Source organism: Epinephelus moara, chromosome 10, assembly GCF_006386435.1.
Source record: "Epinephelus moara isolate mb chromosome 10, YSFRI_EMoa_1.0, whole genome shotgun sequence".
Classification (NCBI taxonomy): domain Eukaryota; kingdom Metazoa; phylum Chordata; class Actinopteri; order Perciformes; family Serranidae; genus Epinephelus; species Epinephelus moara.
In genome coordinates, this window is record NC_065515.1 from 39,871,096 (window position 1) to 39,942,579 (window position 71,484).

The following is a 71,484-nucleotide window of genomic DNA, read 5'->3' on the forward strand; positions in this document are numbered from 1 at the left end:
AAGCAAGGCCCTTGCTATATATATATATATAAAAGCATAATTATAAGGCTACGAAAACCAAACGAATTTTATTTTATAGCGATTATACACTTATATAAACATATTAATGGGTAGAATATTCAGATTCAGATTCAGATTGACAATAAACCATGCCAAATATTACACACTGGCCCTTTCAGACAAAGACAGATAAAAGGAATCATCACTACACAAATAGATGCATCCTTGAGTTAATAATAATAATGTACTGTAGTTCAAAATCTGTTAACACTGACCCTATGTACAGTAGCTTCTATAAGCTTAATAATTCTGTTTCTACATGTGACTGTTTGTAGGACTCAGACACATTTGTCTTGTAACAAAAAGAAGTTCTCTCACCACAGAACCTGTCCTCTCACTCCGTTGGCATTCCAAATGATTTGACACACAAAAAAAATCTGAAAGCAGCATATTGTAGATTCTATCACTGCAGTACACCTAAAATAAGATGGTGGATGAGAAATTTGATTATTGTCCTCCTGCATGTACATGGGGATTTAGATATGACCAAGTGACAGACTCTGGAAGCGAGACAATCCCCAGAGACCCTCATGTTAAACATGTTAGCTTGGTACAAAAAAAAGTTTTGGTCTCTTAAGCTGATTTCAACATTCATGACAACTGTACAGGGGAGTAAATTTTACATAACTCACCTATTTCCATTTTATTAAGGCTCAAAGTTACGCTGCCTGTCGATACTGTCCTCTGCTTTTTAGTCAGATCCAACCCTCACTCCTCCACATCGCCAGCCTTTCTCCCAAATGTGGTCACTTCTGTCTTCAAAAAAGCCAAGAAAGCGAGGGCCAAATTGCTGAAGTTAATGCTTCAAAACGGGAGTCCACAAACCAATAGGTGATATCACTGTAGCTATATCCATTATTTTTACAGGTATGGCTGTAAGTTGCTTTAACATTTTCCTTCTGTGGAACTATGAAAAATATACCTAAGCTTGGTCAGTGGCCCATTGGAGTCAGATACTGACACACAGAGGCACTCTTACGCGGTGGTACAAGACAACTCGTGAAGCAGCGTTTGTTGATGTTTATTTGTTTTTTTTAACCTACGTTCATGTTTTTTTTTACTGATGTTTATTTTGAATAAGTCTGTGCACGTAACTAGCAGAAACTGTACATTTCCTGTTAAAACAACAGATTATTTTAAAAAGAGATTATGCATAACACAAGCATAAATTGACACCCCATCCTTAAGCATCCAAAACTGCAGGAGGGTACCTAGCATATCATGTTTTGACATGATGGGCCACTGAACCAAGCGTTTTGACGAGTTGGAAGTAAGAATGTGTTTGCTGGCCACTGGATGCTATTTGGGGCTCAGTGTCTTGCTGAAGGACATTATACAGTGAAGGAGCAATGCATCGAACCACCAACCCAATAATGACCTGCTGTTGTGGAAACATCAGATGTAAAGAACTTGACTAAATTCAACAAGTAAGGGATAATTCCTGATGAGGTGTCCGTTATCACATTTTAACAGCCAATGTGGAGGCGTGAAATGTCCAATGCTCCAGCCTCCACAAAGGCCATTAAAAGGTGATAATGGACACTTCAAAGGACATTATCCTGCTTACACCATGGTCACTTACCAAAGAAATAAAAAGTAAGACTATTCATTCCTATTTTTAAGGCTTTTGCAGTCAAAATCTATAGTTTTTCTCAAGCCATAACTCAGTTTCCTTGGTAACGCCTGAGGGTTTACCTTATACCTAGAACAATCATTCATCAGGACCGTAATAGACTTGCCGCTTCATCGAACGTACGCGTACACAATGCGCCGCTGCTGCAGCGCTGCCAAAACGCACAATACTGGCGGTCTCCACTTGGGGCAGACAACAGAAATATAACCGGAAATAGAAATAGAAATATAACAGAAATCAGGTAGTGCATGCTGGGTGTTGTAAACAAACATGGATGCCCTTGATATGCTTGATGAGGAAGAAGAACTATGTCACTATGTAACGGCGTGGTAACATCATAGAGATGAGGGTAGTTCCGCACCAGGTCTGTCAGCCCCTCTTCAAAAGTTTCTGCCATTGCCACAGCGATTCTGTCTGGTCTGATCTCGCGGTCACCGTGATCATTCGCACGAGCGCCTCTAGCGGTCATGTCAATATTGCATCTAAGGGTCTTATGCAGTGGAAACATTATTCACTACTCCAGTAAACAGGACGAACCTTAGATACAACCTGTCAATGGAAGATATTCTAGTCCGCCCAGCTCTTACAACCCTTGGGCTGAGCTATTAGCCAGAAAGCTAACGTTATGCTAGCAAGATTTAAAGTCCATAACATTACATACAGTTGACAAACAGCAAATATAATTTGACAGTATGTTTCACAACAGCACTAGCTAGCTATCCAGCCATGTCACTGTCCCCAAATCAGTGTCAAGATTTTCACAAACAAATACACCATGTGTAATGTTGCTATCAGCCGTAGTCTGAAGTAGCAAGTTGAATGGCGAGTGGCATGTTGGATTTGTCTAAGAGGGGCGGTGACAGTACCTGCAGGATGTGTTACAGTCTCTCTCCTGTGGACTACTCTCAGTGTTGTAAATTATTTGTAAACAGATTACAGATACAGATACTGTTATGTAGCCAGTGCATTAATTTAGAACAGTGAACAGACTGAACTACTTAGTAGGTGTCCATTATCAGTTTTTAATGGACATCCTGCAGCCAATCAGAATCAAGTATTCACCCAGGCCATGGTATAAATTTAAATTAATTCACATTTAGATTTTTGACAGTTCCACTATTGCTTGATTCAGCAGCTGTGGTGAGTAACAGAGGAAAAGTTTGGGCCATGACATCATAAAACTGTGTTTGTGTATTGAGCAAGGCCGACTTTTCTTTTTCCTGTCTGCATCATGCTCTGGAAAACTACTGTGAATGACTTAAGCACAGACACTTTACTGTCATGAAATAGTCAGTGACAACTGTTTTATTGTGTCAAATATATTTTCTCTAGCAACCCATACAGTATGTGAGCATGTAAGCAGGTACCAAGAGAGTAAAATTAGAGCTTCACATTTGGTCACTTGCTGTTACGAATGCCTGTAATTATAGTCACAATATAAAACCTGAGGCTAAACAGAAACATCAGATCTGATTTTTATAGGAATAACATTGTCACTCTTTAAAAAAAAACATGGTCAGTAATTATGTCATGGCTTATAATAATCTATGGTGTGTCAGCAGTGACTATTTTTAAGCCTCCAGCATGTGGCCTATTAGTGAGGTGTGTGTGTGTGTGTGTGTGTGTGTGTGTGTGTGTGTGTGTGTGTGTGTGTGTGTGTTTATATTTGACTAAGGCGAGTGGTGGTTGAGAGGTAGGTCAGGGGTGTGTGAGCAAATGACAGGATGTGCGGTCACGCTGGTTCACAAAATCTGCTTAGTAATGTTGGTAAAGATAGAGCTGACCTCTCCGTCGCCGTCAATGCCCCCCCTGTTAACCACCGCCTGTCACCCACACATACACACATACACGTGAACACCTGAATGGAAGCCAGTGTATTACAGGGTGGAGACGTGCACTGTTATACTAACACAGAGAGAGAGAGAGAGAGAGAGAGAGAGAGAGAGAGAGAGAGAGAGAGAGAGAGAGAAGTGCAGGATGAGAAGACAGAATAAGTTCTTTTATATCTGGTGGCCGTTTGGGTTTATGACAGGGAAACAAACACCACAATCTTTGAATGACACACACACACACACACACACACACACACACACACACACACACACACACACACACACACACAGGTTTTAAATTGGAATACATAAAGGTGCCAGTATTCTGAACCAGCAGCTCTGTGATTGTGGCTTTAATTTCATATACCATATCCTGTATGAGTGCTGTACATCCCATGTGAAATCTATTTCTGTATAAAAATACATGTTCCTCCACAGCTGGAACTTTAATGTGGAACTTTATGTGTTGTTCAGTGTACACAAATATGACCTAGCCTGATATTCAGACTAAACTGCCATGTAGTTACACCCAGCATTCAGCCTAATATCCAACAAGTCCTCCAGCCCATTCAACCACATACTGAAGGTCGTATTTTCCTTCCATAGACTGCATAAAATAATGGAGATACTGTGATGTCAACCATTGGTTTATGGACACCCATTCCGAAGCCTCAAGTTCAGCATTTTGACCATCGCCATCTTGCTGTTTAGAGCTAGAGACTACCATTATTTGGACGAAAGGCTGGCGCTGCGGAGGAACAAAGGTTGGATCTGACAGAGAAGCAGAGGGCACTATCCGCAGACACCCTGGTACTTACTTTGTTTTTGCTGTAAAGTTAGACATTTTTACATGGGGGCATGTGGGGACTGACTTGCTTCTGGAGCCAGCCTACGTCCCTCCCATTCCCACCTTCCCAATACTATTCCACAGAGGAGTGTCCTAAATCAGCACCCCTACTGGTGAACAACAGAATGGCTTGTGAATGACCATAAAAGGTTGATTTTACACAGGACACAAACACTGGTCTCCTGGATGAAGTCCTGTTGGTCTGAACCACCACCACCCCTCCCTTCCTCCCTCCCACTCTAAGCCATTAATGTATAGAGAAAAATGGATATAGTATTGGAGGTGGGGCCCCGTTCATTACCATGAATTCAGTGGTGCATGTGCAGCATGCAAGCGCATTAGAGACTTCCAGCAGCTGAACCGGCTACTTCCAATTTAGTGCTCCGTTAACTTAAATGAGGGGGAAAAAAATTACTTAATTGTGCTGCTCCTCTAGACTTTCCAAATGTTAGCGAACCAAATGGATCAAATCCGGATAGTGAATAGTCATTTTTCATTTTTCAGGGGTTGTGACACTTAAAAAAAAATAATATCCACTGATAAACAGATTCCTACTTCAGCATGTAAGTCTACGGGGAAAAGTCTTTCTGGGCTACAAGGCATCATGTGACAGTGTAATTGCACTTATAGGCCACTGGGGGGCTGTTCTAAGTGGACTTTGTCGCTATTTATAGTGCCATACGTGACTTGCTCCTTTGTCCCCGTAATAATTACTATGGCCACTAGAGGCTGCCACCTAACAACAACAAAAACAAACAAGCAAAAAAAAAAAGAATTATATTTTTTGCTTGAAAATAATGTACCCTGAAGAAATATCCATCCATCCATTTTCTAACCGCCTCTCCTCTTGAGGGTCGCGGGGGGGCTGGAGCCTATCCCAGCTGGCATTGGGTGAGAGGCAGGGTACACCCTGGACAGCCCTATTGCAGGGCTGACATGTAGAGACAGACAACCATTCACACTCACATTCCCACCTACGGACAATTTAGAGTCACCCAATCAGCATGTCTTTGGACTGTGGGAGGAAGCTGGAGTACCTGGAGAAAACATGCAAACTCTGCACAGAAGGGCTCCCACACCTGGGATCGAACCAGGAACCCCCTTGCTGTGAGGCGACACCACACCACCGTGCCAGCCTCGAAAAATATGTTAATGTTAACTTGTGGAGCTACAACAGTGTGTCACCATTTTTTGGCCATTTTTTAAGATGCTATTGCTGTTATATTCCACCTATAAAACTTTGATAAGTCAATTTTGTCTGAGGGAAACAGCTGACTATGAGCACAGTACTGGCTTTGAATCACTGAATAAATCAGAGATGTGAGTCCAGAGCTCTGGAACAGGCCTAAAGAGTAAATAGAATGAGAAAGACTGAATAGAAGCCCTTAATGTTTTCTAGAAGGAGTTGCAGATAGAGTTTCCTCAATGTTTAAGTGTTGTTTTTGCTTCTTTTGGCATTCTGAATCCATTCTAACAAAGACATGCATAGAAATGTGTACCTGAGTTCACTTTGAGGTTGCGGTGCGCAATAATTAGATGGGCCAGTACTGCATACCTGTGAGTACTGAGCCATTTTTAACAAACACAGATGCTGCTGCTGTCCATGTTGTTTCTCCACTTACTGTTCAGAGCTCCACTGACTGGCTGCCCCTTAAACTACAGCTTCTGCAGGGAGTATGACAGTGAAAGCATGTGAAACTATGGTTTCTTAGTGGTGTCGTACTAACTGAGGAATGTCATACCGCCCTCAGTGGCTGTCACCTTCAAAGTCAAGAGAAATGTCACTGAATGCATGGAAGCAGTGACTTCTCTCCTGACTTAACCTTTGAAGTTGACAAGCACTGAATGCATCAGTAAACTGTTTCTGCATTCTGTGGGAGTCTGTTGCACAGTTTGGAGCAAAGTCCTGAAGCTTCAGCACAAACTCGACTCAGCTGGATTCATTGTTATAAAACCTTTCAGCCAAAACTCTGCCCGAAAAACTATATTTTAATGTCAAAACCTGACAATTTGGCATTTGTTAAGTTCTCCCTTACATAATTTTACACTTTCTACGCAGCCAAAACCCTTTACTAGTTGGAAAATCACAGTTTGCTGGCATCAGTCTGGACAAAATTATCTTTAAAATCAGTGCATTACAGTCATTTCTATATTTAAGGGAACACGTGTTTGTGTGTGTGACAAGGCATGCTGCTTAGCCCAACCCTCAGCCTGATTGTTCATGGTTTGAGACTTTAAGTAAAATTCCACTGTTGTTGTGATATGGAGTTTAATCACACAGCTAAAACTGTACTTTACTGGAATCAAATTGTAATATTTCCAAGAGCTTCGAGCTTCAAAAAGAAAGCAAAAAAATCTGTCTGTTAAACTTGTCCCTGAATACTGAAATTTTCACTCTCTTTCTATAGGCTTATAGAAAGAATACAGAAATAAAAGAGTGAGATCTCATGCTGAGAAAGTCTGAGCTCACTTAAAATTCAGAACAAGAATATCCAGCGGATTAAAGGAAAAGAAAGAAAGAAAGAAAGAAAGAAAGAAAGAAAGTAAGTAACTACAGGGAAGTAAGATTGGATTTGGAAAGTGCTTGAGTTAAATGGGAAGGTGACAGCAATTCCATTTCAGAGAGTTTCGCCTCGAGTAGCCTACCTCCAAGAGGAGACGAAGGAAGGAAAGGAAATAAGGAGAGGAGAGTTGAGGAGAAGAGAAGAGAAGAGAGGAGAGGAAAGGAGAGGAGAGGAGGCAAGAAAAAGAGAGGAGAGGAAACAAGGAGAGGGGCAGAGGTAAGGAGTTATTAGAGGAGGGGAAGAGCAGAGGTTGAAATGAGCAAATGGAATTCTAAATATAGAAAAGTCACACAAACAGGAGAGGATGGAAATGTACTAGAAATGAAACACATGTAACACTGGGTGGAAGAAGTGACCGTGTCATGTCAACTGCAAATGTGTTCGTCAGGTGACTCCTCCTCCTCCCTCTCTGCGTCCTTCCCTCCTCCCTAACTTCACCTTCCCTCTCCTTCCTTCTCTTCCCTCGCCGACCTTTTCTTGAGGTGAGCCTTCTAAGGCTCCATTGATGGATTAAAAATAAATGAGAGGGTAAACATAGCATGAGAAACAGGCTGCTGCTCAATGAGCTCCACGGCGGTCTGTGTGTTAACAGAGAAACATCAGCTCACTTTGTCTCCACATTTATCAAATCCTCACTCCTCAGCTTTCTCCTTCTTTTCCATTTGTCTTTCTCAATCTCTCTGCCCTCCACACTCTGAGGCCGTGTTCACACTAATGTGGATAAATGTCGAAACGCCTTGTGTCATTTTGTAAAAGTCCAGTGTTCAGACTGCAACAAAAAAGCAACAGAGACAAAACTAAATGCCTGTAGGCACACTGGAGGCTTTAATGTTTCTAACACACAAGGAAACTAATTTGTTGGAAGGGTGAAAAATGGAGAGTTGACATTGTTGTTCTTTGGTTCCCATCAGCATTTACTGCATAGCAGTGAAATGTTGGACTGAAATCATTGTTTTTAAATGGAATTACCCATTCTGAGGTGAAGCACTTCTGCATGGGGTTCAACTTCGATAAAAAACAATCACACATATTTGTGCCTCAACGTTACTGACCCTGGCAGTATTAAGAAAGCTCGACACCGCACCACTACCCAGCCTTATGGCTCATTTGTCCCCTTGGCTACTCAATGCTGGCCTTACACCAAGCAATGTTTCGAGATTTCACTGTCACAGACAACTTACCAGTGTCGGAATAAAATCATGAGAGTGTTAGGTCAGTTAGCGTACTCCCCTGATGTCAGTCATTTCAATAAAAATCATGTTTGATCGTATTGTAGGTTTTTACTCTTGACTCTTGAAAAAAAGTGAGGCTCAATAACGTGAACAATGTCAACAACCAATAGCTGCACTCTCTGCAGCACCAAACAGAAAGCAGCAACCGGGTCTCAAAGTCTTGGCTCTCTTGGCTTATCCAATGATCAGCATTTATTTTAGTGCGAATAACTTTAAAAAAGGTTTGCCTTTCATTCCCACAGTCTCCACCCACTAAAATAGAGCAGCTAACCAACAGAGGCTGGTAGTGAAATGAGGGGACACAATCCAAAATATAAAGTTTATACACAAATACAGTTTATGTTTATAGATTATATTGATGCTGAATTGACAAGAATATTGTTGATTTATGACACCTTTTGTCTTGTGTTTCTAGAGTGATGTGTTTTTGCAGACACATAATGAATCGTCGATATGTCATATTTCTTTCATAGAGTTTGGCCTTATATTTTTCACCAGGAGCATGATGGGAAATAATCCTTAAAGGAATCTAGTTGTAGTCTTGCAAATAGACCCCTTTGGGGCTGACGTCACAATAACGTCATTTTCAGAGACGGCTGGTATAAATGGGCTAGCAGGGCTAAGCCCTGCCTATCCTTTACAATAAAGACAAGAAAATTATTAAATTACAGAAAATATTAAAATATTAGTTATTCAACCTTAGAACTGATTGTTTTTGGTGTAACCATAGGGTGGAACCTATAGCAACAACAGCACTGAAATAGTCACAAAAACGTAGGAGTATGGGCTGATTTTTTACAGCCCATACTCCTAGAATCAGCTTCCAATCATTGTTGTCACATCGTGAGTGACAGGTGTCGTGACCAGCCCCCTTGATTTACTGTCAAGTTTTGGCCAATGACAGTGCGTGGAAGTACAGTGAGGGCCTAGCCTCGCGTCACCAGGGCCTGCCCGCTGTTACTGTAGTGGGAGAGTGAGCGTTGAGTCTTGCCAATTGCGTTAGCGTCATGCTGAACGAGGTGGATTATTTTAAATGACTTGGTGACTAACCTGTTTGCATCCCAGAAAGGCCGTTGATGTGAGCTTCTCTTCAAATAAGGTAGGCCCAAGTAGGGCTGGGCGGTATTCGCGGTGACGGTAACGTACCGCAGTAAACACGAGCCGCGGTACTACTTTTGTGGTTACCTTCATACCGCAGTACTCCGGCTACGGCGGCAGAACGGGACCCGGCGGCCTGCCAGCCTCACGCACCTCCCTCGCTCCGTGATGGAGGTGGCCTGGCCGACCGCATCAAACCCAGGCCCGCGGGNTTGATGTGAGCTTCTCTTCAAATAAGGTAGGCCCAGGTAGGGCTGGGCGGTATTCGCGGTGACGGTAACGTACCGCAGTAAACATGAGCCGCGGTACTGCTTTTGTGCTTACCTTCATACCGCAGTACTCCGGCTACGGCGGCAGAACGGGACCCGGCCGGCCTGTCTCACGCACCTCCCTCGCTCCGTGATGGAGGTGGCCTGGCCGACCGCATCAAACCCAGGCCCGCGGGAGAAGGGGGCCCGGGAGCCGCCGGCCCTCCCTCTTCCCTCTAACGTTTACATACTATATATTGTTTTCTACACAATAATAGATCTCGGTGTGATGTTACTGTTACTGCAGCTGAACTATTGATCAGTATAGGCCATAGGCCTAATGCGTTAGCCCTTCCACCCAGTTTCAAAACGACCCGCTACTGCTTAGTGATGTCATTTTGAGTATCCCAGCTTGGATTTGAAGACTCCAAATTTATATCAGAAAGTCTGCCTTACAAACTGGGAGTGTGAAGTTAAAAATGTGTGGGTGTTTACTAAGCATTGAGCATCTAACCAAGATTCACTCTGAAGTTGCATCAAAGGAAGTGATTCATGGTTTTTAGATCTCCATGTATACTAGGAACTGAGAGTAAGGATGTCATGCCTCTGCCAAATTGATTTGACCTTTTTTTTTTTCATATCTGTTTTTCGTGTTTCCGCCAAAATAAAGTCCAATGCTAAATCACTGTAGTTGTCTTTTAAGTCTGCTCCAAGACCACGATTCACGTCTACAGATCCAGGATGAGCTACCTGATATATTTTGTTCCCTTGATGCGCCAAGGAGGCTCAGTAGTTCTCCCTAGAAAATGTCAATGAAGCAGCCCCCGCAGTACGTTTTGCCGAGAAGTATGTCAGTTGGTAGGCATATGTAACATCCCAAGATGTACAAAAAAGCCTCTGGAGCCATGCCCCAAACCCAACAGGAAGTCAGCCATTTTGAATTTAATGTTTCAATTACATGCATTTTTTTTTTTTGCCATTTCCAGGGGAAGTACTTTAACAAACTCCTCCTACAGACTTGATCCGATTGACTTCAAATTTTGTCTGTACCATCTTAAGACCTTTGACATCAAAAGTTGCTAAAAGCTTGAGTTTTCATCAAACTGTGTGACCGTGGCGTGGTGTCAAATTTCCATATTTCGCCACCAAACAGGACATGGTTTGTAACTCTAACATAAATGGTCTAATCTGTCCCAAACTTAACATTTTTTATGGGGCTCCAGGCCCGAGGCCATCTACATGCACAATAGGTGTCATGGTGATTGTACCACCTTCTGGTAACAGGCAGTACATTTTGTCAGACACTTATTTTTTGATTTACATGACATTTACATGGTGGGGTCTACAATTGTAGCACAGCAACATGACGTATGATTATTGTCCTCTCCAGCGCCACATAGTGGGAACAGGAAGTAGTAAAAATTGTGAAATAGGTCATTTCAGCACCCACACTGCATGGAGAATAGGCCATCTCACTCCTGCACGCAATGTCTGACTTTCACAGACATGAACTTCCACGTCAGTCAGCGTCCTTCCAGCACCCCCACATTGCGTAAAGGTGCGAGGGCCTGTTCATCGCTGTTTGCAGCTTTAATTTTGTTTGTAACTGTTGTATAATCGTATTTTACACTTGAGTAGATATTTTACCGTGACTATTGGCACAACAGTGTGCCAGGAGGTGCTTGCACACACTCTAGTGTAATGTTTAAGTTTAAGGTTTTGTTTTTGTTTAAAGTAATGCGCAGCAAAGTGGTTGTAATGGATTAATGTCTGCTTGTGACACTAGCAGCACAAATGCAAACTAGATCAAACAAACTAACCTGCTCGTTATATAGATATAAATGGCTCATTCTGTAGGATTTAGCGTCATCTATTGGCAGAACTGTAAAATATTCATTACTATGTTTTTATTATTGTATAATGACCTGGAAATAAGAAACAGTGTTGTTTCGTAACTTAAGGATTAGTTTACATGTGCGATGTGAGGTTGGTTGTGTGTGGTTTCCTTTGTATACTGAAATTGCTACATTGTGCTACAGTTCCTAATTGCAGCACTCAATCATATCAACCTTGAAGGCAGAAATCTGATAAGCAATGTATGACCATATCCACCACCTGGCTCTACATTTCAGCCAAATGTAGTATTTCTACTTCCAAAGAGTGGTTTAACTGCAGTATTAATGCTGGCGTCTACTTGAAAATGATATGGTGTGTAAATGTCTCCACCATTCAAATAACCCACAGGTTTAGACAAGATTCTGTCCACTTTTAGGCATTGCGGCAGATTGACAAGCCCACCTCATATTTGAACATTGCAATATGTGTGCGATTTAATACAGGCTGGTTCATGCAGTGCTTAATAAAACTCTTAAAACATACATTGTAAAGTTTTGATTGATTTTATTTTATTTTTTCCAATTAACCTAATCTTATATTATAATCTGTAGGAGAAACTGGGGCACCCGGGAAAACCTCACATGGGAAGAACATGAAGTCCTCACAGAAAAGTCTGGTGTGAACCAGATCCTCCCAGAGACATCAGTGCTCACCACTGAAAATAAAAATAAACGACTCACTCACAAATCGAAAAGCCAGAATGCTAAAACTCAAATTTGTTATGTCAGAGGGTGTAAAGTCTGGAGCTGGACCTAGATAATAATTGGGAAAGATGTCCCAGTAACATTGAGAGCACCCAGGGAAACAGATACATTTTCTGTTTCAAATCAGATCGAGCTCAATTGGATTTTAAAAAAAATGACAACTTTATGTGGGTCAAAAAAAATCAGGCTCCATTCATTGTCTACAGAGCAGCTCCAGACTTTACATCCTATGACATCACAAATTTGAGACTTTCTTCTCTGGTTTCTGGTTTTTAGAGAGAGTAGCTCATGTTCACAAATACTGATTAGATTTTCCAACGCCATGGAAATAACATCAGAATTCTTAATTTAGGTGGTGTTCCTCTTTAAAGCCAACTGCGCTGCAGTGGGTTGTGTTCTATGTGCTGTTTTAGGGCCCTGGCTTGAGCATTGCCATATTTAGGCAATGATACCTCCGTCTCCAAAGGGAAACAACATCGTCCTGCAGGTTCCTTCTTAGTGGAAATGGGGGGTAGACGGATTAGCTGTCGATCAACCTCAATGTTGTCTTTGTCACGTAGCTGCAGTGGGTTGCGTTCAGCTTGCTTTTTGAGGGCCCTAGCTCGTGCATAGCCATATTTGGGTAATGATTCCTCTGTACCTGTGGTCCCCACAGCCCCAGCGGGGAGTCGGAGTCGCCTTGCACGCATCTGTCCCCTTGAAGTCAAAGCCTGGGAATTTCTGGGAGGTGGTGGAATTGGTTTCAGCTCTCTTGCCTTAGGCCCCGTTTAGACGACAACGATTTCAACTGAAAACGGTAAACTTTAGTTGCGTTTTGGCCGATCGTTTACACGACAGCAGCGTTTTGGGTGCCTGAGAACGCAACGATTTGAAAACGGGTTCCAGAGTGCAACGTTTTGGAAACGGCAGCGTCTCCATTGTCATGTAAACGTGCAATATGCAGTTCCTCTGAAAACGGAGACTTTTCGCACATGCGCATTACGGTTCCAGTCACTAGGCATGCCGACCGTCACAACAACAATGCTGAGCTCTGTTTGCGCTGTTCACCCTGTTGATTTGAAGTGAAGTGTAGATCTGAAGACAACAGCAGATGAAGTGCTCATGTGGGTTGCAGTATCATGGTATCCAGGAAGGTGCTCTTTGGTCAGGAAGTGTAGTACATCTTGAAAAAAACAAAATCCAAGGCAACTCTTCTCTGGTGCAAAAGTTAAAAGGCCTTTATTAAATGGCTAGTTCATGATGAACATTAAAATCACCAACATGTTTCGGCCATGCTCACTGGCCTTCATCTGGGCATAAAGCTGCAGGGTTCACAGGTGGCCTAAAATGAATGAAATGATTTTAGGCCACCTGTGAACCCTGCAGCTTTATGCAGCTTTATGAGGTTTTCTTGTCCTCACTGACATATTTCATTTTGAATCTTGGATCCAGGGTTGTGGCAAGGTCGAGCAGCCCCTGTGTGTTTGGATCACTGTATTTTTCCTGAAGGTACCCCAGGATTCTTGACTTGATTGATCGTATGAGACCCGAGTCATCTTCCTGCACTGCCACAACTTACGTTTCAAAGAGGTGGAGAACCGGCTTCACTGAGGAGATGCTCACATATTGTTCTCCTGAGAGGGCATCAGTGAACTCTGTCAGTGGGCCGAGTGTATTGTTGACTGCCTCGAGGACCTCTACGTCCTGCCATGTGGGAACCAGGTGTCTCACCTTCCGATCAGAGGAGAGAACATGTGAAATAGCAGGTAGCTGTTCAAGTACCCGCTGGATCATAGCTTGTCTCGACCCCCATATTGTTGGACACTCAGTTTTCAGCTTGTGTTCAGGTAGCTTGAGCTCCTTTTGGGCCTGAGCAAGCTCCCTCTTCCGTCTCCAACTGTAACTGAAGCAGCCCACACCCTTTTTGCATAGCCCTACAGCGCGGTCGATTCTTGGATCTTTCATTGCGTTCTCTAGAGCAGAAAAAAATAGAAAAATTGGAATAAATTCTTGACATCATCAACTATTTTATTATATTTATTATTATTCACTATTTTACAGTAATATTATTGATATTATTGATTTTATTATTGTTATTAAGGTTTCCCTCTACTCAAAAATGTTTTTCTTCTTGTTCTTACAGTTGGATGTTTGAGCTGTGTCCAGCAGTTAAAATAAAAATATTTGTATATTATATTTATAGATCTAATCTTAGATTTTTAATGAGGTAGAATGAGATGTAATTTAAAGGATTTTAACAAGATCATTTAACTTTGTTGAAAGACAGTATGAGATTATTTTTTATGTATTATTATTATTGAATATTTTATATAGCCTACATTGTAAAACATGTCTGGGGGAGGGGATAAAACATATTGATGAAAGTAAACATCATCATTTTTATTAATATTATTGTCACCACTGGTATTATTATTTAAAACACATTATACAACTAAATAGCATATTTTTTAACAGAAAATGATTTTTTAAATAGTACACAGCTCACCTATAGCCAGATGCAGCCTGTGTCCAAAACACTGAAGCCTTGTCCAGTTGTTAAGGGATGCTGCTTTCACAATGTTGGATCCGTTGTCCGTGGTTATGCACACCATTTTTGCCTCCTCCAAACTCCAAGAGGTAAGACCTTCCTTCAGTCCCTGTGCTAGAGCCTCGCCTGTGTGATCCTCGGGGGAAAAGGCAGTCTGTAGGCACCAAGTTTTCATGGTGAAGTCACTGGCAACATAATGGACTGTCAGGCTCATGTATGGTTCCATTGTGTGGCTGGACCATAAGTCTGTCGTTGCCGCAAAATGATGTACTGCTCGCAATTCTGTCTCCACTGTTGTTCGACACTGACTGTACAGAGCAGGTAGTGCAACATTTGAAAAATAGCTGCGGGAGGGCACTGTGTAACGCTTGTCTAAGGTGTTGTCCCTCGTTTTGCACAGTGTTGATTGGAGCCATATCTTTAGCCAGGTGATACGTGATCGCCTCTGTAATCTCCTTGTGTCTGTGGGAGCTTGTCGGGTATGGAGATGCACTGTTTAAGGTTCCCATTATTGATGTCTGGGTGCGGGTGGTAGAGCGGGAGGGATTTTCTCCTGTCGTTTTCTTGGCCTTTAAAGCTTCGTCATATTGAACTTTGTGGTGTCGTTTAAGGTGGTTATACAAGTTCGTCGTGTTACCCTGTGGTGCTAATACTATGGCAAAACACTGCATACAAGTGACGTTAGTTTGACTTTCATCGTCTTCTTTGAATCCGAAAAACCTCCACACCACAGAATGTGAACCTTTTTTCGGTACGAGAACAGTGGTGGGGTTTGTCATGTTGTTCTCACCGCCACCAGCGTCGTTTTCTTCTGTGTTCATTGTCTCACTTCACAACTTTTTTTCCCCTCACATTACCGGCTATCTCCTGCTCTCGCTGCTTTCCAAACTGCCGGCTGGCTGTCGCTCTGCATCACGTGGTATAATGCTGCGTCGTTGGGAGCGCTTGTTTTCATGCAGATGATGTCCCGACTCCCGGCACGGGCGAGGACGGCAGAATCGCCGTCATTGAAAAATTAGATTGCATATGCATATGAATCGAGATCACGATTTTATTACGATTAATCGTGCAGCCCTATGTGTGTGTGCGCACGCGCGTGGCAGGGGCCACCCAAGCCCACGCCTCAGTCCTGACGCGAAATCAACCCCAGCCTTCCCTTACCCTCAGACGGCATGGGTGGCTCTGGGGGCAGATCCCTTGGCTGTTTCAACAATGACCCAGGGGTATCAATTACAGTTCCAAAGCGCTTCTCCTCTGACGAGGGTGGCTGCATTTTCCATTATTGCAGACCACCAGCACAGGGAGGTCCTGTGCTCGAAAATCTTCACTCTCATGGCAAAGTCAGCTATCAGGGAAGTGAAGAAAGAAGATCAGCAGGCAGGGTTTTATTTCTGCTACTTTCTTGTTGGATCACATTCAGGGTCTGGGGCTGCACATCAATGAGAAAAAGTGCAGTCTCCAGCCTTCACAGGCCACCCAGTTTCTAGACATGTGGCTGGTAGCCAGAGCTGGGTTGGTGATGCTGTCACAGGCGAGGCAGGTTTCAATCAGGACCTGCCTCTCTCATTTTCAGCTTGGTCACATGGCGGCTGTCTGCCATTTAGGTCTTATGGCAACCTCAGGACAAGTGGTGCCATTGGTTCTTCTACACATGCGTCCAGTCCAGAGGCATCTCTTCAGCCTGGGGCTCTGTCCATAGAGACACCGTGCAGCTTTGTGCGGACCTCAGGTGGTGGCAGGACATAGCCAACAACTCAAGGGGGACTGTGCTTGGTCCAGTACTGTGTCGGCAGGTACTCTCTACGGCTGCAACCCTGGAGGATTGGGGCGCACTCCACGAAGGCAGGGGCACCACTGGGGTCTGGTGCGCCCGCTCGAAGGGTCAACATATCCATGCTCTAGAACTGAGAGCCATTCACCTGGCCCTACAGCATTTTCTCCCAAGTCTGCAAGGCTGTCACGTTCTAGTAAGAAGCAACAGCACAGTGGCAGCAGCATATGTCAACAGGCAAGGGGGCCTGGGCTTCCCAGACCTCTGCAGAATAGCACACAGGCTGTGGACCTGGGCATGGACACAGTTCCAAGGGACTGGAGGCGGTCGGAGAGATCTGACAGTGACAGTACCCTTTGCCCACTGGTATGCGTTTCCCCCATTCACTCTTCTCCCAAATCTGCTGCAGAGAGTTCGGAAGGAGGGAGTGCAGCTGATCCTGGTGGCCCTGAACTGGCCCCACATGACATGGTTTTCAGAGGTGGTGCCTCTCCTGGCCGGGAGGTCATGGGAGCTCCCTGTCTGGTGGGACCTTCCGAGTTATGCGCAGGGGGCTCTACTCCATTCCTTTCCACAGGGGCTCAAACCTTGGACCTGGCCCCTTAGAGTGCCGGCCTGCTAGGCTTGGGACTTGCACAGTCAGCAGTTCAGACCATGCAGAGTGCTAGGGCACCGTCTACGAGGGTTGCATACTCTTACTACTGGGAGCTCTTTGCATCATGGTGCACAACTAACCGGATAGATGCACTGACATGTGCAGCCCCAGAGGTGCTCCGGTACCTGCAGGGGCTGCTTGAGGCGGGAAAATCACATTCAACCCGTAGAGGCATGATGGCAGCTATCAAGGCAGCTCCTACCGGGCATTATAGGCTTGCAGATGGTGACTGCAGCCTCATCCCTCAGTTCCTGAAGGGTGCGCACCAGGAAGCCGGCCATTCCACCGTGGGACCTGGGTCAGGTGTTGGCTGCCCTGCAGCAGGAACCTTTTGAGCCTCTGGAGTCAGTCAGTATTAAGTGGCTGTCTCTTAAAGTGTTTTTTCATTTGGCAGTGACATCAGCCAAGAGAGTGGGGAAACTGCACGCTCTTGTCAGTGGATAAGAGCTGTTGTCGTTTCCTGCTGGATGATGCTAGTGTCATGTTGTGTCCAAACCCTGCATTCCTGCCAAAAGTAATCACAGACTTTCATTGGAATCAATCGGTGGAGTTGCAACCCTACAACCCCTCCAAGGAGGGAAGTGAGGGTCAAAAAGACTCAAATCTATGTCTTGTTAGAGCCCTGAAGGTCTATGTCCGGCGCACTGCAGCGTTTAGAAAGACAGACCAACTCTTTGTCTGCTTTAAGGCCCAGTGCCAGGGCCAGCAGGTGTTGAAGGCTAGGCTGTCTCATTGGGTCATGGCGACAATTGTTGTAGCGGTATTGCTGTTTTCCCAGATCTGATCAGTTAACAATGAAACAATGGACAAAACAACAAACAGAATAACCAAGTCGTAATAAACCAGAATCTTCCTTTAAACACTGGTTTTACTAGGTGAGAGTCCATTCTGATTGAAAACAGCTGAGAGTGCATAAACACCAGCCTGGGTGGGGATCCATCCTCGCTAGGTCCCCACTAGTGTTAATGCAGTCTGTCATGTGTGTTTAGCTGATGTGACTGTTTGTGTTTATGAACCTGTCAGCTGGAAAACATTTGCATCAAGTGTGTAAACTGATAGCAAGAGTGTGTTTTACTCTGTGTGTGTGTGTGTGTGTGTGTGTTATGCACAACAGACAGTGCCAACAGTGTCATGTCGCATTTTTTTTCCATGAGGCATTTGTTTCATGGTTCACACACACACACACACACACACACACACACACACACACACACACACACTGTCTTCACCAGCTCCAAACATGGCCATTTATGCCTGTCAGTCAGAATTTGCTGGTTCGTATCGGTGTGTGCGTTTATGTGTGTGTCTGTCTGTGTGCTTGCCACCTTTTAAATGTCATTTTTGACCTATTGAGCATTCTGATGAGCCGAGCTCAGAGGCTGTTGGCTGAGATGTAGATGGAATATTGATTTTGCGTGTGTGTGTGTGTGTGAGCTGGGGGTTATTGCTAAACATGAAGCTCAGCAGCACTGAGATGATGACAGATTTAACTCTAAATACCTCGCAGGTGTATAATTGGATGGAAGAACGAACATGGTTTGTCTTCTTGCTCCCTTTCTCCATTTCAAATAGCCTTATTACCATTACACACACTGTGTAGCAACAGCAGAATTTACAAAACAACAAAGATTATTTTGTATTATTGTTTAATTAAAGACGAATAAAGGGAGAACAATAATTAAATAAGATAAAAGTAAATGAGATGAAACAAAGGAACTCATCTTGCCTTCATTTCTCATTATTACCATCATTTTATTACTTTTTTATGAACCTATATTAGGGCTGGGCGATATGGCTGAAAAATGTATCACGATATAAGTGTTTCATATCAGTCGATATCGATAATTATTGAATTTTTAAAAACCTATTTGAAATAAGGACCAGAAGAAAAAAATGTTAAATTTAAACACTTTTATTTTAAATGTAACCTTTCCTCAGTAATGAACAAACGAACACAGGGGGAAAAGAGGTCAACATAACCATGAAAAACAGTCAAATAAATAAATATACTGGTTAATTATAAAATCCGAAGTACTGCCAAACTGGCGAACTGACCTTTCCTAGACAGAGTCTACTATATATTAACACTTAAAATAACATGTGTACAGATGTGAAGCCCTGGCTGTATCTGACTGAGCCTTAATGAAAGCTGTTGTCTTGTATTTTTTTTCCTAACACTGTTTATTGAGCCTGTGTAGTTGAGGGGACAGGTCAAACTGATATGATGCTGATTTACAGGAGAATTCATGTCAAATGGAGGATAAACCATGAACATAAACTAAACGATGGTGATTTTCTTCCTGTTTTATTAGACGTTTTATCGAACGTATTTTCTATTGATATCGATCACGTGTCTATCGCGATAGATATCGCTATCGTTTTATCGCCCAGCCCTAACCTATATTATTATCTATTCTCTTAGAATACATTTTCCTCATCCTTTTCTGTAACATAGGCCTATTTATTTTTCCCTTCATTGCGTCATACCCCAACACATGCACATAAACACATTACATAGCTTACCCCTTCCCCCATATACATAGAAAAATAAAACACTTGTTTTTGCTTCCAGGTTTAAGTTATAGCACTATGACTTTTTTATAAACACGAAAGACTTTTTCCTCAAATTTTAGTCATTAATTTGTTCAAATCCCTGTTAGTGAGCACTTTTCCTTTTTTCAAGATAACCCATTCACCTGACAGGTGTGGCGTATTAAGATGCTTACTAAACAGTATCATCACCCATCGGTTTGTGGACTTTGGAATTTTGGCCTTCGCCATCTCGGATTTTTGGAGCCAGAAGTGACCATAGTTGGATGAGAAGAGTGGATCTTACTCATAAGCCCTGTTTCCACCAAACACTTCTGGTATGGTACCTTTTGAATCAAAAATAACCCTTCAAACATGGTACCTAGATCCATGACGCGTTTACCGTTTCCACCGCAAACAGTACTCTTAAATGTGGCTGGGTTGGGGCGTCAGTGGCTAAGTGGTAGAGCAGGCGCCCCATGTACATGGCTGTTGCCGCAGTGGCCCGGGTTCGAGTCCAGTCTGCGGCCATTTGCTGCATGTCACCCCCTCTCTCTCTCCCCCTTTCAAAAACGTACCTGTCCTGTCTATTAAAGGCAAAATGCCCTAAAAAATATCTTTAAAAAAATGTGGCTGGGGTTGTTGTCACTCACTGCTCCGTTCGTAGAACGAGGTTGCACACCAGCATTTTCAGAACAAAAAAAGAACAGGCTGCAGTGAGAGTCTCTCTGGATGGGATATTTAAAGATATCAGGTTTATGCATTTAGTTCTTCAGCTCAACCGGCCACAGCCCACAGGAATGATGCCCTGTGACGCTTTTTTTTTCTCCAAGTGAGGATTAGAATATATGCAGTTCACATAATCCGGTCATAGCAACATACCGTTTATTTGTAGTGTTTGTATTCACCTGGTGAATGTCCTTTTAGCTCTGTTGGTGAGCAAGTAGAGTACCATGGGTTTAACAGAGTTTATTTGCTGAAAATGAAAACAGTGGGAATGAGAGCGGTGAGACCTGAAGCCAAAAGTAAAGCGGCAGCCTGTAAAACTAAAACAATAACCTGAAAGATGCTAAAAAAAAAAAAAAAAGGAGGAGGAGGGGAACTAAGAACTTGGTGATAATTCCCTGAGGGTTTGTCACCAAGAGTGACACCTTCATATTATACATTGACATTTCATCCACTGTTTATATAAAAATATTGATCAGCAGACAAAAGAATGACTTTTGCTGAAAATTTTAAGATTTTCCTTTATGAAACTTGGCTACTGAAATCATGTCTTTACAATCAAGACTGAAAAGAAGCGATAGAGGAATTTAAACAATCACCACCAAGTACATCGTACATTTGGTATCAACCCTTTGTGTTATTTTTTTTTCTCTTCCTTTTGATGTCTTTCCCTTCCTTCTACCTCCTGTCATTCTGTTTATCTCTCATATTTCAAATTCAAAATAGCTTTATTAGCATCTTTCTCGCTCTCTCTCTCTCTCTCTCTCTTTCCAGTTAGTTTTCTCTTCAGACAGAAAGGAGCAGTTGAGGAAATCTGGCTGCTGGTTGAAGATGTGTGATGAAAAGACTAATTCAGGAGTGACAGATAACCTGCCGCACAGCTGAACAATGCACCGCCTCCTGTCTATTATCAAGTCTTTAATTGGTCAATATTTACTCAGCCTTGTGTCATAATGCATGTAATTTTCAAGGGCAGTTGATGGAACATGAATGAATAGCATGCAGGTCAAAAGATGAACTGAGCTTTCTGCTTCCTTTCACATGTATGGCTTGTGATTTAGAAGAAACAGGATTTCAATACATGTTTTTCAGTAAAGAAGGGCAATAAAGTTATTTTAGTGTTGAAAACAAAGAGAAATTGTGGTCTTTGGAAATCTCAGTCTTCAAACAATTATGAGACAATGGGCCACTGGACCCAGAAGACATTTTGGTCTTTACCATGGTCATTTTGCATCTCTTTGTAATTGTTTTGCATCTCTTTCATGTCACTTGGCATCTCTTTGTGGTCATTTTGCATCTCTTTGTAATCGTTTTGCATCTCTTTCATGTCACTTGGCATCTCTTTGTGGTCATTTTGCAGCTCTGATATCGCTTGGCACTGCTTTGTGGTCATTTTGTGTTTTGTGTCTCTTTGACATCTCTAATGTCACTTGGCAAAGCTTTGATGTTGTTTTGCGATGCTATGTGGTCCTTTGACATTGCTTTGTGGGTTCTTTGTGTCTCTTTGTGACTATTTATTATCGTGGGTTCTTTGTGTCTCTTTGTGACTATTTATTATCGTTTTAGATCTCTTTGATGTAATTTGGCTTTGCTTTGTGGTCCTTTTGCATTTCTTTGTAATTGTTTTGTGTCTCTTTGATATCACTTGGCATGGCTTTGTGGTCATTTTGCGGTTGTTTTATGATTGCTTTTTGTCTCTTAGTTGTGGTTTTGCATCTCTAATGTCACCTGGCATCACTTGTGGTTGCTTTGCATCTGTTTGTAATCCTTTTGCATCTCTTTGATATCAGTTGGCATGGCTTTGTGGTCGTTTTGCGTCACTTTGTGGTTGTTTTGGTCTTTGTGATTATTTAGGTCTTTGTAATCATTTTGCATGTCTTTGATGTCGCTTGGCATCATTTTGTGGTAATTTTGTGTTACTTTGTGGTCAATTGGGTCTTTGTGGTATTTTTGTGTTTCTTTTTGGTGGCTTTGTGCTAATCAGCTAGTCTCTTACTGTGTCTCTCTCCTGTTTGGTGCCAGGCAGATAGTGTACATTGGGTTTATTATCACAACTTGTTAGATGAAAACAGCTGCGTGCTGCTTAGGCAAACCCTGAGGTTCAGAACTACCAGCAACATCGTTGACAGTAATTTGATCCATTGTGGCACCTTACTGTTGATGAAAAGGTTGAATAGTCTAAGGATCAATGAAAGAAATGCACAAGGAACAATCAGATAAATGCAGTGAGCAGTGAGTCAATGCTATTTCATATATTTTATTGGCAAATGTGAAATATTTACACTCTGTGTATGTGCATGTGCTTAGAAATCTTTTCTCTTTATATAAAATACAATTGCTGGATTCATTTCACCATAAACATGACTTAATAGTAAAGCTAGACATCTTTCTGAAAAATAGGGAACCAGAAGAAAAAGAAATATCCTAAGAGACAGATTGTTAAATAATGCAGATTAAAAAACAAGCCCATATGTGATCTGTCCGTTTAATTCCTATCGTTTTTTTCTCCTGAAGGTGTCTCAGCTGATTCTGTTGTCCAGGTGGCAGTACAAGTACATGGACACTATCATGGCAGCAATCTGAGGAAAGACCATAATACAAATGTTAATCTGTTTTTGCCTTATATTCACTAAAACCAGACTGACTGTTTGGTTAGTCTAGTCGCTATTCAGTCAGTCAGTTTGCCAATAGAAATGAAAAAATAAAAGACTAGAAAACTAATTTGAACAAATTTTGGAAAATCTTGCCTTTCTCATTTTATGTCATTTTACCTCTAAGACTCCTATTCCTGCTGCGATGCCTCCCACGATGTTGGCGTGCTCTTTGAGGGTCTCCAGGATATTTTTGAAACAGCCCTAAAGGGGAAAATAATCATCAATGCTTGACAAATCGACATGAGGCACAAAAACCCCCCAAAAGGAACTAATGGCCAATAAAAAAAAGATATTCACTATATTTCAATGTAATACACGTTCTTGGTGTAAGGAAATTAGGGATTGATGCATCTTATGTACAGTAAGTAGCTAATATAGCTAACTATGTATTGAGTACTTTTTGGATTAATCCGTCGGCCAAATAAAATCTGTTAAAAAAACTAAAAAACANTTCTAAGTAGGAGAACTTGCAAAATCAGTGGCTGACTAAATACTTTTTTGCCCCACTGTATGTATTGAGTACTTTTTGGATTAATCCGTCGGCCAAATAAAATCTGTTAAAAAAACTAAAAAACAATGAAAAGTCACCAATGAGTAGGCTCAAAATCACATCAATGTCACTGAATTTTTAGTTCATCTGAAGAACAGTCCGAAACCTAACTGGTATTTCTTAGCCACACTAGCTACGGGTTAAAATTATAGCAATTGGTTGGTCAGTCAACCAACACTGCCAGAATGACCAGACTGAAATATTTCAGCAACTGCTGGATGAATTGCCAAGAAATCAGACATTTACACCCACTTCAAGCTGTGATTGGCCAGCTGTGGGGGCATGATAGAGCAATGCTGTCTCCTAGAAGTTGTGTTTATATGTTACTAAACTGCTTTCTCAATCACGTTGTTGTGGCAACATGATCACTGCCTGGATTGTGCCGTTTCGTTTAGGTAACGAAACACTATTCATGGACCACGTAGGCTTTGGAACAAGGTGGCTTTGGAAGATGGCAGACCTACAAATTGCAAAGCGTTGACACCAGAACTTTGGGTTTGCATCTTGACATCTTAGATTTAGGCAACAAAAGCACTTTATCTAAGGTAAAGATCGTGATTTTGGTGGATTAAAAAGGTAATGAAAATATAATGCTGCCACTTTTGTCAGACTTGCCAGATACATTAATTAGCAATATTTCCTCATGTTAATAGAGAACATAATCTGTTGGCATTATGTTTCCTTCAAAATGTATTGTGTAGGCCTATGTAATTTCTAGGAGACAGGGCTGGATAGAGGTGCATGGGTTTGAACTCTGTAGGTCTCTTTCTTCATTTTTGACATAACTATTTGTCACTTTTCCATCGTACAAACAAGTGCAACATTGTGAATGTCTTCCAGGAGAGACTGTATGTCAAAGATAACGTCCCCTTCCATTTTTTGGCATGGTCAGAAAAACAACCTTGTTTTGATAAATGTAGAGAGTGTTTATATACCTGCTTAACATCAGCATGTTAGCATCGCCATTCTGAGCATGTTAGCATGCTAAAATTAGCCTTTAGCTCAAAGCACTGCTGAGCCGAAGCACGGTTTCTCGGAGCGTCTCTCATGACTGTAAACTCTTTGTGTTGGTCCTGAATAAATGACTTAAAACAAGAGTAGCACTTCTGACATTTACATTCAGTTACCAGTTTATTAGGTACACCTGGGTAAAACATGACGCAGTCTATTACAACAGCCCTGCGGTAAATCCCACATTTACAATGCTCAGTTTCTGTTGAAACTGTTTAGAGGGATGTTGATTCAACTTAATGGTCATTTTGAGGGCCTTGATTTGTGATGATGTTGGATTGTATTCTATTAAGAGATGTGTGTATCCTGCTCACCCCATGGTACACTATAAAGGCTTTCCTCCTCTGCCTATACTTTGTATGTATGTTTCTTATATTAAATTAGTGGTGTTTTCCTTCTCACCGGCACAGTGCTGCGTTCGGCCTCGTCCGGGCTGCAGGGGGCACTGTAGGTCCAGCAGCAGGTGGGCGGCAGGCTGCCTCCGTTCTCCTGTACAAACTTAGAGTCCACAAAGTCTGTGTAGTTGGTGAAACCGCAGCACTTCAGCTGTAAGAGGAAGAAAAACCCAGCAGAACACTTGAGGAGAGTGTTTTGTGGATAAAGATGTAGTTTTCTACCCGTAAGCAATATCCATCTACACTGTGCAAGCTGGTGAATAAATGTTTTTCAGTCAATTTGTAGTAGGAGCTTTGCTGCTGTGTAGGTTCAGGTTGTCAGTTCAGCTCTGTATTATTGTGCGTTTACATTCAGAACAGATGAGTATTTTTTTTTTTTTTTTTACTGTGTTGCATTTACAGAAAGTTTTCAACCATTGAAAACTGTTAACAGTGAAGTCTGTGAGTTATCTCAAGTTTCACTGACATTGTTTCGTCTACAAATCTCACTTTAAGAGGCTTTAAATTCCACAAACTAAATTCTATTCATCTAAAATCAGAAAAGTTTCATTTTCTGATGAAAATTATGTTTTGGTTTCACAAAACATCTTTTAACTCGATACAAGCAGGAAAATATGTTTTATATTTTATTTTATTTTTTTATATCAAGGTCTACACTGCTCTGCTGTGTCCTTCATTGAGCTGAACTAATAAAACAGCAAGAACAAACTACCTGTGGCTAAAGGCACTCTCAAAGCTAACATTTCTGAATTGAAATTAAATAAAAGCAAACAATATCTGTCTGCTTTTGTTAGTTTTACCTCAGCTCAACTGCACACAGTAGCCTTAGTCAGGGTAACTGAGGGAGTAAGTGGACAAATAGACAGCATTTATATAACGCTTTTCTAGTCTTAGCGACTCAAGGTGTTTTACAGCACATTCACACACACATTCATAGCCGAGGCTACCATACAAGGTGCCACTAACTCATCAGATAAACACTCACTCACACATTGGTGGCACAGCCATCAGGAGCATTTGGGTTCAGTATCTTGCTCAAGGACACTTCGACAATCGAACCACTGTACCTACTGAGCCACTGCTGCCCAAACTGTAAAATCAGAGATATATCAGCACACATACTAAAATATAATGGTGGACTAGCAACTGGGACACCGCAGTATGGCCCCACACCTTCAGGGCCCCAAATTCCCGGGTTCACTCTGTGTTTAGTCTGTGTTTATTTATTTATTTATTTGTTCTATTGATTGCAACTCACTTTCTGAGTATATCACTATAATATCCTCTGTGTTAGGAATTAACTGTAATTTTTAATTATCATTTTTAGTTGCTACTCGTACTTTTTAAAGCATGTAAATTAGCAGTAGTTTTCATTGGCGAATATGTTATGTGATTTCCTGTTAGTACAAAATAATGAAATACTTCCTGCGCACTAGGGCTGTCAAAAGCACCATGAAATTGAGTTTGAATATTTTCGAATTAATTTAGTAGAGTTCAAATAATATTCGAATTTATTAACATTATTATTTTTTATTTTTTTTATTTTTCAAAAAACCCCACAAAAAATAAGATGCTTATTGCTGACGCAATATGAACGTGACACTCGGATGAAAACACCTGTTCTGACCTCACTGAAGTGCCAGGTATGACCAACTTCTGCCTCGCTATCTGAGAAATGTTTGGATGCTTCAGTGCGTAGTTTTCCACCACAAGAGTGGATCCTGGTCGGCTCGTAGTGGTGTCTCATTCTAGTAACGTTTCATCTCTTCTTCAAAAAGGGTAGGCAGGCAGCAGGTGCAACACTCTCCCTGTATGTCTCCCCGAACAGGTCACACATTGCGGACAGCGCAGTGGGTGGTGTTGGCGCGGGCTCCTCCATCGGCGCCTCTCCCTCCATCGCTGCGTCCCTCTCTGGCCCGGCTTGTGCGCGAGCCATCTCCGCCCGAACGGGATTCGCAGTGATATACAACATTATTAATAGTATTAATTAATTATTAATGATATTCGAATTATCAAATTTAGGTTCGAATTTATAAAAAATATATATATATTTGAATATATTTCGAACTTCGAATTTTATTGACAGCCCTACTGCACACAACATTTGTAACATAACATGCCAGTAAATAAACTTTAACATAAATAAAGTAAAGCAAGTTGATTTTCATGGGGAGAAAATGTAAACAATGTCTTAAACAAGGTGGGAAAATTCATTTAAAACCTCATCACGTGATTTGGAAAACGATCATCAGGTATATTGAACATTCATATGCATCTGCAGATTGTAGTTTAGAGCTAAGACCTGCAAAACCAGTACATTCCTTTAAATTCTGAACATCAACATGTTGAAAACAACTGGTGCAGGATGTCAAAGATACTGTACCTCTGTCATGGTGGTGTTCCAGATCTTAGTGACCACAGGATCACTGCCGTAATCTTTCTGTAAAGCAGGGGTCGCCCACGCTCTGAGGATCCCCTCAGCCTGAGGAAAACACACATACACAGAAATGTGAGGACTCTCACTGACAGCCTCTAACCTTAACTTAAGCCCTACCCTGACTTTGGTCCCAAACCAAGTCTCCATCCCCTTAAACACATTTAAAACTAAAAAATGTCCTCACTTTCCAAAAATATCCTCCCTAAAAAGACCTACATGAAGGATGAAGAAGACCTGACCCAATGGTGTCAGGACAACAACCTGCTCCTGAACCTCAACAAGACTAAGAAGATGATAGTGGACTTTGTGGAGAATCAGAGAAGGGGCTACACCCCCCTTAATATCAACAGGTATCTTTTTTTGTCATTTTCCCAAGAAAAAGTAGATACTATCCACAGAGACCTGGCCTCTACTCAGTCTCCATCCCTTACCCTGTCTACCTGTCTCAGTTCTCCCAAATCTCCCCAACAGACTTACCCGTTCTCATGGCAGGAATGAAAGCTGCCACTTGCACCCTGGACCTTATCCCATCCCAGGCCTGCCTTCCTGCTTTATCACCACTCATCACCACAATAATGAACTCCTCCCTAACTACTGGCTCCATCCCACTCTCCCTCAAACGTGCTGCTGTCACCCCCATCTGTCACCCCTGGACTCGATCCTGACATCCCGAACAACTACGGACCCATCTCTAACCTCCCCTTTCTATCAAAACTACTGGAACGTGCTGTTGCTTCACAACTCAAAGCCCACCTCTCTGTCAATAACCTCTATGACCCACCATAGCACTAAATCTGCCCTCCTCAAAGTCACAAAGAACCTTCTCCTCTTCTCTGATGCCGGCCACCTCAATATACTCATTCTACTCGACCTGAGTGCAGCATTTGACACCATCAACCACTCCATCCTTGTCTCCTGCCTTGAAACTGCTTGCAGCATCACCAGCACTGCTTTCTCCTGGCTCAAATCCTAACTCTCCGACAGATATCAGTTTATCAACATCAACAACTGCCATTCCCCCACTGCTCCCCTCTGCCAAGGTGTTCCCCGAAGGTTTGGTTCTCGGCCCCCTCCTCTTCATCCTGTACATTCTCCCCCTCGGTCAAATAATCCGTCATCATGGACTTCAGTTCCACTGCTTCGCCAGCGATATTCAGCTCCACATCTCCACCAAAGCCATCACTCCTGCCACTCACTCTACCCTCACCAACTGCATCACTGAAATAAAATCCTGGCTGCAAACCAATTTTCTCAAACTTAACTGTGACAAGTCAGAAGTCATCATCATTGGTCCCAAATCTCTCATCAAATCCACCCATAACTTCTCCCTCTCCATCAGTGGCTCCACTGTGCTCACCTCCCCCCCAAACAGCCTTCTTCCACCTCAGGAGCATCTCCTGCCTCGGCAGAGGCTGTTTCAGACACTTGAGGAAATTGCAAGGTATCCCCTCAAATACTGAGAATTTTCTACCCCTGCACCAACGAGTGCATCCTGACCGGGAACATCACCGTCTGGTACAGAAATGACACCCAACAGGTGCACAAGGCTCTGCAAAGGGTGGCTCATTCATTTGAACACACTATAGAGAGGATCTTTATGCTAGGTACTGCAAGAATAAGGCCAGGAGAATCATTAAAGATCCCAGCCACCTGGATAACTGCCTTTTCGCCCTGTTGAGGTCAGGAGGAAGGTACCAGGGACACTAGAGAGGCTGAGAGGCTCCGGGAGGGCTTCTACCCTCCACAGTGATCCTAAATGAAAACCCTGCCTAAGACCACCCAGTCATACAAACATAATCATTATTACAGTCTATTTTAATGCACATTTAAGGAACTGATGGGATTACACTTCACTAGAATTGTATCTTGTGATTTCATGGGACAAATAAATTGATTGATATGATTGACATAGAACAAAAATGTTGCAACTTTCTAAAATATTATCACATTTTAAAAAATGTCCCATCACACCCAATGGACAAAAGAGAAAATGTCTAAATCTTTCCCCGATGTTGGTCTCATTGCAACTTATCTCCCACTACTCCTGCCCATATGTTCTGGTCCTGTGCTAAGCTTCATGAATTTTGGTCTCTATCTTCACAACAGTCTTAGAATGCCTGAACAAAACTAGTGACATGTGACCTGTAATGGCTATCTTTGGTGTCTGTCGAGACCCCCACGTACTATGTGAGACTGAAGCTGACTGCAGCACTTTTGCCTGGCAGACACCTAATTTTACTTAAATGCTGAATGGATCAAAGGTGTACTGTACTTTATAAAGTTAGAGAAAATAAACTACTCATTGAGGTGCTCCACAAAGACTTTTTTATTAAGTAGGTATGGAATCCCTTCCTCAGTCATATTAAAGAGAAAATCCAACCCGGCTATAAAAAGGAAAAAGTCTGAATCAACCATAGTTTCTTAGCACAGCTTTCTCCACCCTGCAAATTTTCTTTTATAATTTTTGTATATGTGATAGCCTGCTAACTGAATATATATCACACCGTATCATATCACTTCTTAAAAATCCCAATAAACAAATTGAAAAAAAGTCCTCACTTCTGTCTTGACAATTTCTCACTTTTCCAAAAAAAGCACACTCTCCAAAATGTCTCCCCTTTTTGAAAAGTCCCATTCTTACAAAATCCTTCCTCATTTTCCAGCATATCCTCTCTTTATAAAATATCTAAAAATGTCCTATTTGCTAAATTTGAAAATTTCGCTCCCTTTCTGAAATGTGATCAAAAATGTCCCTATTTTCTTAAAATGTCTACATTTTCATAAAATGTGCTCATTTTCCAAAAGATGTCATCACTGTTAAAATTGTCCAAATTTCCCAACATAAAATGCCATCACTATCAAATAAGTCCAAAATTACCAGAAGTGTTGTCAATATCAGAAATATCCTATTTTTTCCCCAAAATGTCCTCCCTTTCCAAAATACTAAGCCTAGCTCCATCAAGGGTAAATACATTGCACTTTTCAAAAATACACTTTTCTACAGCCCCCAGCACGTCACGCCATCTCTTTCAGGATCCAGCATGTAGATGAGAGGCCTATACATGCAAATGAGCTCCTGTAAATGGATATAAAAGCACATCACTGCACTGCAGAGCTTTTACCGTCAAAGTCTGACAGTGTCACACATGTACACACTTAAGTATACACACACCACACTATGGAAGCCCCTGAAAATAAAATACTGCAGCTGATTTCACGGGCAGGAAAGGTAATTCTCTGGGAGTCACCTATTCATCAGAAATTAAATAAATCTTCTCTCACACAAAGCACTTGGGAAATAAACAGCCCCGGCCCGGCACCTGGAAAAAATGAAAATAAATCAAAAACTGACCGAGCCATTATTTTCCATTCTTCTTCTCCTTTTTATGTGGCATTTACATATATATTGATGCTCCTGATGGCTTCGGTTAGGACACATTTTGTCTGCTATTTGTGTTTATCCAAAGTGCAGAAAAGGCAGGTTATGTTTTAGGCGAGGAGAGTCTAGGAGAGTCTTTTGTTGTGAAAGAACTCCTTCACAAACACACAGGTTAGCTTTCTTTCACGCCTCGCCCCCTCCTCCTCCTCTCCCTGCTCTCTTCCTCAGTCTGTTTTTTTCCATTTTGATTAATAATCCCGTCGCGTACAGTCACACAAAGACCCACTGATGAGGAAGGAGAGTGTGTGCTTTACTGTATGTGCATGTGGCCACGTGCAACCTTGTGTCTATCAGGTTTATGTGTCTGAAAGTGCATTTTTTCCCCTCTGTGTGTGTGTGTGTGTGTGTGTGTGTGTGTATGTGCGTGTGTGCAGCGAAGGGGGCAGGCGTACGAGATGCCCGAGGGGATGTTGGGATACATGCCACAATTAAAAGTGCCCCCCAAGAAGCTGTGAGAGCGGCTGAGATCAGAGAGGGTTATTACCAGCCGGCTAATTCATCACTGTCACTCTGCCCCGTGCCTCACCACATCCAGTTAAACACACACGCTCGCATGCTTACACACTGATATGGGCCCCTACACACACATACACACACACACACACACACACGGTGGACAGGCAGGACAAAGCCTGTAGCAACACACAGCACAGCGAGGCGGGAGGCGATAACACATTTATCAATACAGTAGAGTGAACACCTTCTACACGCACATGATAAAAATCTTCAGCTTCATGTGTTATTGATCTTGCGTTGCTTTACAGTGTGTTGCTGCTTCTGAAATAATTGTCAATATCTTTTACTGCATTGACTCACCAGCTGCTAATTGGTTATTGTTCTTAAGTGGAAAAGCAATAAATGAAAACCTTATTACATTCAGCTGAGCCTTGCTTTGTTATGAGGAAAGGCAATGCTTGGTGGCATCGGCCATAAGGTGCTGCTTATGATATTCGTATGCAGTTTGAAAAAGAGTGAAAACATCAGGAAAAAATGCAATATATGGTGACATGGGATACACCTTGACACCAGTTTCTGGTTCATCTGCTGTCAACAAAGCCCTGGTTTGTGCCCCTCATTTCTTTTATCATTGCAGTGTAGTCACACACAGCTATATGTACGTTCTATCTTAAGTTAGGGTCCAAATACCACATTAAACAATTTGTCAAAACTAGTTGGAGTGTAAAGCTGTGTTGACTTTTGAGTGCACCATGGAGACGTATGGTTCATTTTGGTGTGAAGTATTCTGCTCAATATGAAAGATTTTTGACCTGTTTTCCAAGTTGCAACTTATCCAAACAAAGACAGTGGCTGACTTGTTACACACAAGAAAAATGCAACGCGATTTCAAAGAAATACATGAAATCATCACAACCTCTTAACACTGCATTACATGGTTGTGGCACATAATGTGTTATATTAGCTTTAGGCACCAAAAGTACTCTCTTAGGTTTAGAAAAAGACTGTGGTTTGTTATGTACGTGACATAAGCACATCTTAAAGTGACATAAGTACGTCACTTATGTCACAACAGGATCAGGATGTAACTACTAAAGATGTAGGCACATAAAGTTAATAGAAGTCAACAATGACTTTTAGTTTCACACGGGACATGAACAGTGGTCTCCTGGGTGAAAGCCCAGTGTTTGTTTGGCACAACCATAACCCTGACCACTTTCTCTCACTCTTATCTATGGGGTCATAACATTAACCACTGCCCATTGCGTGACATTATAGAAACAGGGAATTCATGTGTCCACCAAGCCAGAGGACTTACTGACTTACCACTGGCATTGTTTCGGTAGTGCCAGCACATAACCTCATCACATTTCTTGCCACCACCACGCAGCCATGCAGCGTTAAGAATTCATGCTCATTTTTCACATTTCTGTGAGAGCAGGTTGGAAAAAAAATATCAAATACTCACAATGCTAAGAGATGCTAAAATGCTTCGTCGAGCTCCAGAGATGGTGGGTGACCCCTTTCACACACAGAGTCATTTTTTCCATTGTTGTTATAAAGGTAGTGACTGGTGCAGCTTTAAAATTAGCAGTAAATGGAGTTCATCATCTTCCATCACTAACTCGGGCTAATCTTTCCTCTTACTGATGAGATTTTAAAGCAAACAGCAATCAGTATTGGATTACGTTTTGGGAGAACATTCCTTCACTGTATATGGAAGTCAGCGTGATTCATTAAATGCCACCTCACATCTATTTCATTCATCCAGTGTGAAGTCCATATCGGCCCCTGTAATAAATCTTCACCCTGGTCACTTCCGAATCACTTGGCGGAGAAAGAACAACCATGACCACTGACGGCCTCTCATAATGCCTGCTGGAATTGCTTATTAAATCTCAGTTATTCCGACCACCTGAAGGTTATTGGCTCTTTGGTTAGATGAGCTGCGGGGGCCTGGTGGCCGAAAGGCAGATTTATGCTGCAGATAAGTAGGACAGAATAGATCAACGCTTTATTTATCTTCTCCTTTCATTGTCTATGCCTCTGTCCTTTATTGACACAGGCGGCTATATATATGCATATTAGATGTATATTGCCCATATTCATTATTCTGATGCTATTGTGTTTACTGTGTCTTATCAAAAGTAGGAGATGGACAGCTGCTCTCACACACACTCATATCCGTGATGGAACTGACGATGTCCTTTGTGTTTGTAATGAACAGATGATGCTAAAGCTAACAAACAGCGCGTTAAATTGACTCTGGACCATATCTGTGATCTCCTTAAGGAAGACAAATCTATGAGTTACATCTTGCATTTCAGTGAGCTTTAGACAATAGCGCATCCCTTTCTCCCTTTCTCTCTTTCTCTCTGCACCGGCACGCTGGCTGGCTGTTGCCACCAGATGCCGTTTACATTGCTCGCCTCAGGTTAGCTCAGTTTTTGTAAATGACAGGCGAGAGATGGGGCAGGTTTATTTCAACAAAACCGCCTCAGCAGCAGCAGCAGCAGCGCTCCCTGTTCAGCCTCCAAGGACACATACACACACAGAAAAACACACACTCACTTAGCTTCTTTGTGTGAGAGCAGGCACAGTCAAGGTTCGACAGGACCAGAATACATTGGATGACGGAGAGAGGGAGCGTAAACATTAAACAAAGAGAGCGAGAGGAAGTTAAAGGCCAACCTGTTCACCGCAAAAAATCACCCACTTATCATTTTTGTCTATAGTCGATTCCTAAAAAAACATACTATCTTAAAACCTGCCACTGCAGTGAAAATATGTCTTATCTTGTCTCCAACAAAACATTTTTCTAAGAAAGCCATTTCTGTATCTAGAAACAGTTCCTAGAGAGATCTGGCTGAATGTATTGATGCTCCTAAAAAAGCTTTACAACATTCTGATTTTATGTCTTCATCAGGTCTGTGATCAAGAAAGTCTGTATCAGTCGCTAAAATGCAATATGATATCATTTAGCTAATATAATAAACACATAAATAATCTTGGAAAAAATATGTAAAGTATCAACATAAGAAAAGAGTGATAATATACAACTTTATTTATCCTGAATAGTGTTGTCAAAAAAATGATTCATTGATTCGTATTAATTCAGAATATTTAAAATTGTTTCAAAACTCATTTTCTGCAGTATCAATACACCAGTACTGGCTGTGCTTCGTTGCTCTCTCCAATTGTTAATGTTTACTGCAGTCATTCTGATATTCCCTGCTACTAACCAAGAAAACAAAAGTTGTTATTCTCATATTATAGCCTTGTTGTATTTTTCTCATAATAAAAAAAACAAATGGCTTCAATGTAAATGCTTCCCTGTAGTATTGAAATGGTATCAAATATCAATATTTTTCAAGGTTATCAAAGTTAGAAATTCCAGTATCGTGACAACACAGTACAAAGTCAGGAATAAAAAAAAGGAAAAAAGTTGCAGATTCAGCCACTAAATTTGTTACAAAATGCTCTTTGAGTCTCTGTAGTGATCAGACAAATGTTTTTACTATTCATTTTGTAGTATGTAACAAATGTTTTTTGCCAAGTCATTTGTCCTTTGATAAGAACAGATCATGACAGTTATACAACTTTCTAACAGCTACAGACACATTTTTGCAAATTGTTATTTGCCACTAAGTTTGCTTCCACAGACCCACCTCCAGTGCCTCCAAGAATCCTGCACTGAGCAAAACAACATCCGCTGCACAAGAGCGGGATTAAAAGCGAGATCATATTCATTAAAAAACTGATGATAAGCTCGTTTAAAAGGTCCAGTGTGTAGACTTTAGGGGCGTCTGTCGGCAGAAATGGTATATAATATTCAGAACTAGGTTTTCATTAGTTAATAATCATCTGAAAATAAGACTCGTTGCATTTTCATTACCTTAGAATACCTCATTTATGGCTGTCCACCCTCTGGACTTGGGGACTGAGCCATATTGGACTTCAGTTTTATGTAGTGTGATGTATTTACCGCCATCCCATAATGTCTGAGACTGCAAGCAGCTGATAGACAGCCCTCAAGAGTTTTTAACTCATTGCAGTGGAAATGTTCAATTATCGCTGCTGTCATATTTATATATGTCATTTAAGTTGATGAACAGTGCCTACTCATCTGTTCCTGCAGATAACAAGATATGATTTCCATGTATAGCCTTTTTGTGACTTAACAAAAATGTAGGCCATTATTACATGTCTAAATGATTACACGCTTCAAGCTTTCAAAAACAGAAATGTTTGCAAATAAGGACAGGACTATAAGTCAATAAATTGGGATTACTTACATTAGAAGACCTTCTTTTGCTGTTTTTCATCCAATGTTTTTAGCCCATTACACTGTGCAGCCTGAAATGCTTCTTCTTTCCCTATACAGCCTGTACTTATACCTATTCCTATATCATGATGTGGCTGAATGTTATTTTTGACCTGCACAATCCAAATAGTATTTTAAAAGGCCTTACTATCAAAACGTGCTTCACACATTCATACGTTTTTTGTTTTTCTTTTGGCAATTGGAAAAAACGACGTCATGTCCGTATTGCAATGAATTGTGGGTTATGAAGTCTGCGAAAGTCTGCAGCCCAAGCAGATTCGCTGGAAGTCTGCAGAAAGTCCACCTGAGGCCCCTTGTGGACTGGTTGAATTGTGGATTTCGACAGCACTCAGCACGCCCAGACTTCGCGGGAACATGCCTACAAAGTCTGCGAGTGCGGTGAAGTCCAAACATTTGGATCCTCTCCCATGGAGTCCGCCATGTTGTTGTTACAGTATTCCAGAACAGACAAACTAACCACCACTCTCATTTTTGTGTTTTTGCATTGGTTCCCGGAGTTCTCCTACATGCTTTGTACACGGCAGAAGTTTCAGTTCTGAAAACTCACCACTAGATGCCACTAAATACACACACCACACACTAGATAAAACTAAACATGACCACATTTCCCCCATTTTAGCCTCACTCCACTGGCTGCCCATACACTTTAGGATTCATTTTAAAAAAAATTTATTTGCTTTTAAATCCCTAAATGGTCTTGCCCCGCCCTACCTCTCTGAGCTGCTGCATACGTATTCACCTACCCGCTCTCTCAGGTCAGCTGATCAGCTGCTCCTGAGTGTGCTAAAAACTAAGCGCAAGCTCAGAGGGGACCGTGCTTTCGCTCTGGCAGCTCCTAAAATGTGGAACAATCTGCCTCTGCACATTAGACAGGCATCTTCTCTAGCTATTTTTAAATCTCTTCTTAAAACCCATCTCTTCTCCCTGACCTTTGACACCCTGTAAGACATTGATTTTATTTTGTGTTATTGTTTTTTTTATTTTATTTTATTGTTTGTTTTTATTGTATAGCTGTTATTTTTTTTACAAATGTTTTATGTCTCTTAATTTATTTTACTTGTATTTTATGCCTTGTGCGAGCTGTTTTGTCTTTTACTTATTCTTCTGTACAGCACTTTCGTACTCTGTGGTTGTTTTAAAGTGCTTTACAAATAAAGTTGGATTAGATTGGATAGATCTCTACGAAAAAGAGAATTCTTGCAAATGAAACAACAACATTTCTATTTGTAGTTGCCTTTCAAAACAACTTACATGTGCATTTACTCATATTGTTTCACTGTGCACCGGATATAATCAGTCCTCCAGCAACAGCACCGGGCTTCAAAGCCAGTTTGACATATTGGCCATAACATCGTACATGAGGCCATCAAGCCCCAAAGGAGTTTCCCTGTAGACCTACACTGTGAAAGAGACACAACTTGTAAAATTCTCTACTAGCTGATTCCAGAGTTATTTTCCCATTGCCACTCCTGTGAGCAAGTCTGAGATCAAGCAGTTGGAAGGGGTTGTAAAAGAATCATTAGTGCATTGCTCTGTGGGTCCATAGATGTGGAAGATCCAGGTCATTTTTTATCTGGAAATTGAACTTTTTTTTTTTTTGGCTTCATGTGCCACTGAGCAACTTTCATGGGAATAAACGCCCCCCCCTCCCATTGAAAGCTGGATCCAGTTCTCTTTATACATCCATGGACATGACCCTAAGCCATTCAAAATGCATGAAACTAAGATTCCTTTCAGCTGCTGCTCCACCTGGTTTAGCAACAATACCAGCACAAACAAGTGAAATTTCCAGGCAGTGCAGAGTCCACTGTCCTCTGCTCATCAGCTCCTTCCTGCAGATGGATGTTTGTTAGATTACCTCTTTTGCTCCTGGGGACTCGGATACATCCTCTGATTGGATAAAAAAAACTCCACTCTCTATTTTCTTTAATAGGATCCCAATCTTCACTAACCTCCTTTTACATAGCTCATTTGAAACCCTTGTAATTATTATACGTGGCACTAAATGTAAATGGAGCACGTGTGTGTGCATGTGTGTGTGAGAGAGAGAGAGAGGGACACATATGTAAATAGGCTGTTTTGCATATAAAATGCTTTAGCTTCAATATTCCGGAGTAATAAATTGCTCAAAGTTAGAGACGGCGCACACGGCCCGGGGCTATCCCGGAGTCATTAAGTAGCCGAATGTAGTGAGGCGGACATAAAGCCAGTAATTCAATGATGGCTGCGGCTATGATGGAGAATTTACATGGAGATAAAATCCAGAGTGGGACGAGGAGGTGAGAGGGTGAAAGAGAAAGACTGAGAGGGACGAGACGAATTAAGAGACAAAGGAAGGGGAGTGGAGAGGAGGAGAAAGAGGGATGGGAGCAGGGAGGGGATGTGATGAGGCAGTGAATGAGAAGAAAGAGGAAGAGGTGAAGAGGGGGGACTTACAAATGAAGAGTAGGCCAGAGCCACGACTCCAGCTGCCACTTCAGCAATGAATATGATGAGGATGATGGAGAAGAACTGCAGGTAGGGAAGAAGAGAAGACAAAAAGAAAGTTTTGGGGTATTTCATTATGTAAAAATATTTCTTCTGTCAAGCAGTTTTCCAAAACCAAGTCTTAGGCTGCAATGATGTTTGTTTATATTTGCATGAAAATGTCATTATTAGCTGTGAGATTCCCTTTTGTTTACACTTTCTCTGATGAAGATTGGTGTTTTCAATGAATACTGCAGTGGTATTGAGCCTTTCTCAAATCCCGAAATTCGTTAAAAAAACAGAATACATAAATAAATAACAATAAACATCAAACTGAATATCCAGGGTCCTGTTAAACAGCTATTGTTGTATGTAACAATCACAGACTGTCAATAAAGCTTGGCTGATTACACAGAGGGACAATAAGGAGCGACAGAGTCTGAATGATTCGTCCTATCAGCTCATCCATTGTTTTCATTCAGACCATTACAGCTGTTTCTCACACCAGCCAGATATGCGCTGCGTCCTGCGCTGTCAGTCGCAGAATCTGTTGCACCGTCATCATTCAACTCAATGGGAGATGTAGACATGATGGGGGCTCTCCAGGGGAACGTGTGCTGCCTGTGCTCCTCATTAGACTCACTGCAGTGGACTAAGAGGTAGTTAGCCGCGTCGGTAATGAGCATAATGTACGCTGTTCGGGGGTTGGTGTTGTTATGGGTATGAATAAGACAGGAGGGGCGGATGTGGATATTATGTGAACAGTTGGTAAGCCAGGTTTAAACACAAGGATGGGTTACATACAAAATGTGGAGCAAGTTACCTCACAGAGGCACGAGTGGATGACTGAGGGAGGGGCCTATGAGGACTTCCGAGGAGTTGTGCAGTTGATTTTCTCGTGAAGTATGAAATGTTCTGGCAGAAGGAACTTTGTTCCTGTTCTTGCCACCTCAAGAAAAATAACAAATTTCTCTGTTCTTGCGGAGTATGTACAGGGCTTAACACCGACAGAATATGTGTGTGGGTGATAATCCTCAGTGGATTTGTCACTGTGAGCAACCTGCCTCACATTGCAGATGTTAATTCTGACAGTCATATACACATATGCTTCCGATCAGTTGGGGGAAAAAGGGTGTGAAACATTAGGATGCAGGGCCAACTGATTACAGGCCACAAATCTAACTGTTTAGAGAGTGTGTATGTTCAGAGCAGTGGGCCTTCAGAACAATGGGTTTTTGTTTTTGGGATAACAGGCTGTCAGACAAATGGGCTTTGGGTCCAATTTGACATTATTTGGGCTATGAATTTTGGAATCATGGGCTGTAGGAACAACGGCATGGCACAGCACTCAAAGTTCAGTTGGTTTAAACAATATTTGTTGTGACCTTTGTTGAACCAATGAGACGACAGTTGTGACATTATCTGAAAGCGATTGGAGGAAAAGATAATTGCCTTTGTTTCAGAGTTTTCAGAACTATACAACCTGATCTAACAATCTTTCCAAGACTAGCAGGAAGACTTAAGTATGACAAAATGTTAGCATCCAGGTGGGGCTGTCAGCTTTTTTGACTAGGCAGGAATTAAATTATAGTGCTTTCCTTGTACATTGGGCACATTGGTGAAGTAAAGTTAAGTTTCTTAAGTTTTTAAATTTTGAAATCTTGGAATCACTGGAATTTCTCAGTTGTGGGATCAATAAAGGTGTATCTTATCTTATCTCTTAAACTTCCACTATGCCTTCAGCTTGCCTGTGCACTAGTGCTGACACTTTCTAAACCAGGTCTTTTACACCTACCGTGAGCAGCAGACACTTGCTCTCCTTGTGGGCTCCACAGCAGCCCAGGAGCCCCAGCAGCACCAGCACGGCCCCGATTGCAATGCAGAAAAATCCCACGTTGACAAACTGCATGCCTTGACCGGAGAACGGCCCCAGCAGCCGGAGGAAGGAGCCTCCATCTACACTCACCCAGATCCCCATGGCCAGCAGTGTCAGCCCACCCAGCTGCAGGGAGAATCCAGGAAACATCATCAGCATACATTCATGCAAAGAACTATGTAAGTGCATGTACACAAATCCCTGTCCTTTATGAAAGTGGGACACTAAGCAGTTAGCTCTCCAGAGGATGTAATCCACACTTACCACAAGCAAGTAAAATGTCAATCATTTGTTTGCCTGGCAGTTATTCAGGTGGGTTCAACAGCTCTTCAGTGTGTAATAGGTTTTTGGAAATGAGAGCATATCTTACGTCACTAAACCTAATCTCTTAGTATTACATCTTAGTGACACTATGACACCTTAATATCATTGGCTCCATTCAGAGAGGTGGATTCCCTTTGTGAGTCAGAGAGGTGCTGCCTCAGGCCTCCCATTATGTTTCAAGGCCTGAGAGCTAACTTGGCCTCATTTTACCTTTCTGAATAAAATGACTGCCCTTTTCCATGACTGCCTTTATCTCCCCACTCATGTCACACAGACATAATGGAAATCCATTTAGTGATCGTTTTGTGCTGCTGGACAATGCCAGCCTTGGGGTGGACAGAAGTAGGCTATGGGATTATAGCATGGACAGTCAAGGGGGAAGATGTTTACTGTCCTCTAAGGACACAGGAATGTTTCCTTTTTCAGCTCTGCAACTGAATTTGGCTAGTCAGGAAGGTAATGAGACTAGACTCCCCATTTGTAACCAGTATTTCTACTAGTAAAGAGTACCCTGGAATTACCCTGAATTAAAGTCTGTGGTTAACACAAGTTTGATAGACTTTTAAATTTTGTTCGAAGACACAGAATATGTCTGTCAATACCCTGCTTGTGAATGTTGAAGCTTTTATGTGTCCATGTGTCAAAAAGTGGTTACTACAGAACATCATCACACCTAACACGGCTTTACAACCCTGCTGTGGGGATGACGTTAAGTCATGCAACCGTAGTGTAGTTCTCTTATAGCCTAATGTTAGTGTTTTACCTCTGAAGATTGCATTTAGGCTTCAAAAATCAAAAAAAGTCGTGTTCATTTGTGGAGATCATCTTACTAATCAAAAATATATAAGTCTCCTAAACATTTGTTTGCTACAGAGGGCTTTTTGATGAGGCAACCTGGACACGCTAACTTCTGCGTCAGCCCACAGAAAAACGTCATCCCTAGAGCGTTCTTTCCACTGAATGTTTTGGTCTTGTCAGTTAGAAATACAGAGAACAACACACCTGACAACAAGTAGACTATGATTAGAGTCACATCCCAGAGAATCCTGATACACATAAATTCTTGAAACCAAAAAGAAGTTGTTAAAATTGAATGATATGCATAAAAAATACCAATTTGCATTATATTTAATGCACACTATATTCCTGCAGGGCCAAAATAAATAATGTCTATGCTTACATTACAGCTTAATCCAGTAGTCACAACATGGTGCATATTTTAAAAATAATAATAATGATAATAAAAAAAAAATACAGGACCCTTGATCGGTTGATATTTCCAATAAAGTTTAACCATCAATCAACTCCATGGGCCATAACTTACAGCAGGGTCAAAGTGCACACAGCACAGCCCAACTGTCATTGCTAGTTTCAGACTGATGCAGTTGTCATTTTCATGGCCAGCACTCACATTGTCTGAGAAGCAAATGTACTTGTGCCCATCTGTGCACCCATTGGTGTGTAGGTCAGGTGCACTGTTGGCAATTTTGAGGCAAAGCGACTGCACCATTGACCAACAAAAACCTGGTCTAAAGTCAGATTGGTGCAGTATCCCTGCTATTTAAAGTGGGCATTATTCAGATAGTGGGAAATGCCTACATTGGTGGGTTCACACCCTGCATACACGACTTGTTTCACGCACACAGACGTGCGGACAGGCTGTGGGTGGGTTGACGAAAGACATTATCAATGATAGAGATGTACAATAATATCGGCACGTCATTGGTAACGGCCAGTATTGGCCTTAAAATGAAGATCAACATGCTGATACATCCTCGGTATCATTGTGTAGATAGGGCCCAATTGCTCCTCCTTCTCACAGCAGCCGTGTGGGGAATCGAATCATGGAGGTGCTCAGTCTTCAAGACAGCACAACAAAACATACGTTTTCAAAACCATCAGATTGTCCAACAGCCAGAGTTTTGTTCATTGAGGAGACAATCACAAGTTTAAAGCCTTCCAGGAAAGGACAGCCTTTTGAACCACTGGATAGCTTTTAATGGGAAATATTTGTGCAGAAAATATTGGGTTTCATTCACAGTATTGGTTGAATTAGTGCTGTGAAAATGTACTGTAGATTATCTGAATATTATCAAGAACACAGGTAAAGGTGGGCGACACTTTAAGTTTGCATGAAAAGAAAATCATAATGGGATCAGATTTTTTTTTTTTTTTAAAGGGAATCTTCTTTGAATATGATCAAATATAAAGGAATTATGTTCATTTAAACCATATGAATAAAGGTATGTCTCTAATATAACCTGCAGTTAAGATTTATAATGGCAGCAATCTGAGAATTTACAGTAATTAAACTTGCTTTGTAATCTCTGACCATGAACATTAAAAAGGTACAGATATTTCATTAGGAGATCCTGAAGTGCATTCATAGAAATCTATTGACTCAAAACCTGTATAACCTGCTCATAACAAACAAAATCAGAACTATGTCCCATGTTTCACATTACAGTCTGGAAATCACCTGATCCCACTGTCATTATCTCTGTCTCCCTCCTCATCTCGCCACCTCTGACCTTCTCTTCCTTTTCTCTTCCGCCCTTTTATCCTCCACCATCTCCTCAGTGTATTTCACCCTGCACTCCTCGTACTGAGTGATTTCTCCTTCTTTCCTCGTCCTCTGGAGAAACCATGTTTGAAACCTGATATAGTCTGTCAGGCTCCATCAGGCTCGTTGCAATCAGGGGGCCCCCTCTGCTCCCCTTCAGGCCCCGACACTCCACATCTCCTGTCAGACACTGACATCTCCCACGTGGGGATCATCTCCCCCTTCTTTTCTTTGTCTCCCTACCTTGGCCTTGCTCTTCCTATCTATTTTTTACTCTCCTTCATTCTCTCTGCCTCTCCCCACCTTTCACTCCGGGGTTTCTTTTCTCATCTCTTGAACCTGTTCAGTGCCATCATTGCACCGTTGGTTAAATGTGAAACGACAAGCATATTCCCCCTCTAACTCTGTGTGTGCCACCATCATCCCTCACCAGGTATAATTATAGCTGGCACGATGTCTTTCTTTTTTAAGATGGCTAATCCCTTTGATAGTGTGCCATATCCAGGTGGATGCCCTGTCAGTTGAACACCCACATGGCAAAAGGACTGGAAAGAAATCAGGTTTTTTAAAGAGCAGGTTGGGGGGGGGGGGGGGGGGGGGAGAAGAAGCAGCAGCATCGTGTCTATGGAGATAGGAAATATAACCTATTAGGGTTAGAAGAGAGGGAATGAATAACAGGCTGCAGAATAGGAGGCCACGGCCTCCAGAGAGGGGGAGGTGAATGGAGAAAAGAGATAGAAAGATACAGAGGGAGCACAAAAGAGAACGGGCCCGTCCCACCCCAATTGAAACGGAATTGGTTCTCTTTGAAAGGGCTGGAATGAGAAAGACGTCAGTTGAGTTTAAAACCCATTTTCATGGGTCATATTATCGGGAGGAGACAATCTGAGAGTTCCGACACTCGGCCGAGGAAATGCACACACAGAGCACACACGGAGACACTTCTAATTTCCAATTCATTTAGATCGGTTCCAAGGCAACGAGAGAGGAGAGACTAAAATCACTGGGTATCTTTTGGCAAACTTGTATATTATTATTGCTGTCTAGTCTCTGATAGGTTTGTTTAGTTTTATATTCACATATTTATAAAAAATAAGAAATTTAGAATCAGGGTACTGAAATTTGATTCTTGGTAACAGTACCAGTGCATGTTTTAAATGACTACAGCTTCCTTAACTTCTGCAGATAAAACCTGGGAAAATCAGGACCCTCTTTGGCTGTATTTTCCAGTATTTCACTCAGACAATGACAAAGACATCGTCTGTGCAATAACAATCTTACAAGTTCACTTAGAAGCACATCGCTCTACTTTGTTTCATTTCATGTGGTAGTCTAAATGGTGGGTTTGTGGACAAAGGTTGTTGTGCACACAGAAATTTTTCAAAGGGGCGGCTAGATGGAAAATCTTGGGCTGACACACCAAATCCAAAAACAATAACTGAATTTCAGGAAGTCTATTCTGCTGTTAAAGTATGCTAATTGAAAACAATTTCAGTATGAAGAGTTAAGGAAACACATACTGATATACTTTGGTGTCTTATTTAACAATTATTGTTACTAATTATCAGATGTGCGTAGGCCAGTACTGATAGTTAACATTTTGAGCTCCACAACAATCCTTTTTTATTGTGTAATGTATCTGTATATTAATTGATTCATTGTTCTTCCAATATTGCCCTTTTCTTTAAAAAGACAAATATACAGCTTTAATTTTCCTTACACAATCGTTTGTATGATATCTAACAAACTAGCACCCCTTGAATCAGGTTGCGTACCTATCATAAAGTTATGTAGTTTAGGTGTAGAAAAAGAAACATAGATGGGCGTCTTTAGGTTTAGGCAAGTAAAGTTACATAGGTTAGGTTCAGGAAAAGAAACATGGAATGACTCAAAGTTCACTTGGCTTCACACGATTCCAAACACATGTGTCCTGAGGGAAAGTCCTGTATTTGTTTGACCCATCCATCACCCCAACCCCCCTCCTTACTTTCGCTCTTTATACTACTTCCTTCTTTCTTTGTTTTACTCAGTATATAAACGTATGTACTGTATGTATGTATGTATGTATAAACAGACAAACAGACAAACAAACAACAAATCAGCAATACTGATGCCCAGTCTCTTTCAAAAATCTCCAGAGCACATGTGATAATCTCTCCAATGACAAGATGGACATAAGTTTTACATACCACATTGTAATGTCAGGGGGCTCTTCATCCAACCATTTTTTATAAAACTATAATGCCTGCAGCAAACAAAGCTATTCTACAAATGTATCTGTACCTACGTTCATAGCTGGAATCTAACCCTAGTACTAACTGAAATGGATTTAGAGGTATATCAATCCCAAATATTTTCTTAATCTCTTTTTGGATTTACAGCCAGAAATTGACAATTTTAGGGCATGACCACATGAGATGCTACAGCTATTTTTACATTTTTGACATGGTGATGAACACAAAGGATCATATTTACATTGGACAGCTGGGGTTCCATGCAATCTGTGAATGATCTTATATTGGGTCTCATAGGATTTTTTAGAACATGTAATTTTCTTTGCATTTTACAACATTTTTTCTCCATTTTTCATCATCCACATTGGACCCAAAATCTTCACTCCAACATATTTTACTGTTGATAGTAGGGATTTTAACCAAACATTTGATCATAAATATAACTAAGAATTTTCTTCTTTAAAGAAGAGGGTTTCAGTAGGATGCTTTCAGACTGATTAATGTTCAAACCACTTTTATATATTGGTATGGATTGGATATAACTTCTAAACTGTAAATAGCGGGAAAAAACTGTGTTTGAGGGAGACTGAATTCAACTCTAAGTTGTGAAAAAGATTTAAGAGTCCCATCTGAAAAGAGATCTTGTATTTTAGAAATATCAGCATCTTGCCATGCTTTAAAACCCACATCTGAACAACTACTTCCTTCTTTTCTCCTGTCAGCGGATTGGCCATGTGATTGCAGTCTTGTATCAGGCTGGCCGAGGCCCCCTTGGCCACCTCTTGGCAGCGCCACTGTGTAGCAGCATTCAGATTCTTAGAATTTGATCCTAATTTTTGGAATCTTAATGCAGCTACATGGTCAAGCACTTTTTGGTCGACTGTCAGTGGATGTGGCTCATTGTTAGATCTCAGACTACCACTTCTGATTTAAAAGTAAAGATTTCAACTCTGGCGGCACGGTGTGGTGGTTAGCACTGTCGCCTCACAGTAAGAGGGTTCCAGGTTTGATCTCGGGTGTGGGAGCCCTTCTGTGTGGAGTTTGCATGTTCTCCCCGTGTCAGCGTGGGCTCTCTCCAGGCACTCCAGCTTCCTCCCACAGTCCAAAGACATGCAGACTGGGGACTAGGTTAATTGATAACTCTAAATTGTCCGTAGGTGTGAATGTGACTATGAATGGTTGTCTGTCTCTATGTGTCAGCCCTGCGATAGTCTGGCGACCTGTCCAGGGTGTACCCTGCCTCTCGCCAGATGTCAGCTGGGATAGGCTCCAGCCCCCCCGCGACCCTCAAGAGGATGAAGCGGTTGGAAGATGGATGGATGGATTTCAACTTGGTTTTTTTTTCCCACAAGAGACAGCCCAAAATCACACAGTGTAAAGGGGTTTCCAGCAGGACTCCCTGACCTCACCTGCAGCAGCCTGTAGCTGTAGTCAAAGGTCTGACTGCATTGCTACACAAACATGTCTCCTTCCCCTGGCTTCCACCTGTTAAGTTAGTTCTACCTTAGTTGGCATACTCTTTTAGTTTCAGGCGCAACTTGCGTGTGGTATCCTCTCTTTCCATTCTTGAAATGGGCTGTGACAGTGAACTCTTGACATAAGTAAACTCTCTGCTCTTGTGGTAAATTCTCTTTCACTTTCAAATATTTTTTGCCGTCGGGATGCCAACTGTGGTTGGAGGTTTGGTGTTAACTCCTGCAAATGTGACTGGTTGGAGGGTAAATGATTGGTTTTGGACAAAAAGGTAAATTTGACACACCAGGAAAGTGTTCCAACCCAAAATACCTTTTGAAGACTGCTCTGTTTGAATATTTCCTCCCTCCAAGCATCACAGCTAGAAACTACACTTCACTGCACAAGTGACTTTTTTTCTGATGTGTGGGCACAGCATGTTCAGCTATTGGGAAGCTGTAACATTATTATTGTTAAAGTGCCAAGTTTTGGAATTTATGAACTGACTCAGATTCACAGAAGAATACTGATTCTTATGTAAATCCTGCCCCTTATCTCCTCGAAAGATAAATTCTCTGACTGCGGATCTCAACTGGAGAGGACTCCTCAGCTGAGGACACAATAATGTTTCAATGTCGAACTTGAAATGCAGCTGAAGTGTTTGAGCAGTCCTGTTAAAGCCTCATCTTTATGAGCAGAAGAGAATCATTTTATCATTCTGCTCTGATGGCTAACATTTCAAAGAGACATCATAATCAGGGTGCTGCTGTGACTTTAAGAGCTGCCGCACCAGATTCATCAAGCAGCGTAACTCAGGCAGAAATGGGAAATGTGAGGAAAATGATGACTTGCGCTGGGAGCTTCATCTGTGACAGTGGGAGCCCAGGTGGGCCCGACTCGGCAGGCAAATTCGGCTTACCCTTGCCAAAGTTTCTCTCCATTTCACAAACCACATTAGTTATCAACATTAAGCCGAAGATGTAGGTAGCAACATTAGAGCCTGTGAAGTTAATGAGATGAAAATTGCTACGGTGGAGAGAAAGTGGAGGAGAAAGAAGCATCATTTAGGCCTCCTGGCTCAGTGATCTGAAATGTTTATGTAATGTCTGTTTGCATTGAAGGACGGCATGTAATGATTTTCTGTGCATCGTGTTGAAAGCTATTGTTTGTTTTCTTTACTTTACACATGACTTTTCATGTTAAGCTTTAACACAATCAATGAACAGACCCCCCCCCCCCCCCCCCACACACACACACACACATACACCACCACCTCCCCAGCTTCCTCCTCGTATATGCAATCAAAGCAGAAACATACTCACAAAGATAAGCAAGTTGAACAAGACCATCATCAATTTGACGAAAAGATAAGCAAGTTGAACAAGACCATCATCAATTTGACGAATGTGAAGCAGCCCATTTTAATCTGTAATAAAAGGAGAAGATAAATTATTGCATTTCTTCTTTCATCAACCCACACCTTCTATCTCTCATCCACACACACACACATACACACAGTCTACATGGCCAATCTTCACATGCATGCCGCGTTATTACATCCAGTCCATATCCCAGTGAAATTACTGTGAAAATTACATCACTGACAATGACTCTTAATGATAACACACACAGCTGTGAAGAACGGTAAAGATATCTGTTAATGGCAGATCTATGGGCGAAGGAAAGCCATATTAGAAAGGAAAATGTGATGTGTTTACATTAGGTTGAGACATTAAGGCACCAAAAATACAAATCTTACCCTTTCGTGTGCTAATATTATTTATATCCAGAGAGGAGCAGGTTTAAACCTGTTTAACAGTCCCAGGTTTTGGAAGGTAAAACTGACCTAAAAAAAAAAAAGAGGCCACAAAACACTTTAAAACAAATTAAAAATAAAAAGGTACAGGAGTTTTCTGTTCCTCTGGCTCAGGTGTTTCCAGGGGAGCCGACGTGAGTGCAAAGAGGACTGTAATTATATCAGTACAGTGAGTATATCCACGCAGCAGAAAGAATCTGATCTCAGAAATCTGATGAGCGTCTCTCCTCAGGCTTGCTGGTGGAGTGAGCGTAGGACTGGGTGTGGTCCCGGACGACACAGGTGACAGCAGGTGGATGTTGTTCAGGTACGGGCTCAAGTGGCAGCTCTGACCCCTGCAGGTACACAATGACACAGATTCACAGCCCAGGATCCCCTTCTCAGGGATTTGACGTGTGAAAAGATGGACGTGTAGAGTTTCTCTGCTGTAGACCTGTCAGACTCTGAAAAGACAAACATAATTATCCAAACATGAGACCGTAGAGTCATAACGTGGGGGGTTAAGTATTATGTTGCACAATATTGGTAAAGACTTGGTCATAACTTCTTTGGCTGAGTCTGTTGTGTTTGTTTGTCATTCACTACAATAGTGTTATATTGTATGAATCAAGTGTAGCTGTTCAAGTTGTTCTCTCACAAACCATCTCACATTTAGTCTCTCTGACTCCCATAGAAAATCACTGGAAAAAGAATCATTGTTTTAAACCCTCAATGTTCCATTAAATGTGTCTTGAATTTAAACCTGTCTCCTGAGCAGGAGTTATCTTAGCAACCATAAATACAAGAGGCACAGCACGATTGTTCACAACTAGCACGTCCACTGTGTCGTATTTCTCCACTGTATGGGTGGATATACAAGCTATACGAGTTTCATATAAAGTCAGCAGCTCTGTCGTGCTCTGTATTAGATTTGGGGAATTTTACACTGCAACAACCCCAGCCAACATTTCCCACAGCCCAGTCACCAGAACAAAATGTTGGCATTGTATGTCTCTGCAAACAACAAATTTGTTACATTTGTACCTTTCATACTTCTTATATCAACATTTCTTAAGGGACATAGTTCTGATTACAGGTATATGAGCTGAGTTTCTCATCAGGAGGAAGAGGGGTTGGTGGATCGTGTGACACTTAGGCAGGACGGCGGCCAAGCAGCAGACTGCTGTTCAAAACCAGTGACAGTGACTGTGTCTGAGGCATAGACTGTAAAATTAATGGATATAGCCACAGTGACATCACCCCGTTCGGCAATTTGGCCATCGCCATCTTGATTTTTTGGAGCCAGAAGTGGCCATATTTGGACGAGAGGCTGGAACTGTGGAAGAGCGAGGGACTGATCTGACTCATAGACTGTAGTGACGCCTTGCAGACAGCCTGTCACTCAAGCGGCCCCGCCCTTAATTATTTGAAACTTTACATCTTAATTAAATGTAAACAGATTAGTTATTTTAAATAATTACCATACATTTGTCCAAAGGGGGGAAATTAGCTACAGAGACCAAAACCTTTTTTGTACCAGGCTGTAAACATGTTTATTTCTGCTCTAAAGTTTGCCATTTTAGAATGGGTGTGGGATTGATTCAGTCTTGGAGCCAACCTCAAGTTGCCGTCCAAGGAACTGCAGTTTTCTGCATTTCCACTTTGGCGTCATTTTTTCAGCCCCCAGAGCTTGCCATGTGGTTTGTGATGACAAAACCATGACTTTTTTGCCAAAACATGATGTTTTCCTAACCCTAACCAAGTGTTTTTTGTGCTTACACCTAACCACACTTAAACCACTGTCACAACATAAAATTGACAGTTGAAAGAAACATAAAATTTCAACATATATGCTACATATGAAATGTACAAATTTAACATATGAAACACACAAATGCAACATATCTGTAGTTCGCAGAAACATACAATGCCAACATTTATTCGCTCGGGTTGCACGTGTGCTAGATATATCAGTCTGCATCCTAACAGTTTTTTGTCTCGCTAATTGTTTTGCCTAGGCCACGTCATGTTTGCCTTAGTCTTTTAGCACAATATGTAGCCAAAAAGTGCAAACGTTAAAGGTCCAGCATGTAAGATTTAAGGTGATTTAGTGGCATCTAGTGGTGAGGACTGCAGATTGCAGCTAGTCGAAACTTATTGTGGTTAGTATTCCTTCAGTGTTTATTGTTAAGGACGAACTGAATTATCTGCAGACATCTCTTCCTCTCCAAAACAAACACATCAGGTGATTTAAACCAGAAAAAAAATGAATAAAGCAGTGTCACATTAAAAATCAGCGTTTCTCTGATGCTCTCGCCACAGCAGGGCTGCTAACTAGGTTGGCCGACATGAAACACGAATGTCCCTATCTGGAGTCAGTGTTTGCTTTGTTCGTTCTGGGTTACTGTGGAAACATGGGCGTGCAACATGGCAATCTCAGTAGATGAGGATCTGCTCCCTATATATTAACGGCTCATTCTGAGGTAACAAAAATAGGATTCTTATTTTCTAGTGATTATACACTAAAGTAAACATACTTATTATTCCAAATTCCATTCCTGACAATATATCCCCCTAAATCCTACACACTTTAAGACTTCTTTACAGGATTCTCATTTAAAACAATTTGGCTGTGAAAAAGTCATTTGTGGAGAGCCTCTTCAACCAACTCATGAGGATATGTTGTGCTGGATCAGCTAGCTTGAATGTGTGAGCTTGGAGTTTGATCACAATCATCGTACCACCTGAGTGTCTATTGTTTTACAGAGTTAAAGGAATAAGAAATGTAGACTGAAGTGTTCAAGGATAAAACAGAACATTCAAACTATATTTCTATAGATATAAAGTATGTTTATAAAAAGGAAAAGAAATAAAGCACTGCAACAGCACCCACTTTGGCTCTGTTGCTGCTTTCTGCTGTTGACTCTATTGTTCATCTCTCCATCCTTTGTTCCTCTGGCCCCTGAACACTGCAGTGGCCCCTGCTGACCACCAGAGGGGAGTAGTGAATTGCAGAGATGGCTGCCAGAGGCCCCTCTTCATTGTTGTCCTGGACCTTCAACTGTTGAGGAGCTTCTGCGAGTGGAGGAATGTGCTCTTCTTTGTCCAGGAGGAAGGGAAAGAAAAGGAGTAAAAACTCTAATAAAGTGTTGCATTGTTCTTTTTGTTTATTTGTCAACACCACCTTCAGATAGTGTCAGTACAGTGATAAATTTTGGTAACATTTCAAAGCCAATCAGCAGTTAATTTTCTAAATAACAGCAATACCAATCTGTAACTAAATATTTGATAATAGATGTTGCATGCATTGAAAGTTTATCTGAATCCTTACACAAGTGTTTTATGAGTGAAAACAGCAGCAGGAGATTACAGTGTCTTCCTTTGTCTCATCACTTGTGTCTTGCTAAGATTCTTCTTGAGTTGAATCCCATTTATACTGAGCTGCAGGCGAGAGAAGAAAAAAAAACTCTTTGAAAAATGGTAAAGCCCTCCGCCCAATGCCACCTTGTTGGAGAGTTGAGCCCATATCAGCTGAAGTCTTTCTCAGTAATATCACTTTAATGGCCTTATTGTGAGTTATGACAATCTCACCCGCACCGTCATTAACCCACCGGTCCTTAATCTCAGCGAGAGGACCACCTGTCAGGCTTCGTTATCCATTAAACCGTTAATAATCTCTGCCTGCATCCATGTGCGCGCACACTCTATGGCCGCGGCGTGTGGAAAAAGAAATGATTAGACTTGTGCTTTTTCATCACCTCTGATGAAAGCAGTGACGGGCTGCAGAGATCTTGGCTGAGATGGAGAAGGTAAAAAAACAAGGGTTCCTTAATGAGGTCGGTTAGATTGAGTATTATCAGTTGCCCCCCAGGGCAGCTGCCACAGTTATGCATCTACTGCTGCTGGGCTGCTGCCATTACATGTATACCTTGTAGATCCCACGTGAGCACTGATTCATCCGTTAACTTGATTTTAAGGTTGATATAATATCATCCAGTGTGTGCTCACCAGATTTAATGGCCCTCCTGCTCATTAAAGGCTCTTGATAGAGTTTCTGTGACTCATGGTTATCAGCCTGGAAATGAGGAATCACTTTAGTTCATCACACAACAGCTATAAAATGAGAATCTCTTGTAACTTCATGTTGTTCACTTTTTTTGGAAACCTTCCCTGATGCTGGTGTTGTAGTAAAAGGGAAACATTTAGATGAAACAATTATTTCAATAGCCTAAAAGTACAAATGATTCCCTCAAATTACTAAACTGAGAAATCTATATACTCATCAATTTAGTGCTTTTCAATGTATTTAAGTGCATTTTCTTGAATTTCCGAGTTCCCAGTCAGAAATTCCAACTGGAACACTCCCTGACAACACATTCGCACTCCAATCTCGTCACTGGAATTTCTCAATTGTGGGATCAGTAAAGGTGTATCTTATCTTATATCAACGTTTGGTCATGGACTCCAAGTCCAAGGGTGACAATGCAAGGTACCCTGGGTGCATTGGTTGTTGTTCTGCCTGTTACATGCATTGTCTTCTTTCCAAATACACTCCTGTTTTCTCAGGAAATTTACCCTTTACATACAGTCTCTTTCAAAATAAATGCACTACGTTAGTACATCACCGCAAATAGACTTTTTTTTTCTTCAGCAACTAACACACATGGTTGGGTTTAGGAAGAAAGGAAAAGGGCTTAGCTTTACAATCTTGCAAGAGGCAAACACCGGCCTCCTGGGCTAAAGTCAGTAGTTGTTGGACCCATACACCACCCCTACCACCCACCCCACTCGGACTTTCACCACCTTAACATTGGTTCTTGTTCCGCCACATTTCCCCCAATGCTGCCACACCCTATTATACTATGATGGCAGCAGGCCAGATTTCGACAACTTCAAAAAGGTGAAACCGGATTGCCTCTGAAGTTGGATTTCCAACTAGGAAAGTTGGAGGAACCTCACCAACTCTAAAGGCAGTAGCTCAGTCTATAGGGACTTGGGTTGGGAACCGGAGGGTTGCCTGTTCGAGTCCCCGTCCGGACCAAATATGGAGTGTGGACTGGTGGCTGGAGAGGTGCCAGTTCACCTCCTGGGCACTGCCGAGGTGCCCTTGAGCAAGGCACCGAACCCCCCAACCGCTCGGGTGCCTGACCATAGGGCAGCCCCCTCACTCTGACATCTCTCCACTTTGTGCATGTATAGGTCCTGTTTGTGCATGTGTGTGTCTTTCGGACCTGTGTGTAATTGACAAGCAAGAGTGAAAACATTGAATTTTTGTGTGTCCAGGACAGGACTGTGTGTCCAACTTCTACTGCTGGGCATGTTGCTACAGTGTTTGTCGTCATTAACTGGTTTTGTCAACAATGGTTAACTTGACTAGAACTAGTATTGCCAATAACATCTTGGTTTTCTGACATGTTGTACTGGAATGCAATTAACAATTAACTTAAGTGTAACTTTCAGCCTTAATAAAATGTAAACAGTTGAGTTTAAAAAAAAAGTCCACCCCCATACAGATGTCATGAAGGGGGGAAACCTGGGGGAAACTAGCTATAGAGGCCAAAACTTTTTTGTTTGTTTGTTTTTTTGCACCAGGCTGTAAACATGTTTATTTCTGCTGCAAAGGTGGGCATTTTAACATGGGTGTCTATGGAGACTAACTGGCTTCTAAAGCCAGCCTCAAGCAGCCGTTCAAGGGACTACAGTTTGTAGCACTTCTGTGTTGGCTTCATTTGTCAGCCCTGGAGGTTGCTGCTTGAGACTGGCAGTGGAGAGAGGACAGGAAATGGGGGGAAGAGAGGTGAGGAAAGACATGCAACACAGGTCCCCAGATAAGCTTTAGCTGGGGACATTAAGGTTTGCAACTTACATCTCCAAGCTAACAGGGTGCCATGTGCCTGTAAACTTTTAAAGGACATCCCACACTCCAACCTGTTTTTATCTGTGTTAGCCCACACATATGCTTGATGTGTCATCTCATCAGAATACACCACTGTCCTATTCCCCAGCGCTGACACTTCATCTCTCCAGTAAAACAGCATTTTTATCACATTTGCTCCATCCTGACTACTTTAACCCAACTACCACTTCTCTGCAAGACACTACGTGACTTGGATGGACAATGTGTGTGTACCCATAAATCATGTTCTTTCATTGTGTAATCCCTGTCTCTGTAAATCATGTTTATATTCTACTGCATGGTTTCGATTAATATAGTTTAGAGGAAACAGAATTGCTGTGTAGACTATGCTCACCATTTTCCAGTCCACAAAATGCCTTGAAGTTGAGTCACACAGATGTAGGAGTTGTGTAGGGTGGATGGTGGGGACACAAAGTGCAGGACTCTAGGTTTTAGCCAGTGTTTTCCAACCTTGGGGTCACCAGATAATTACCCTGGTAGGAAATGACAAAAAAAATCTACGTTTCCTTATCATGTTTAACTAGAATTACTGCCTCATGGTTGTATACTTTTGCAAACCAGCCAAGTTGCAGACAGGCAAAAAGATGGACAGACAGAAAACGAACCAAACCAGGAAACAATAACTCCGGCCATAACTTCGCCAGCTCAGAGGCATAAAAACAGTTAATAAGCATTTTTTTTTTTTGGAATTTGCCAGGAAGAAATTACAAAACTAGGGGAAAGAAATAAATGTTTTGACAGCTGAAATTCACATTTTAGGGAGTGATTTGTGCTTTAAGAGTAGAGAGTACAAATTTGATGGCTTGATTCATCTGAGTTGTGTAGAAACCCTCTCATATCCCTGTTATGTGCTTTGTGCTTAAAGTACAAAAACATGGTTGTTTTTCTTAGTTAGTTCCTGAAATATTGACATTGTGGAGATGAAAGGTTTTCACCTGACAGTGATGATACACTACTGGTGAGTGTGTGTGTGTGTGTGTGTGTGTGTGTGTGTGTGTGTGTGTGTGTGTGTGTGTGTGTGTGTGTGTGTGCAGCAGGGCGCTGACAGGCCTTCTGTCAGGCATTTTCTGATATAGACCGCAGAGTTCTTGACCCCTTGAACTATAAACCACCAGTACGAGGCCTCTTGACTTTGGATTGGCGTAAATAGCCTCTGGTCATAGAGCGTGTGCGTTACAAAAGTCAGATGATGATGATGTTGATGATGATGATGATGATGATGATGATGAGGGTGATATATACTTGCACCTATCATGACCTCGCCTCTCTGCACCCCCCTGAGGCAGGATGAGTCTCTAATCTCCGTGTTGTTGTCCTCAGTCAACAAAGGGGGAAAAATTGTGAGCTGATGAATCTCCTCCGAGCGCGTCGCTCTGACATCCAATCATGGCTTTTGTCCAGACAATAACAATCGCTGGTCCCAATCTTTATGAACTGCCTAATTATTTCCACATGGCAAACGATATTGAGAACCTTCATCTAAACGAGCACAGCAGTCACTTTATTATTGTTCTTCATCCATTATGTCGACATTACAAATTGATAATATCTCTCAAGTGAGGGATGAAAATTGGGGGCCGGAGTGGTGACGATTCAAGCACTGTCAGAGTGGTACCTCTGTGACCTCTATTGTGTCTCTTGCTCTTAATTTATCACACACACACACACACACACACACACACACACACAGACATGTAAGCATTGCATATTAATTCATAGCAATCCATTAGGCCATAGGAGGTCCGTGGTCTATAAATCAAAACTAAAGGGCTAGCTAATTGACTCACACACAAAGGAACAGGATTGCTATGAAGAAGATGGGAAGAGATTGGGGGGGGGGGGGGGGGGGGTGAGATGAGGAAAAGGGGATGAGGAGGAAGGGGTTAATGGAAAATTAAGTGAAGGACAGGAAAGAGGAGGAAGAGAAGAAGAGCAGCAGAAGCAGTGTGCAGCGGTGTATCGCTGCCTTTGACCTGTGTGCCTCCTTTGTTCTATGACTGATGGCATTCTGCGATGACACACATTGCTTATGAGCCCCCGTGGCCATGGGCTCGATCTCACCACCTATAGGGCCACTGTGCAGCGGCAGCATATAGGAGCCAATTCTCATAGGGCTCTTAGCAGCGCTGCTAATTAGCTAAAAGGGGTCATTTGTATGCAGCCTCTCTGTCTCTTTATCTCCTGCTCTTTCTCTGTCTCTCTCTTGGTCTCTGTCTCCTTTTCTCTCTCTGTTATCAATCCATTTCCCCCCTCGTCCTTATCTCAATTTGTCTCTGCGACTGTAATTGTATCTGGTCTAATAATTAGCGCAGCTCGAGTCTAATAAGTTGGCTGTTAGCACTAACAGATGAGAGTTCAGAAACTTTCATTTCCTCCTCCTCAATGATTCTAATGTACTTACATTAGTACAGTAGGTCCCAGTAAGGTCATGTTTTTGCTTGGGTCCTGACCTTGGAATCTGCCCGCTCCACCAAGTTGCAGTGGACAGATTCATCTGGCATTGTGACATGAAACAGTGGTTTCTCAGTAAAAATAAAAATGACCAATAAGTGCCACAGGGTGACTAACAATTAGCAAATCAGTGCCACCTGTGTGACTAACTGAAACTGGTTAAAATGGATGCAATGTCATATTGAAAATGGAAACGATTGCATCAAGCTGACAATTGTGTCTGAACATAAAGCAAGTCAGATATTCTTGTCATGAGTCTCGGATCTTCGTCAGTATCTCCAATACCCAAGTGAATCAAGAGGACTCGTGACCAGCTCTGGGAATCAGTCACACACTGCTAAAAAAACAAACTTTGCTTCTATTTTCCCTATATATAGCACCAAGTTATAATTTCATTTTTCCAGGAAATGATTTGGAAATAATAAGCCCTGTCTTACTCCAAACTCTTCAAATACCAACAGATTCTCACTCCAGCTTCGTCACATATCAACATTTGGTCATGGATTTTCCACGTCAAGATATGACATGCAAGATACCCTGGGTGCATTGGCTGTTGACGTCCTGGGATGCTGGAACTTCAGCCTGTTACAGGCATTGTCTGCTTATAAAATACACTTGCGTTTTTACAGGAAATGTACAGTTTGCATACAGTCTCTTTCAAAATAAATGCACGACGTTGGTACAACATTGCGAATTGATGTTTTTTTCCTTCAACAACAAACACATGTGTTTACATTTAGCCAACACACGCACATGGTTGGGTTTAGAAAAAAAAAAGACGCCTTCAGAGTGCAAATACCTACGCTTGGTAGTGGCCTCCGGCAGCAGACACCAATGTACAGAGGCATCCTTAGCTGCAGTAAGATATGCACCTAGTGGCATCAGTTTCTGCACATAGCTACTGTAGTATAAAGAGTGAGAAAGTCAACATAGGGTAGAGACGGATGGGGCAAACAAACTCTGGACTTTCACTTGGGAGCTGTTCATCTCCAGTGTGAAACCAAAAGTCAGTTGAGTTACGTTAATAACATCTTAGTGCGCAAATATGTGTAAGATTCTCTGTTAGTTATGTATGTCATGTGATGTTACATTCCGAAAATGAAAATGTTTTACCTATGTTTTAAGTTTATTTTGAAAAAGACTGTACACACGCAACAAGCAGAAACTGTACATTTCCTATAAAAAACAGTGTATTTTGTAAAGACACAATGCATGTAATGAGTGTAAATTGACACACCATCCCGGAACGTCCAAAACTGATGCAAGAGGGGACTTAGTGCGTTGTATTTAGATGTGTAGGGCCACTAACCAAATGTTGGTATTCGACGAGTTGGGATGTGGACATGTTGAACTAATGGACCCATAAAAGAAAGCATGACCAAATTTACCAAATTTAATGACAAAAACAAAATAACCCTAAGTGTTTATCTGACAGTATTTTTCCACCAGAATTTTATCTCAGGTCAGCATGCTAAAATAGGTCTTGAAAAGTCTTTGAAACAACATTTAGATCTTCATGTTGGGGATAAAAAACTTGTAGAAAATACAACTCAATGCCAATAAAACAGTTAAGTAAGTATATACAATTTGAAAAATCAAAATACTTTTTTTGACTGTTTTGAAGGTCCAAAAAACTGGACCTCTAAAAATCTATTTTCTTGCATCTTTCCCTCTTTCTCCTACTTCTTTGTTTGCTTTCCCTCCTTTCCTTTCTCGTTTCCTTCCTCCTTTCCTTCACACATAACAACACACATGCTCTCGGCCCTTCAGCCCCCCCTTTCTGTTTCCCGCCTCGTGTAGGGGATTGATGGAGATATGGGAGGCTGTCATGCAGTAAATAGCATGGACATTGGCTCCCCGCCATGAGATGGGAATCAAGCTTGCTTCTTGTGCTCTTAACGCTTCCCCTCCTCTCCCCTCTTTCACTGTAACTCTGGACTTCCTCCCACCTTCCTCCTCTTCACCTGAAAAAAACGTTAAGTATGGACCAAGGAGGCCTCCCTGCCATCCCTCACACTGATGCATGAGCCAATCTACCTTCCCTAACAAAAGGCTCTCCAAAACATCACTCCTTGTCCTCCTTCAAACATGTCTCTCTCTCCTTCTCCTCAGCTAATCTGCCCCTCTCCCCTTCCTACTTTTTCTCTTCCCCTCCATTTCTTTGTTTTGCCCACTCAATGAGTTATTTCCCCGCAACGTTTCATCAGGCATGCAAAGCGCCTCATTGCGGCATCATGGACAATGAGTCCCTGTGGCTCGTGAAAGGTTAATGCTTTGAATGATTGTAAATTGTTTGGCTATTTCAAGGGGCTGTGAAAGGGATAAGTCAACCATAAAATTTGATCGGCTGCCTCCCTCTCATCCTCCTCCACCTCTCTCATCTGCAGCATCCCCTGTCACTTCCCTCAATCATTCTAATTTTCCTTCCTCCTTCTATCTTTGCTGTCCTCATTTTCTCTCTCTCCCTTCACCTGCACAGTTCACTTTATCTTCATTTTGCCATTTTCCCTTTTGTTACCCAAACACAGGTTCAAAGGTGATGAGACTGGAATGTCATCCCTGTGGTGTCCTCCATGGCTTTGTCCCACATTAGGGGAGGATTTCAGAGAAATTGCCCCTCTCTCTTTATGCCTTCCACCACAATTTACAGCGTGGGACTACAGTGGGGAATCATTTTGGCTGGTCAAAGAAGAGCAAAATGACTTTCATGTGCTCACATGGTTATCATTAGGCCCAGCTGGAGGAGACAGCATCCCCATGTCGCCCTCCATAAAGCAATGACCCCTCAACTCTTTGAACAATAAAGGCAGCATGGCGTCTGGGTGGCTCAGTGAGCCGAGACACGCTTCTGTCTCCCTTCAGTGTAGAGAGGGAACTGGAGTTAGGTATGCTAAGTTTGTTTTCTGACATAATTATTACAAGTCCTCCAATGACAAAATGAAAAAAGATCATTTATCAATGTCTTCCAAAGAGCAATGCTTATAATCAAACAGCTACAAAATTAAAGGCTGAAATTCTACTATATTGTCCTTTGATTGTTACCAAAAAATGCATGAAGAGACAAAAAACAACAATAAATGAAGGCACATGCTATTAGCACTCAGGTGTCCATAGTCAACAATGTTATTTGCACCCTTGGTGTAAATTGCCAATGGGGCTATTTTCACCCAGGTACATATTCCTGGGCATCGTTCCTAAAAACTAAAAATAAGAAGTAAACTAAGATAAAAATATAAACACCAGTATTTACTCACACAGGGCTCAAACCCTAGTCCCCTACATGAATATCCTGTGCTTCACCCATTCATCTATCACATTTCTTCCCTACATGGACTTTGACACTTTTCATACTATATAACCTGGTTTTCTGGTGGAAGATTTGTCAGCTTTTTCTTGTAAATGTACCACTATAACCTCACAGAATATCTCTTTGCCCTAAACCTAACTGCCCCCAACCTTTACGCATCGACGTAACGAGTACTAGCCAATCACAGTACACAGTTACATAATAATATGGTGTCTTTGGGATGGGTGTAAAATGGAATATACACCAATAAAGCACACTGTTACCTCAATGTTGTGGGTCTTTCTCGTGTCTGGTGTCAAAAGTCTGAAGACCATTATTTAACTTTATATTATGCTTGCAGATGGCATATACCTAAATGAAGTTTTGTTTGATTGAAATAATGTAAAGTAACTGACACATGCACAAAAAATGTGGACCAGATTGTATTTTGAGCATAGGAATGCCAAAGCATTCTCAACTCATCAAATATTGCTGTGTTTTCAGTGGACTCTACATCTACCCATGAGGCGATACATATGCTTTTGCATCTGCTGTTGACGTTCCAGGATGTCATGTCAACTTAGGACTGTTACATGCGTTGCGTCTTCTCAAATTACAGTTCTATTTTCACAGAAAATATTAGATGCATACAGCCTTTTCAAAATAAGCTTGGAACGTCAGTAAAACACCATGTATTTATGTTTATTTACAAAAGCACATGATTAGGTTTAGAAAAAAACATCATGGTTTTGCCCAACGTTCACACAGGAAGTGGACAGTGGGTTCCCGGGTGAAAATCTGGGATTTGTTGGACCAATTCACCTTGCCTCCCAACATTCCAGCTCTTTTTATCATGTTGTTACCAGCGATGTTAAACACTGCTGCCGACCAGTGCATTTCATTACGTCACGAATAGTGCCTTTGTACGTCAATATCTAACGCCCAGATCACTGACAAAGTGGCGGTATTTGACAAGTTTGGAATGCTAATAGGCTGGGAGTACTGGGTGGTCTCCGAGTTAACATTTCTGTCTAAAAAATAGTTAAACATTAATGGGGAACTGCCCATTGGTCCAACATCCCATTGTTCCGACCATATGAAACCCATTGTTCTGAAGTCCCGTTGTTCCGAAATCATCATGATGCCCTGTGGTTAAGGTCTGGTTAGGTTTAGGCACAAAAACCACTTGGTTAGGGTCAGGAAAAGATCATGGTGTGGGTTAAAATGAAAAAGAAAGTGGCAAACACATAAGCCGTGAGCCTGCTTCGCCTCAAGCCTTTCCCAGCTGACCCAGAGCCAGTCGCGGCGCACCATCAAGGTAGAAATACGCCCGCCGGGAGCCGTTCAACACCGCGTAGAGCTCCCCACACAACCCCGACCCCAAAGTTAATAACAGGAGGTTATGGTGTTTCACTCTCGCTTCTCTATGGCACTTGTATCTCGACCAATAGCCTACTTTTGTTGCCTGTGGATATTCTCATTCATCCAGGTCATAGTTATCTCAGGGCAATTGAATCGAACGCAACTGGACTTGGTTTTGTCTTTTGCTGATCCTCTATGGTACACAAATGCAGTATATCCTAGTATAATCACATATCGGAACAACGGGACGTCGGACTAATGGGATGTCGGACCAATGGGCTGTCGGACCAATGACATGGACCCACATAATGGGACCACTGTTGCAATGGGTGATATATTCACTCATTACCATTCTTTAGCCCCTCATTTGTATATAAAATGAGTTCGGGAGAAGAAAGAGTGATCTGTCAACCACTTACACTTTCATGAACATACTGTACTGACATGCCAATACATGACCCACAGTGTAATGTTTTCAAGATTCTCTCAAATTATTAGAAACAAAAGAAATGGTTTCACTGGAAGGTTGTTCCATTGGTTTAAAGAAAAAAGGACTAACAAACTGGTTATGGTGGATATTACAGTTGCAGCGTTTTTCACATGGATCAAATGGCGGCTGGCTGTCACATGGGAGCCTCTCTGTATAAACTGCCTCAGGGCAGATAATCACCCACCTACAGTACTGCCGCTCACTACAGTACCAGTTCAGAGGTGTAGGACACTGCAACACATCTCAGCTCTAGTGAACACACGTGTCAACACACATGAACAGCACATGAACACACAAAGGAACCACAGTCTACAAGCAGCAATGTCTTGTGACAGTGTGTGTAAAAGAAGAGAGGCAAAGTGATCTGTAGTCCTGATACACACAGTCTCAAATTGTGACTGCATTAAATTAGATACATATATATATTCATTAGATCATACTCTGGATCTTATAAAGTGGTCAGAAACCATGCAAAACATGTCATAATTCCTCATTTCATGCTGTTAAAGCCCAGTGCAGCCTGACCTGCCAGGGAATTATGTTTATATTGGATGAATCCGCAGGACATAATTTATGTCAGATGGTAATTCAGTGCCAGTGCAGGAAGCAGAGTGACATTTATGTGGCGTGACAAAAAGTATGGGTTACATAACGACTACAGTAAATTTTCCATAACCTCAGGATGATTAACTCCAAAGTTAAAACAAAAATAAAATCATTTAAAAAAAAAACTGACACCAGGGAACATCTTCATTTTAGCACTGCTAAGCATAGAGCAAGAAGTTAGCTTGCTATCAACTAACAAGTAACACAACACTGCAGCATTTGAGCTAGCTAATAAAATAATCCAACTACTAATCTAACTACTCTCTTTTTAGTGTTGGACACCTACAACTTGCTTGAGCAGGGTGATTTGACAGTGTAAAGGTAGGAGAAATGATATTTAATCTCACTCACTTAGTACCTGGTCACATAAAAAAGTAGGCTAGCAAAAATGACTTTGTGTGTCCTTTTAGAATAGGTGATAACATAGTGGTTATTTGCAGAATAGCTGGTGGGCTAGCCAGTAAATAGAACATGCTAAGCCAATGACAGATGACAGTACTCTTGCTGGGTTGACCCATAGACTAAAGATGAACGGTGCATCTCCACTTACCCCCTCTGTACAGAAGTGAAGCTAAAATATCCTGGATACAGCTACTGCCATCTTGCTCTGGTGATATCATTCAGAGCCACTGAATGTGAGCCCACTGACTAGCTCACACAGTTGTCAATCATGTCGTAAAATCTCCACATTAAATAACTAGTTAAAACCAAACTTATCAGAAAAATGAACACTTGATGATTCAGCAGCCTCATAAAAACTACCTTAAATGACAGAAAACATCTTTGAGAAAGATGTATTTGATGTGTACTTTGAGTTTTTAGTTTGGCCCATGTCCCTAACACTAACATGGAGGGAGCAGACTTTATGACCTATAGTGCAGCTAGCCACCAGGGGCGATCCAGATGTTTCGGCTTAACTGGGGGAGCTGTCATGTCATCCATCTTTACATACAGTCTATGGGTTGACCACTAAACATCTGTATTTGTTGTTTTTTGCAGTTTTTCATTCAGGCTATATAAAATGAAATAAATAAAGCTGATTCTGATGAAATTGTGCACATTCCTCCATTTTGGACCATCTGTCTCATTCCCTCAAAAGTCAGCAAAGTCAAGACATTTTATCAATCAATCAGTCACAGGAAGTCATACATACAATGTACAACTCCAGTGAAATGGATCCCATTAGCTCCTTCCACTTGTGCATTTCACTTTAGTCCTCCTTTGCGTCTTCTTACATTGCAGGCTGCTGCTCTATAATTGTCCATGTTATTGGATCATTTTGGTAATCCATGGTTTCTGGTTGTGGAATGATTTAACAGTAGTTTTGAGTACAGTTGCGTTTGTTATTCAGGTCATTGACATCATCTGTGACGCTGACGGTGATGCCCTGAAATGTTCTCCAGACTCTTATTGGCTCCATTTCTCGCATCACTGGGGGGAAGCATTGTAGTATATTAACTTTACCTCAACAAGATGGCTGCACGGTCGCTTCTCCCGAACACGGGCAGCACCACTCTACAGCAGCCTCTGAATGGCACAAAACAGCACTCCAGAGCAGGATAGCACCTCACATTGCCACTGTCTCATCAGACCATTACAGCACATGCCTCTTCTCTCACCAAAGTCCTCTGTCATATATAGAAAAAGAGTCACCTGGTTGAATGGTGCTGTCTAATATTTCAGGAAGTCTCATTAAAACAAGGGATATTACAGTTCCTGATATCCTGTTGGAAACTGAGCGGCACGGAGGTCATCCAGTTTATTTTCCAATGCCTGTACAATAGCTTGCAGGACGCTTGTTTGGCTGTGCACATCTTGTCCTTCTTTTCCATAATGTTTACCACCACCATCCAACATCAACCACAAAAAGCACCCCAACACTTGCAAAATATACATAAAAGCATAAATGTAGCAGTGGAGTTGACAAAGAGGCAACTAGAAGTTATCATTAGGTGCTTCATGCATGTTTCATTCATTAGCTACTTGGATATTATACAACTCAAAACATTTGCTCACATTCATACCAGTACAGCAAAGCCGTCATATCCTTATGTCTTACCATGACCGTGCTGCTGTGTCTCACCTGGCACAGTTCACGCTTCCCATTTGGTTGACTTTATTACACTGCACTGTCTGTGTCCAAAGGCTTTTTGTAGAATAAAGAACTGAAATTAATGAGCCATAGATGTTTCTTTAAACATGTCATGCAAAATTTAGAAAAGAACAACAACAATAACATAGAAATGTCCCTTTTAATGTGGCCATTTTATTTTCAACGCTACAGGCAAGTGGGAAATAGTCCCTCTGACATAAAGACTGAATGGGAGCTGGCAGAGGATGCTCGGAAATAACAGATTGTTCAAATGTTAGACCCGCGGAGCTTATATTTAATGTCAATTCTATATACACATATTTAATTTATCCAATAAAAACAAAATAACAGTATTTAATGTGCACATTAACTCCTGTAGCAGCTCCAACATATTTGTTACTGTGAAGTCATACATGTCCTTTAGGCACCTAGTGAGAATTGATATTGGACTCTTGAGAGGATATTTACTTACCAAGGCCATTAGCTCCTAACATTTTCCCTGTGAGGATTTATTCAGTAAATTCATGGAGCCCAAACTGACTGCAGAGCCAAATGCAGTCTACTATGGATATAATTGCACAGCAGGGAGCTTGAAATGACATGACAAAATAGCTCACACTGTCACACCAAATTTCATATTTCTACTCCAAATCCTTCAACTTTCTGACCTTGGGAGATTGGATCCATGTGCTTGGGAAAAACTGCTTCAGGCGATAATTTATAACTACTGCGGGTACTCAGCCCAGATGTTTTATCTTTTTTTTGGATGTGCGGTAGAGAGGACGGCGAAGAGGTAGCTGCTATATTTGGCTGGAAGATAAATGTGACAAAATGGATAATCAGTGGCAACGCACACCTGTCATACAGATTTTCATATCCTTGCACCTGACAGGGATTAATAACACTATCGAAATAGTGGAGTTGCACCTGCAGGCAGCAGTTTGCACACATATACATACAATAAACTTTTGACTCTGAGAGTGAGGGCTCAGTTTATTGAAACGCATGCATGTGAAAAATACACACTTAGAAAAAAAATATATACGCACACAAGTACAGTTAGATTTGTGCCCTGCGGAGTCTGGGGAGCCTTTGAAAAGCCACTGGAGGATGAAGCCACAACAAAGGGAGTTAAGAGGAGCCCCAACAGTCCGCCACTGGGCCTGAGAGACAAAATAAAATACACACTGGCCAGCAGCAGAACTGCTATCTGAAATTAAAATTTCATCTCCGGCTCCAAGAAGTATATAAGTCTGTAAAATATATATGTTTATGATTTATTGGACATACAGAGCCGGTTGAGGGCTGTTAATCATATGCCATATATATACCCGCCATATATAGAGCCATATAGTTGAAATATGAACGCCATAAAAAGGATGCAAGACGTATGGGAGAGTGGAAAAAACACGGAGTGATGTGAGAGCTTGTCTTTGATTGCAAGGAGGGAGGAAAGGAGGGAGGAAGGGAGGAAAGGAGTTGGTAGTGAATCTCTTTGTCTCCCCTCTCGGCTATTTTTTGTTTCCCCCCTCCCGCACGAGCTGGATGTGCCCTTGCAGCTTTTTTGTGTTGCGTCTTCTGCCCTCGCCGCCAATCATCCCCTGTGCTGCTCAACAGATGGCCAGGTGGCTCATTAACTTTAATAAATCTAACATCAATTAGACCCGAGGTAATTGGGATGCAGCGGAGGTGATTGCAAGGTAGCGTCGCTGCATACGAAAGCCCTTGCGCCTTAATGAATGGCTCTCGTTGTGCCTTAAGTATCTGTGTGTGAGTGCCAAAGGGATGGCATTAAAGCATGGCAGTGCCAGGAAAAGATGGAGGGATGGACAGATGATTGAAGGACAGAAGACACAACTCATCTCTGACGTCTTACATTACATCAGCTGACCTTGATGGGTTCATATACTCTCCATCTGTGCTCAGACTCCTTCTCTTTGTCCCCTTTTTTGTTCTTCCTTTTCCCACCTTCTCCTGTCATTTGCTCTTGAAATCCTTCATGTCTCTTTCCCTGCATCTCTCTGACTCATTCCTACTTTTTGCCACATATCTGTCTATCTCCAGTAACAAGCTCCTCTCTCAGCTCTTCACATAACAATATGTCTCTCTCGACGCCTATTTTCCGCCTCTCGCTGTCTTTCCCCTTGAACTTTTTACTTCATTACTCCTTCGTGACCTTTGATATAGCTTTGAGAGATGAGCATCCCTTCATTGCCTTTGTGTGCACGTGTGTGTGTGTGCTTCTATTCATTTACACACAGTATATGTGCATTGTCTGTGTGTGTGTGTAATCAAAAGTGTGTGTTTATTCTGTGTCGGAGCATGTATCATCGCTTTATTTTGCTGTACACAGCTTTGTCTCTGTATATATACGTGTGTGTGTGTGTGTGTGTGTGTGTGTGTGTGTGTGTATCTATATATTAGTGGGTGGACAGCTATCCATGTATCTGTCAGTGGGTTGTGCTGACTCAGCCAATCAGTGCCGCGTGTCTTCCACAAGAAGCAGATGCACCTGCCAGCCTGCCTGTCCGCACTGTAAATGTGGAAAGATTGTGTGTTTGTCCAAACGCATGCACAACATATGCCTCATTATGAATGCTTCAGTGCGGAGCATAACTTGTGCGGAAGAAAGGGACCGTACTCACACATGATGCCATCGTCTTCAGTCTGAACAGATTGTTTCTTGTGGATCAAGCTGCTCTCGGCTCTGCAGGTTCCAGTCTGAACTGAAGAGACTGAGTTGTCTCTTCATGTCCAGACAATTGGTCTGTCTGCTGCACAAAGCACATCTGCTGAGTTGAGAGAAAGAAACTGAGAGTCTCACAGATCTCTACCCATGCTGAGGAAAAAGCTGCAGACACGTTAGTAGGCCTACAAGAGTTAATTTGAGGATTCAAGGATGATTAAAGTCCATGTTAAATTATATTGCAGTTGTTTTCTGTTACATAAAGGCCTGATTTGCAAGTAACACACCCTGTGCTCTTAATAAAGAGGAAACATCAGCAACCAAATAGGAGATATTAATGTGTTAAAATTTTTGCTTTGTTATGGCACCCCCTGTCTGTGGATTAACCAGTCAGAATCAGCCACGTACCAAAAACTGCAGTTCCTCAAATGGCCACTTGGTTTAAAAAATTAGCCAATCCTCAAGTTTACGTACTAGGCTATATGCATAATTACGGGCATGGCTGCTTTGAGTGACAAGTGGCTGCTGTCTGTTGACGAGTTGCTATCCCTGCAAAAACGAGGTTAGGTAACATAACCATGTTGTAACGCAAGATTATTACAGAGTAGTATCTGTGTAGCTGTCACTGTCGCCATCTCAGTGTGTTTTCAGTTCATAACAGTTAATTGTAACATCTTGGTCACCTAAGAAAGTCTTGCTCAGTGTTTGGTTGTACTAAAAGACCCTCTTAGAAGTCGGATTTTCAAGTTTTCTGGTGAGTAAGCTACATTTTTTTAATGGTTTAAAGCCTTTTTTTTTTTGCTAGCAAAAATTAGCAAGCACTATCATAGATAACCATAGTTTTAAATGCATTGTGCTAAACAAGCTAGCAGCTAGTGTTAAGCTGCATCCAAATGTCCACCCTCTGGACTTGCAAACTGAGCCCTCGCTGTCGTATGTACTGCGACATGGGAAGCCTATATTTCTACACATTCCTGTATCATGATGTTGTTGAATATTATTTCTGGCCTACACGACTATTGTTTTAGCTGGTTACAGGAATTGTTTTACATATACAAAAGTTTTCTGTTTATAGTAGGCTATTGAAATAAAACTAGAACATCACGTCCATATTGCAATGAATTGTGGGCAATTAAATCAACAAAGTCTGGTCAAGTGTGCGCCCCCAAGCTGACAATCTGGAAGACTCTCTTCCCGAGAACATGCCCACAATGTCTGTGAGTCTGCAAGTGCGGTGAAGTCTGGACATTTGGATCCAGCCATAGTCTTCCAAAGTGACAACTTTTGGCTCCAAAAATCCAAGATGGCGATGGCCAAAATGCCAAATTTATGGCTTCAGAGCAAGAGTCCACAAACCAGTGGGTGATGTCACAGTGGCTACGTCCATTATTTTATACAGTCTATGGTCAGAATACTGTTAGTGAAGCAGTAACCAATCATACTGATGAACACTGACAAAAAAAACAAAAAGAGCTTCAGATCTTAACCAGTAACCCATGTGAACTTTCTAGCAAATAAAATGTTTATATATTTAACAGGAATGTAATGTCACCCAAATTATGTTTTTTTTTTAATTAATGTAATGAATGGATGTTTTAATGAGTGTCTGCCAAGCTGCAAAATATTAATGTCGAAAAATTTTTAACATCACATTTAATTTGTTTTCCCCACAGTATCTGCTCAACCACAAGCAATTATTTGTGATTACTGTGCTAATTTAGGTGCCAGTCTACAAGAAGTTACAGCAGCCTATGTGTAGGATAATACAGGGGACACATGAAAAAAAAATCTGACCTGTACAAATGATTGTAAAAATGTAATAAAAGACAAAACCCTGCTTTTAAGGGTTGTTTCTTTAGTGGACTACTTACTGCCCGCCTGCTTTGCTTTGTTTCGTCTCTCTTCAGCTTCTGTCCCATTCACATCTATAAAATGTATGTTTTGCTGAAATAGTTTTACATTTGTAAAATTGTTTTTATTATTTTACCAAAATTGAGTGAATCATGTAGGAAGAATCTAAGAGTTTATGATGCTTTGTATCATAAGTAAAAGAACTGAAACTGATTTGGGTTTAAACCATCATACTCTTTTATTTTTTCAGACTGTTATCCTTTGATCAAATTCTCTTTGAAAAAGGCACATCCTGTTTTCAGTAAAGCCAGCCATATTGCACACTCGGGGGTGATTTGCTCAAATCTAAGACAGAGGATGGTGTGTAGGGAGACAGTCATTTTCCCTAAGCCTTCCTCTGTGTCCCATAACCTGCTCTAAATATGGGAGCGCAGTAACCTCCCATCCGTCTTTAAAGTCTCGTTGCTGGTGTACCCTTTTTTTTCCCTGAGAGCGCAGCTGGCGCAGCTGGTGCAGCAGGCGCAGCAGGCGAGCAGCGTCTTCTGGTCTTTGTGTAAATATCAGGGCCGGTCCCTCTGGGCTGCTGAATATGAGGATGATGGGGGGGTATGTGTGTGGAGTGTGGGGGTGGGGATGGAGGGGTGAGGGGTAACGGAGTGGGAGGAGTGCAGATGATAACCATTAACAAGGGACTAGTCGGGGTCATCCCTGATTTTATTAGACAACAGGAAATGGAATCAAGGTGGCAGGGGTCGCTTTCTTTGTTCAGGAAACTTATATGGATCCTATTGCGAGCTGATGCCCCACCCCCTCTCATAGCTAGCTTCTGTTCCAGAGCTTCTCTGACTCCATGGGTTTTCTCTCTTATCTGTCTCTTTCAAAAGAGAAATGTTCTAGCCTTTTTTGTCCATGTCTAAGAAAAATGAGTATCTGATACTTTACCAGACAGTAAAATGTGAACACTTGTCATTTTAAGCAAGATGATTCCAGCAACTTATCCTTCCAGACATTCAGCATGCTGTCAGAACATCAAGGGAGCAGTCTGTGAACATTTGTTGCTGAATTGTGTCCCACATCTTACTTTTTTTTTTTTAGATTAAAAAGTTTTAGTGCTGTGCTAAATGACTCACTGGTCAAACAATCGCAAGTCAAATCAGAGAGAGGGCATTCCTATTGGCTGTTCTGCAATTGCAGATGTTGCACATCCTAGATGGTGAAAGTCTGATTCAATAGTGGAGAATCCTGCAGAGAAAGTTACTATTCCAGCTTTAGCAACAACTGCTTTCACTGCAAAGCAACCCAGAAAAAGAAGGCAGGCTTATCAAAAAGAGAGTTTTAAAGAGAGTCTGACAACAATGACAGTATAACACGTGTCAATATCAGCATTTCTGAGATGGAGAGATAATATTGTTGATCGCCTAGCTCCCGTTTACCAGAGACAAAGGCTCACAGCAGCTGCCTTATGTGGCTAATGTTAGCTAGAGCCTCGAATTACAGTGTGTTGTCCGCCTCAATCCCTGCCACTACACACCACCTCAACGGGAGTATAACTACTCTGGAGATGAACCCACAGTCAGCGACCGCAGCAACCCAAATCCAGCTAGCGTAAGCCCCAGCTACAGGGTACCAAACAGCCCCAACTCTCTGCCAGATCAGCAGACTTTCTGTTGCTGCCATTACACAGTAAGACTTGGCGCTGCCACTGGCCACCAGCCTGCTTTGACACCCACCTCTGGGGGGTCTGCACTGGCCGAATTACAGCTGCTACAGCTGCCAAGCAAAGGTCTATCTCCTGAGCCACACAGCCCACAGCAGCAGGGAGAGAGAAGTGGAGGAGATGTGAGTAGCTAGCTAGCTAATTCTTGATTCTTAATTCAGGGCAATGAGGGGCTGAGTGAATGAGCTGCACACAACTGTACAATGAAATAAGCTTAAATAAATCAACACATGGGAAACACTGGGTTACTGAAGTGCATGCATGTGTCCATTGTCATCTGGTTAGAGGGGCTTGGGACAGAGAGAAGAGAGCTGCTATAGGTCTTGAAATCTTTCGATCAACGTGGACAAAATAATTAAAGGAGCTATATGTAAGAAATCTAAAGCAAATAGTCGTCAAATCATCCTAATATGTCACAGAGACTAAGGAATAATGTTAATATAACATACTGATCTCACCGACAATAGTACAGCCAGAATATTCGCATTTAAAAAAAAATTTACGGTCTGAAAATCATGGTTATGTGTTGAATTTGTGTTTTGACCTGTCGCGCCACCCACCGCCGTCTACCAGTCACACAGTCAGTAGAGTCTCAGCATCAGTTACAGTTACGACTGAGCTACAATGGCTGACGGTGCGACTAAACCCAAACGACCTCGTTATGATTCCCAAAAACGCCAAGACAAAACTCGAGGCAAAGCGAGGGT

At 41.8% G+C, this 71,484-nt stretch overlaps 1 protein-coding gene across 2 annotated transcripts; it reads right to left on the reverse strand.

Annotated features, from left to right (window-relative positions):
• Window positions 1-22,545: 22,545 nt before the first annotated feature.
• LOC126396375 (tetraspanin-1) lies at window positions 22,546-48,528 on the reverse strand. 2 transcript variants are annotated; one of them, XM_050054389.1, is made up of 8 exons: window positions 48,284-48,528; window positions 47,888-47,950; window positions 39,871-40,077; window positions 38,046-38,120; window positions 27,316-27,414; window positions 24,940-25,083; window positions 23,094-23,177; window positions 22,546-22,901 (listed from the first exon to the last, which is right to left on the reverse strand). In XM_050054389.1, exons 2-8 carry the CDS (start codon window positions 47,942-47,944, stop codon window positions 22,842-22,844), a joined length of 726 nt encoding a protein of 241 aa, XP_049910346.1. In that variant the 5' UTR covers window positions 47,945-47,950; window positions 48,284-48,528; the 3' UTR covers window positions 22,546-22,841. The 2 variants fall into 2 exon arrangements, with proteins under 2 accessions (XP_049910346.1, XP_049910347.1); XM_050054390.1 differs by lacking the exons at window positions 47,888-47,950; window positions 48,284-48,528 and adding an exon at window positions 47,847-47,882.
• Between the last annotated feature and the right edge of the window lie 22,956 nt (window positions 48,529-71,484).

What these genes read in the sequence shown, in the direction of transcription:
- LOC126396375 (XM_050054389.1), bottom strand. Translation starts at nt 47,944, where the DNA reads ATGGGCTGCTTCACATTCGTCAAATTGATGATGGTCTTGTTCAACTTG. An exon ending in GCAAGTGTCTGCTGCTCACG is followed by an intron (nt 38,121 to 39,870) that starts GTAGGTGTAAAA and finishes CCCTACCTGCAG; the next exon opens with TTCTTCTCCATCATCCTCAT. An exon ending in CTCTGGCCTACTCTTCATTT is followed by an intron (nt 27,415 to 38,045) that starts GTAAGTCCCCCC and finishes TGTTTTCCTCAG; the next exon opens with GCTGAGGGGATCCTCAGAGC.